General features: G+C 34.6%; 2 protein-coding genes across 3 annotated transcripts; one reads left to right on the top strand and one right to left on the bottom strand.

Annotated features, from left to right (window-relative positions):
- The first annotated feature begins 14,419 nt into the window (after positions 1–14,419).
- On the top strand, positions 14,420–26,077 carry LOC128550033 (ras-like GTP-binding protein RhoL). The gene is made up of 4 exons (XM_053527885.1): positions 14,420–14,458; positions 15,248–15,386; positions 15,935–16,045; positions 25,656–26,077. Exons 1-4 carry the CDS (start codon positions 14,420–14,422, stop codon positions 26,075–26,077), a joined length of 711 nt encoding a protein of 236 aa, XP_053383860.1.
- A 2,808-nt stretch (positions 26,078–28,885) lies between these two features.
- Positions 28,886–60,180, bottom strand: LOC123537392 (alpha-(1,6)-fucosyltransferase-like). Of its 2 annotated transcripts, none has more exons than XM_045321090.2 (9): positions 60,002–60,180; positions 53,760–53,888; positions 51,990–52,101; positions 49,874–49,925; positions 48,674–48,856; positions 42,922–43,168; positions 42,308–42,478; positions 41,962–42,109; positions 28,886–37,169 (listed from the first exon to the last, which is right to left on the bottom strand). In XM_045321090.2, exons 1-9 carry the CDS (start codon positions 60,055–60,057, stop codon positions 36,858–36,860), a joined length of 1,410 nt encoding a protein of 469 aa, XP_045177025.2. In that variant the 5' UTR covers positions 60,058–60,180; the 3' UTR covers positions 28,886–36,857. The 2 variants fall into 2 exon arrangements, with proteins under 2 accessions (XP_045177025.2, XP_045177027.2); XM_045321092.2 differs by having other exon boundaries at positions 53,760–53,832; positions 60,002–60,139.
- Between the last annotated feature and the right edge of the window lie 11,909 nt (positions 60,181–72,089).

Here is a 72,089-nt window from a genome sequence, read left to right as displayed (position 1 = left end):
CTGGACTGCTGGCACCCCTGATGGCGAATATCAATTCTGAAAATGGACATGTGTAATGTGTAACGTAATTTAAAAATGTAATTTACAATTACCACTGTCTTGAATGTCAATATTAGTATTTTTACTTTGCTTGTTGTTATTTTTCTAAAGAAAGTAACAGTAAAATATTTAACTTGAACCATCTACTTTATTTAATAAGAAATTGCACAATCTAAGGATAGTCCTTTCTGTCGCAGCATAAAAAAGAAAACTAGATTGTTTTTAAATATTTCCTGCGTGCATTATAACGTAGTTTATATGATTCATTTATTCAACAGCTTGTTTCATGTCTTTGCTGCTGGATGATCAAACATTTACGTATTAAAGAAAAAAATTAGCTTCATTTTTAGTTAAGATTGTCTAAATTAGAATAACGTTGTCCCCCTAAATGTCATAGGCAAACGATTCTGAAACCCACTCATTTCTGTTTGAATGTAACCTTTTTTCAAATGATCGAAAAAAAATCATTAAACCATACTACTTAAAACATCTAAATGTATATAAATTATAACAACTTTTGAATACTAGTAACAGAAAAGATTATTTGAATTTGTGCAAGTTCGTTAAAATAATACTGTTACAATTAAGATAGCCTATATTCTATAATTAGCCTATAAATAACGCCTTGATACATCAAAATCTACTGGACTTGACCAAATTGGGCCAAAACTATTGAAACTATCCGTTCCTTTTATAGCTGAAAGTATCGCATGGGTTATAAATCACAGTATATATTCTACAGGCCTCTTTTCCTGATAGATGGAAAAATGCAAAAAACCTTTGTTTAAAAAGGGCAATCCTGACGATGTTAACAATTATAGACCGATATAAATTCTACCAACATTGTCAAAACTGATTGAAAAACATGTACATGACAGCCTAATGAATCATTTGAACTGTTTCAAACTTCTACATGAAACTCAAAGTGGATTTAGAAAAGCACACTCTACTGAAACAGCTCTTTCATTTATGATCAACAGATGGTTGAATGCAATAAATGAGGGATATCTTGTAGGAGCGGTAATGATAGATAGAAAAGCGTTTGACCTTGTATACCACGATGTTCTTTTATTGAAATTAAAACTCTATAAATGTAGTGAATCAACAATAAACTGGTTTAGTTCTTTTTTGCATAACCGTTATCAACTCGTGCAAGTCAATAGTAAACTCTCAAGTAACAAAAATAAAATTTCATATGGCGTGCCTCAAGGGTCAATATTAGGGCCTCTTCTGTTTCTCTTATTTATTAACGACCTACCACTTACAATTGGAAATACAGTGATATCTACTGACCTCTACGCGGATGATACAACGTTTTATGATATTCAAAAAATGCAAGGATTTTCTACAGACAAACTTAAACAAGTCATTTTACTCTTTAGAACGTTGGTGATTAAATAATGGTATGCAATTAAATACAGATAAAACAAAGGTAATTTTCATTGCCACTGCTCAAAGAAAACGTGTTTTACCTGACTGTTAACTTAAGCTTAACTACAAAGATATTTTACTTTGACTAAGTTCAGGCTAAAAACGTCTAGGCATATACTTTCAAGATAATCTTAAGTGGGATACTCATATTAAACATGTTTGCAAAAAAGTAGCATCATATATTTGGCTATTGTATAGAATCAGAGATTTTTTAACAGTATCATATCGAACTTTGTTTTATAAAGCATATATTCAACTGCATCTGGATGACTGTGCTATTATTTGGGGAAAAACGTCTATAATTAACACAAACAAAATTATAAGACTACAAAAACGAGCCTGTCGCACTATTTTAGGTAACGAATTTCTAGATTTTGATCAAGCTTTGAAATTACTTAATATTCAAAGATTTGATATTAAAGCATCATTTTTTTCCAGAAGGAATGTTTTATGTATAAAGTGTCAACTGGCTTACATCCTTCTTATATAAGGCGTAAGAAATTGTTTGTTTCCGGTATCCCGACCTACCCTTAATTTTTAGCCCGACCCTAAATGTTTTTATGGCCTTGGAGAATATTTTTTTTTCAACTTTAACAAGAAGTTGCAAAACTGCACTTTTTATGCTTTAAACATGGTCAGTGATGTTAGAAATCAACTTACTGATGCTCTAAAGGCATAACCCCCTTATTTGTATTCATTTTTTGACACAAAAATAATTTCCGAAAAGTCTCACTTAATAAAAAAAAAATTAAAAAAATAAAAATTTCCGACCTACCTACCCTAATTGTTTTGAGCATGTTACCGGAAACAAAGAATTTTTTTTCCTAAATGAAATGTTTCTGCAAAAGCCAAGAACAAATAACGCATCCTTAACATTGCGTTCTAATAAAAACTTAATTTTTTATATACCAAATACAAACTGTGAAATATTTAAAGGTAGTCTTTTATATTCAGGGCCAATTGTATGGAATTGTTTGCCAATAGAAATCAAAACCTCATCTTCATTGCTATGTTTTAAATTTAACTGTATAAAATGGATCGATGGATGAATGGATTTTAATGCTAACTACATTTCATGTATTTTGTTTTATGCATATATAATTTCTTTGATTTCTGTTAAATATATGTAACTATGATCATAATACTGTTCATTCTAGTCCTAAGAGGGCCCCATGGAAGCTGTGCTAAATGGGTTACCCTCTATAAATAAAGAATTTACTTACTTACTTACTTACTTACTCTATTGTGACTCTGCGATGCTCTTATTGTGTATCAAACGAGTAGTAGATACCAGAATTACACTTATACATATAAATATAGAATAATAGGTTAGTGCCGAAGATGAGAAAGTTTATCTGGCGAGGTGGAGGAGGTTATCGGGTGAGCCGAAGGCGAACCTGATATCTAACGTCCGGAGCCGAGCCAGATAAACTTTCTCCATCTAAGGCACTAACATATTATTCTATTTATCTTGTCATTACTTCATTTTCCGATATTTGGCAATTTATTTTACAAAAATAAGTGTGCGACAACCGTTTTAATGACGTCATATTCGTAATGACGTAATCACCGACACAGTAATGTGGTTACAATTAAAAATCGCAATAACTTCATCGTTTTTGAATAAAAACTCATTATTTGACCACTCATTTTCTTAGTTCGGACATTTCCAACATAATGGTGATGGTTTCAATGCAAAATTTCTTATGACAACAATATCGATCATAAGGTCACATGATCAATTAACCGTATATCAGTGGTCATGTGTCAACTGACGATATATCAAGAAAGATATACGGCACCCTGATATCGGGTCGAAAATACTGCAAGTGACAGGATAAACACATATATTGGTTTTGCTAACTAGAAATAATATTTTTGCATTTTGTCATGTTAGCTTTGTTAAAACTTTGTTGATAATTTGCTTAGTAAGAGTCTCAAACATGTTGTTAATATATGACCTCATTGATTCATATATACATGAAATGAGTGAAATAAAGGATTTTACTTGACTTGACTTGAGAAAAAAAAGCGTTGACGTACGAGAAAATGTGACAAACGCAATTACTATTAGCACGTCCAGTCGTGACCAACGCAATGACTATTAGCACGTCCAGCCAAAGAAATTGATATGTGATTGAACCTTATATGAAGGAGAGCACTCGTCTGTACCAAAACACAATAACAGAGAGGAGTCCTAGTACTAGTCGCATTTTTCAACGATTTTTGAAATAAATTCACAAAATAGGTCTGTAAGAGATAGCCACATGCATGTACCGAGACAATTCTTTTGAGATAAAACATTTGTTCAAGCAGTTTTTTTTTAAAGATAAAACCCCTGCCCGCAGTTACTTCTTCAGTACTTGATAGTTTTGCTGGCTAGTGTCTCGATATTTTCAATACGATCTTAGTAATTATCAAAAGCGGATACTTAGTACGGTTTAACCTGAAATGATCAACTAACTTGAATGCATCCTAATTTTCTTTTCACGGGAAAAGTACATTTGACAGAATGATATCTTTACAATCAGTATATTTGACGAAATGGGACAACATGACTTCTATTAAGGTTTAGGAGTATATCACCAAAACACAGAAATATTTTATAAACGAACAACATCGTTACCAATATTTTACCTGATCATTACATGTTCTGCCGTACTGTCCCATACTGAAAATATTCTGAAAAAGTTGTCCCCCTTTGAAAATGAATGCCATTTGTAAAGAAATAAAAATAAACAATTGCTGAAAACTGTGTTCCACCTAGTTATGTGAAATTTCAACACTCGCACACTATTACAAATGCATCAAAACAAACATGTGTAACAGTTCCTTGAAAATGGTAAGTTTTTAAAGGCGCTTGGCTGTCTGGAAGTGGGGCCTATTTAGACAGTCCTTTTTCGGAATTCAATGCTTATATCAGTATACTGACACTTGTTTTGTAGAGTAATATACACGCTATCATTACAAAAACAGCAAAACAAGTGTCAGTTTACTAATATAAACATTGAATTCCGAAAAAAGGACTGCCTAAAGGGGCCCCACTTCCGGGCAGTCAAACGCCTTCAAAAACTCACCATTTTCAAAGAACTGTTACACATGTTTGTTTTGATGCATTTGCAATAGCATGCGAGTGTTGAAATTTCACATAACTAAGTGGAACATAGTTTTCAGCAATTGTTTATTTTTATTTCTTTACAAATGGCATTCATTTTCAAAGGGGGACAATTTTTTTCAGAATATTTTCAGTACGGGACAGTACGGCAGAACATGTAATTGTTAGATAAAATATTGGTAACGATGTTTTTCGTATATAAAATATTTTTGTGTTTTGGTGATATACTCCTAAACCTTAATTACGTGATCGGTACAGCCAGTCTACCTACCCCTCTGACCGGTGACATTCCGTGCAAAGCATAGTTGTAAATACATGTACACTACTGATTAGTGCACAAATTGAACCCACTAGAGCTAATGCGGCTTAATATATTATGTTATTATTAAGTAATTAAGCATATATCTATTTCGTGAATTTTAACAAAAACATTAACTTTGATAATTTTAGGTTTTTATTTATTAATTAATAACTCCCTTTTTTTTAAACGATGTTTCAGCAAATAACTTTTTATTTACACTACAGTAAGTTCTTCGATTTTTATGCCCCCGAAGGTGGGCGTATTGAAATTGCACTGTCCGTCCGTCCGTCCGACCGTAACATTGTAAATTATTGTCCGGGCTGTAACTCTGCCATCCATGAAGGGATTTTGAAATAGCTTGGCATAAATATTTACCTTAATGAGACGACGTTTCGTGCGTGAGACCCAGACTCCTAACTCCAAGGTCAAGGTCACACTTAGAAGTCAAACGTTAATAGGGTCTGTTTCGTGTCCGGTTCGCAACTTAGCCATTTATCAAGGGATTTTGAAATTACTTAGCATAAATGTTTATCATAATGAGACGACGTGTCATGCGCAAGACCCAGACCCCCTCCAAGGTCAAGGTCACACTTAGAGGTCAAATGTTAACAGGGTCTGTTTTTGTGTCCTATTCATAACTCTGTCATCCATGAAGGGATTTTGAAATATCTTTTCATTAATGTTAATCATAATTAGACAATGTGTCATGCACAAGATCCAGATCCCTAGCTCCAATGTCAAAGTCATACATAGAAGTCAAAGGTTAATAGGATCTTTTTCGTGTTCGGTATATAACTCTGTCATCCATGAAGGGATTTTGAAACAACTTGTCATAAATGTTTACTGTAATGAGATAATGTGTCACGTGCAAGACCCAGACCCCCTAGCTCCAAGATCAAGGTCACACTTAGAAGTCAAGTCAAAGCTTAATAGGGTCTGTTTCATGTCCGGTTCGTAACTTAGCCATTCATCAAGGGATTTCGAAATTACTTGGCAAAAATATTCCCCATAACGATAAAACATGTCATGCACAACAACCAGATCCCTAACTCTAAGGTCAAGGTCACATTTAGAGGTTAAAGGTTAACATGGTCTGTTTCTTGTCCGTTCCATAACTCTTCCATCGATGAAGAGATTTCAAAATTACTTGGCATAAACGTTCCTTGTATTGAAATGACGCGCCAGACGCAAGACCAAGACCCTAGCTTCAAGGTCAAGGTCACACTTAGAAGTCAAAGGTTAACAATGTATGTTTCTTGTCCGGTCAATAACTCTTCTTGGGCACACTTCGGGGGCGTTTGTCACTAATAGTGACAGCTCTTGTTTGAGGTTCAATTTTAAGGTATGACCCACGTAATGGTGAATATTTAAAATCTTCACAACAATGTTACAGCAATATACTGTATCCAGTGAGAGACTTGTATGCAAAATTTAAACAACTTTTACTGTGCCGTTTTTTATAAATTTTGTACAATTCATGATATTTCCTCAAGCTCAAGTAGAGACAAATTTCAAAGTGATGGCCACTGTCCAAAACGTTTGCAGAGAATCCATTTTACCATTGATTTTGATAAAAGAAACATCAAACTATTGGTAAACAATTATAAAACACAAAATAAAACTGTGAATATCATTTTTTTTCAAGGGTTCCTCAAGTAAAAGATTTATTGAGACAGAATTCTAACTCCAACATTGAAAAATTATGGTTGAGTCATGTGGGACTGTTTTAAATTTTGCTCACTTCATTCAAAAATAGCCTTTTGGCAGAAGTAAAACCTACCTACATTTCTTCCAAAATAAGTAATCTAAAGAGTAAAGTAGGTTTATACTCTTCAAAAGGAGGTACGCTATTACATGGGTTATACCTTAAATACTTAGTATATTTTGAGAGTTATGTATTATTGTATTTTTTCTCTATAAAATGTCAAGGTCAGTAGTGGCTGTTTGTCAAGTTACCTTAAAGACGCACCACAAAATAACTGTATTCATTTGTATTTCCATGATGGTAATTATACATATTTTGCATGAAGAAAATGAGAAATAACAAGTATTTAGTTACAAATTGACAGTGACATATATAAGGCCAAGACAATGTGTTTAATGTCTAAATATTAAATTACGGTACTTCATGTATTAAGGTGAGTTTAGACCACACTTTGTTTCGTCAGTGTAAGATAGTTATTATTCTATGTTTATAAAACTATACTGAGAAGAGAATGACTGAATAAGTTTGCAGATGAAGTTGTTAAAACAGGGCCTAAATTGTCCACCTGTCATCTTGTAGAATAGCTGTATTATACCAGTATGCACCAAGTTCATTTGGGAGGAAAATGTAGGTCACTAGGTCGTGGTGGGTCTTTAACACTTCAAGTAATTGGTTAAAAATAGATACTATAGCCTGTTTATTAACGGTTAATCGGAATGCGATAATGTTACACACTGATAGCCACACGAGAACTACATGCAGATATAGACTTGTCATAGTACGCTACTGCGGGAAATACAAAGTGGTAGTATTGGACTGGGAATTCATGGCATGACACACACACACAATCACCAGGTTAGTGGAATTCTGTACATATATTGAATGGACTTCATGGACTCAAGTGATTACGATTAGAGACCCAGAAAATAAAACTGTTTGTGACAGTACAGTTTTATTATTACAGGACAATGATATCAGTAGTATAGGGGTCGGTTTGGGGCAAACAAACGGGCGCCATCTTGGATGACCTAGTTACTATTTATAGTAACTCATTTGCATATAACAAATGAATTCAGTACGCATGCGCGGCGGCCATTTTGAATTCTTATTTTAGAATGACGTATTTATGAGAAATGTTTAGGAATGACCTCACTCTGCTATTTATATCTCCCTGAAGTATATAGACTTATATACCTATCTAGGGCGTGTTCGCGCACATTGAGGGTCAGGTGCTCAGCCCAAGACGGGGAGATAACATGAAAACAAAATACTTCAAGAAATTCAAATAAATATTAATTATATTTGAACATTTAGATTTATCTATGAACTAATTGAATAATTACATTGTATTGTAAACATTAAATTATTAATAATAATCTAAAGTAAAATATGTATCACTTTTTAAATTAAAAACATAAAGCTTTATTTAAGATAGCAACGTTAGAAGTAACGTTAACTGAAAATAAAAGGCTACTTTTTGCTTACGATGTTTCCTCCTAGGCGTCCACTAAGTAAATGACCATGTATCTGTTTTAACAAGAGGTCATTCAAATGAACTCATAGTCTTATTTTAGAATGAACTTTCGACGTCGGTGCAACTATTTTTAGGTACTGTAAAATTAGCGATGGTCATTAATCGAACAAGTCTTTGATGGTTGAGTTTTGGTATTCATGCGTAAATTTGTACCGGATGAAAAAGTCATTAAATTCTCTATTTGGCACTCTTGCGTGAAAGTGCACTTTCTGCCTCTCCGAATCCATGTGGAAAACTCATTATCTTTTTCGGAATAGCGCTGAAGCGTGATAATGCACTTTCTGCCTCTCTGAATCCATGTGGAAAACTCATTAAGTTTCCTGACTTGGAATTCGCGTGTGATAAAGTACTCGATGCCTTTCGGAGCAAGTATGGGGAAAACACATTAAATTTCCCGACTTGGAACTCGAGTGCTAGTGCCTCTTTTATACCATCCATTATATGATGTTAAAGAAGATTTTGATAGTTTTCTAAAATATTTGCCAACATTTTCAATGACCATCTAGAGTTTTAGAACGGTAAGGTACTTTTTGAGAAGGCTGCTTAAAAATCATCAAAAATAAGACGTTTAAGGGTCCAGTTTTACATTTTGGGTATCAGACATTTTTGAAAAGCCTTTAGGGTGCACTTTACCATAACCTAGGTGCCAACCGGAAATGAAGTCGTTAAATTTCAAAGTCATCGTACAGGCTCGGGACCGGTACCGTTAGAAAGATCTTTTCAAGTAGGTTCGGAAAATATGTACTATTATGGGTCTATCTCTATCCGTTTTCCAGATATTGAGGTTAAAACCGGAATCATTCATTGGAAACACCCAGCTTCACGCCTTTATTATTAAAGGTAACCTAGGCAAAAACCAAAGGTCTCTACGAGTACTATAAGTCAGTATACTCAAACTGGAAGTGAAATCAATCATGCGTAAAATTCCCATTTTCTGCGCTTTCTTAGACTCGAACCTGCTCAAGTGAGGTATCGCTGGAAAGGTCTCGTCATGATAATTCGGAAAATGTATACTTTGATAATCGTATTTTCAAAAGGGACCGAATAATGAACCAAAATCACTCAAGCGTTAAAACCCGGCTAACTCCTTCATAATTGATCTAAAGCTAGGCATGTAGGGTATCAAATGAAAGGTCTCGATAAGTACTATAAGGCAATAAACTTAAATTGGAAGTCAAATCACTCGTGCGTAAAATAAGCTTACCTGATCCTTCCACTTTGATATCCAAAATGACAGTGAATGAATTCACAGGGCGAAGTATAAAAAATAGAGCCAAAGCAACGTTCTGATTAGTCAGTATAGCTTATAGCAATGCTCTGATTGGCTAGCTATATGACGCATTCTGATTGGTTCAAATAATTTATTCCTCAAAGATAGTTTGGTTCAAAGCTGTTCCAAACTGGAATGTCTATGTTTAACTAGCCAATCAGAATTAATTAGAATGACCATTGTTACTAAAAATACACCAAATGAAAAGTATATAACTGCGCGTTCACCAGAAAAAATCATTCTTACCTCAGAACTGAAATCATGGAAAATAGCTCGGGAGTATTCGAAAATATGGTGAATTCTTCCGCTTCTGACCTAAAGGCAGTGTGCCCAGTACATCACAAAGTATGGATTTATGAAGCGCATTTCAATAAAGTGCATCTTGGGATTTCCACAGACACTTTTGTAGAATTATTCAAAGCCTATATAAGAAACAGGACGAATTTAAATGTAGACTTCTCCATCATTCACACTGATGATCCATATAGGGACATGTGGGGAAGTTTGCTTGACTGTCATTATTTGGTGGATATGGAGTGCGCATTACGCGACTTTCTGGAAGAGAAAGGGTGTCTACATGTTAAGTACAAGGACAAAACAAAAACAAGAATTGAATTTGATATGAATTACTCTACATGGATATATATGCTCCGACAATACATGAGCAAATATCATCCGAAAATAGAACTCAAGTGGTGCGTACATAGTTTGCAACCAAATTCCTATTGCCCCTGTAACATCTGTTCGGAACCTTAATGACCCGAAAATTTCTACATAGATGTACTTACTATGCTCTGTGATCATCATGCAAACAGAAAGTGGTAGATAAGAGCATTTTAAAGCGTGTCTGACTTGAACTGTTTGCTGAATTGTGTTGATCAATTACATGAAATTTGTATGAAAGACAGACTAAAGAGACAGTTTTATAAAAAATAAATGATGGATGTGTTACCATTGGATCTCTGTGGAAAAATATTTTCCGACTGTGTAGAAAGACCGTACAAACCTTTATATTACATGTTGGACTATGAGCCATATAAAATGGCTCTTGGCAAAATAACAGCACAAAAATTTTCCAACGGATGCATAAAACAGTGGTTAAAGCAAAAGAGAACTTTTATATTTTTTAAAGACACTTTGATGGACATGATTCGTTTTCATAAGATGAATTTGAATATTGAGGCGATCAGTGAAAGTGACTGGATGACTTATATTCCTGAGAACGAGGAAATAGCGCTTTATGTCAACGATGTGATACGAGGTGGTGGCAAAGAATTTCAATACGATTGGTTTCCAGTCCAAGAGAAGAATAATAAACGTGATTAAATTTTACTTACAAAATCTGTAGATATCATTGCTGCAATTCTTCATTTAGAATTGCGAGAGACGCTTATTGAGAAGCATGATATCACTTTGTGAAAACGATGTTGAATAAATAAAATACAATAAACAAATATTATGTTGTTTTATTTATGTACACCACCACGGCTACCAACGCTTCATCATATATTTCTGTCAAGTCAAATTCGAATGTATAGGTTATAAATAACAAAGACATATTGTTCTTTCAATCTTTTATTGCCAAAGATTGTATCACTAATACAGACTACATGTATCAACTAAAATAAGACAAAATAAAGTCATCATTCAACTTCTTGCAATGCAGATCAAACGGTTTTAAAATGTCCTTCATTTTTCGTCCAGAACATCGGTTCATAATGTAATATACGCAATATAGCCCGCATATATTGGAATCTGTATCCTGTATTTGACTGAAGTTCATCCAATAACGCTTCTTTAACACTTGCTCAAAATGAACTTTGTAATACTCTGGTCTATTACCAAGTAAATCGAAAAATTCGTCAGGTCCTCTCTTAGGAAATTAAAAGGCCACCCAATGTTTTCCTGATCCCTGGCTCGTGTCTGTATTTGAAATGACGTATTGTTCTCTACGGATTTGAAGTTGATCCGCAGCACATATGTCACAGGGTACTCTTTGAACATTTCCTCGAGCTCATAGTTATTCATTTTAAAATGTATAGGTGTTCCAATCCATAGTATCTTGGGTCATGCTTTTGCGATATTTCTTACGTCGTGGGCTGTCTAAATCATGACTCATAGTTGTGTCCATTTTATCTCTATGCCGCTTCAGATCACTATGCTTTTGTGACCGTCTTATTTCCGACCTAGCAATATCAACCGCTTGGGCTACGGATGTCACAAGTTTTACTACGGGGAGATCTTCACCTTTTTGTTCTTGTTTCATTGCTTCCCTTTCTTGTCCCTCTTTTAATTCGGCCATTTTTCTCAGATGAACACCGCTACCTACTATAAAACGACCCTTATGATCTGGTCTTACGTATCCATCCCTCAAGTCTTTGAAGTGTTGATACCATTTTTCAGGGTTCGGTACATACGGTACCCATTTTTCTTGTTTATAATCGTATACTTCAATGGAACCCATTTTGGCGTGTTGAAAGGTAAAGCAAGCCAATCCTTCTTACAGCGTTCATTCATCATCATCCGATTCTTGATCGTCATCACTTTCTTTATTATCCTTCATTGTATATTCTTCTTTGCTTTTATGATTGGGCCACAACTCATCAAATAGGTCTTTTCTAAGCGCAACGGCTTGCCGAATAGATTCTTTGACAGTCATTGTCACAAATTGACATACGGGCCTTATTTTATCTGTATTGTAAATGCAGGTATTGCATCATCTTTTTGTAAATTTTTGAGTTATTGAGGTAAATGTCAGATTTCACGCATGAAATACCTCTCATGTTTTTCTGTATTTCATAACTTAAATTTCCATGTAAATTTCATTGAATTCTGTTCAGTAATAAGAAAGTTGATATTTTATAAACTTCAGTAATTCATGTTTTTATCCCCAAAACCACTATAATGGGCCTCAAATTGTCAATTTAAATTCGCGCCAAAGTAGTTAGATTCCCCGGCTATATCGTGAATCCCGTGAAAATGACAATAGTCATAGCTCACGGCTTAGCCGTGAATCCCATGAAATTTAGTATTTGGCGGGACATTATCCTTTAAATAGACTGGACTAGATATGCCTTGCGCACACCACCTTACGACTTTATAGACGAATCTATGTCTGAATTATTTTCTTGCTAGAAATTTATGCTCGATCGAGGTAAGAAATTTATTTGTTAGATTTTTTGTATGATTTTTGCATTACGATTTTTATTTGGTAAATTTTTGTTCATTCTACAGAATTCTGTAACATTTACTTTTCGGCATATGATTTTAGCTAGTTTCGGTATGTCAGGATGATTTATTAAATTTTTCAGACTTTTGTAAATTATTTCGAAAGAGGAATCTAAAATGTTTCATTTATATAAGATGTAAAATTTGTACTGAAATTTGTAACATGATATTTATAAAGTACTTTGTTTCAAAAACTTATGTCAAACATTTCGTTATTATGGAACGCCATTACTGCATTGTATTGTTATGTATAAATCTATATGGCAAGTCTAGTACCATGTATATTTTATTGTAATATGAAATTGTGTGACAGTCTATTGCATACACATACAATGTCCGTTTTAGTATATGGCATTAGATATTATATGGATGCCAACTATCATATAACGTTTGATTTATATTGAATTTTGTTAATTTGTAGTTGTAAATAATAGCTGCAGTTTATCATTTCCGTATCTATAATGTTTCATCATAAACTTTTCATATCTTTTTCATACTTTAACTTTAGTCTTTTAAGTAAGTAATTAATTTTGGTAATAATGGAAGTAATAAGTGACGTATTTTAATCATGTGACGTTTGAACTTAGTAGCACATATATTTTGTATAAGTAGCACGTATTATTTATGGGAGCCTACGGAGGTATGGTGTACCCAAAGGAGCAGTTTTATGCCCTGATTTTTTGTTTTGCTATGGTGCTTACCATATGTTATATATTTTAGCTTCTTCCGCCAGACGATTTTTCCTGGTGATGTCATAACCCGGAAGTACAATGCCCGAGGTTCACTTGTCTTCACTCGCCTGGATGTGATATTCCCAGCGCAGAGCTTACGTCCCATGGTTGTGCCGTAAACCGCAAAGACGATGATTTTTGTTATCCTCTGAAGTCAGCTCAGGGATGCAATCACCTACCACCATAGGGAGCCAACACGGAATCAACGTATTCACGGTTTAAAGGGACTGAATTTAGAAATCTGTTTTGTTTGTGCTACTTAAAGTTCACAATTACATTAAAGACCTGTGTCACGTCAGATTAGAATGGACTATAAGAACTTTTGTATCTAGAGATACTGAACTTCCTTTTTTTTCTTTCTTATAATCAGTTTTTTTTTTCTTTTCATATCTATTCATTGTTAATAATCATCTTTTGTAAATAAATTTGTAAATATTGTAAAGGGTGTTGATTTGTTCTGATGGTTACTGTCGCCGGTACGGCCTTTCCTGTCACAGTCATGTCGTGCTGACTTCTTAATTTCTTAGCCGACTGTAGAATCTGCTGCTAAGTAGGATCGTTTTGTAGCTCATAAAAGTCAATTAGAAATCGGGCATAATTTTGTCTCAGTCTCTTTCTTAGTTGAGGCAATTTGTCATTAGCAGTGCGACGGTAAGCTTCTTCAAAAGAGAGCCCTTGTTCTGTATAGTTGTTAACTTTAGCTCTGAATTGCTCTTTAATAGATTGTCTGAGAGGATCCTGAAAACGCTTATCCCATATCTCACGACGTGATCGCTCTTCTATCATCTCAACTTTTCTACGTTTACCAGGAGGTCCCTTGAACAAAGGTCGTTTCTGTGTAAAGCAGGTGTCATTATTCCTATTTTCTATTCCATCATCATTATCATTATCATCATCACCATCATCATTATCCTCCTCCTCAACATCATCATTATCTCCTCCTCAACATCATCATTATCCTTTTCATCATTTTTGTCAGATAAGTTTCCTCCACCATCGTAAAAGTCTTCTGGTTTATATTCACCATCTGTTAGTTTTCGCCTTTTTGGATTGTTTGCCTCGAAAATGTTATCGCGTAAACGGTGTTGTTCTGGTGTGCTCGATGTAAGGTCTATTACCAAATAACCGTGCGGTCTTGATGTCGCTTGTTCAAACCGTTTCATAAAGATGTTACTGGACGAAGGGTAAATTCTTCTTGCAAATGTAGCTACTTGCTGTCTATCAATAGGGTTATTACATAGCACCAGATACTGCGTATTCAAAGCGATATCTCTGCAGGCTTTACCTTGAGGGAACAAATTTTGGGTGAGATATACGACAGATATGTTCCTATGGTGACTGCCCTTGGTAAAGAGATCAGCAATTCTTTGATCGCATTTAGTTTCAGTCATCAAGTCGTAAAAGACCAGCAGGTTCCTTTGATGAACATTTATGTATTGGGAATCGTTCAAGTAGTCTGGAAAACCGTGTACAAATTCGACCCCGGGATTTTCACGCTGAAGTTCATTATACAAAGGTTGCCATTGTCCAAAACACCATATGATACGCTGAGGCTGAGGTCTAACGTGATTTGATCATAGCAGTTTTCTTGTCCATTCCGTTTTTTTCCACTACCACTTGATCCTGAAACGACCATAGAAAATGGATGTTGAAACGTCATCTCTCTTGCAGTGTCCAATATTTGTAGTGATGGTGAATATTTCCCAGAATCGTTGTCGCTCCTATGCTTACTACGTTGATGTCTCAGCATGAGGTCACGTCTAGAGAACCACTCTTGACAAACAGGGCACTGCTTCATTTTTAAAACAGAAACAAAATGTCTTTCCTTCACCATAAGACACTGTTTATCTTCGTACAAGTTTTGTTAGACATTCTTACGCTTTTGACAAAAAGACATCGGAGACGGTAGTGACTGCGGCGGTGTTTGAAGCGCCGGTGGCGGGATGTGGCGGCGGTTGCGGTGGCGGTGGTGGCGGCGGCGGCGGTTGCGGCGGCGGTTGTGGCGGCGGCGGCGGCGGTGGTGGCGGTGGAGGTGGCGGCGTGTAACGTAGCACGTTGTACCAGAAGCTTGTCTTGAAACACAACACAAAACGACAGTTCTAACATTTATTTTCCACGACAGCAATGCACAGTTACTTATGAATGTTCAGTCTAATTTCACAGATATTATCAAGGTTCAATGAGACTTTTAAAACAATTCTGTTTATAATTCTATAAACACAAGTTCTTAATTGTAAATGTATTTCAGCCTAGCTTTTAACAAAACTTATTAAATTTCAGCTCATGGGAGCGGGACGACATGTCCCTTGCCCGTACCTGGGCACCTCTCCCCGATCACAGAGTATATTGAGTTTATAAAGGATTATACAGGAAAACACAGCAGACACATTATCTAATTTCCCGATCACTTAAGGATACCTACAAGTTCAACAAGCCTTAAGCTACTGAAGATTGTCAAATCTTGTCTGACTTGTCAATTTATGAAATGTACAGTTTTCATCTTCTATAATTTTTATAATCTTAGACTTCTGAAAGAAATACCCGAAATAAAATACAAAACACCTGAGTATTACACTACAGGCGGTGGTAGTGGAGGTGGCGGTGGTGTTGTTGTGGTAGTGAAGGTGGTGGTGGTGGTGGTGGTGGCGGCGGCGGAGGTGGATGTAGTGGATGTTTTTCATGCATTAGCTCGTAACGTCTTCTGTCACAGTCAAATTGACTTTTGACTTATGTGCGTGTGATCCCTGAGTGACCAATGAGAATGCGTGGTATCCCTAGCCAATCAGAGCATGGCTAATTAGAACGTTGTTTTGACTCTATCTATTATACTTCGCCCTGTGAATTCATTCCCAGGCCAAACATAAAGCAGAAATGCATATAATGAAGCATTATAGGTCACATTACCATATATATACAGACGGTAGCAAAAATCCCAGCGAAAATAAAGCGGGCGCGGCCTTTGTTGTCTTTGATCCCTATAGCAAAGAAATTTGCTCGTCGGCCCTCAAATTAGACCCTAGGGTCTCCATATTCACGTGTGAGGCAACAGCCATCCAACATGCACTGAAATGGATACCCGAAAACATGCCTAGAAACATAGCTATATTTACAGATAGTTTATTCGTATTACAATCTATAAATACAGGCTGGTCACAATCAAGATCTGATATAATAGTTGACATTATTCATAAAATCAGCCATCTCAGTAAAATAGGTATACATGTTTCCCTAATATGTGTCCCGAGTCATGTAGGCATTATGGGAAACGAAAGGGTCGATCAACTAGCAAAGCAAGGGTCCGAAAATGGAACCCCAAAACAGGTCAAATTAGCACTATATGAGGTTAATAGCATAATAAAGGCCAAATCAAGGGAGTTTTTTAGACAGAGATGGCTACAACAAGACACAATGCGCTGCGCCCTCTTGGAACATATCCCCAGTAAAATGCAAATTTATAGCACAAACACCGGCCATGATAAGATCATTACCAGATTAAGGCTGGGGCGGAACGGTCTGGGCTGGGAGAACAACTCAGATAAACATCTATGCCCATTCAACCACGTATTCTTTGACATACACAAAGAGTGTACACGAAATGCAGAACACAGATTGGAACTTGAATGTGGACTCCTGAAACTCGGGTTGGTCTGTATAGACAGAAAAACACTCCTCTTCCCTCCAAAGGAAGTCGAGCAGCAGGTCTACAGCCTCCTAATACATTTCATCACCAAAATAGGTTACTTGAACAGAATATAAACAAAACATAAACATTACATAGGAGGGGCCTGACCAAGCAACTAATTTTATAAGCTTAATTCAATATCACTAAGTACCAGGGGGTTTGAATCTCTATATGCACCCCGTCTGGGGGTACCATGTAAGGCTTAACGGCACTGGTGCGGTCAATAGAGATAATATAATCTCAGGGGAAACGTGTAAAAACATGTTAAAATCTTAAACTTCTTACAAAAGAGATGGCGTCAATAATCAGGGGGGTTGAGCTAGTATATGCACCCCGTCTGGGGGTACCATGTAAGGCTTAACAGCACTGGTGCGGTCAATACAAGCGATATATCCTCAGGGTGAAAGGCGCTATCTATCAAAGTTGCTAGGGTCGGGCCACAACTATGAACAGCAATAAATAAATTTAAAAATAACATAGTAACAGGAGCCGACTGTTTATGGAGCATATCAGTTGAAATAAGCCTGAAAGAGGTTTTATTATTATAACTTTTATTATATTAATTTAAATTTTAATTAGTTAAATGTGTACATACATATGTTATTTTAATTTTTCTATATTTTAAATCATAAGGCCAAATACTTTTTATCTACATGTATCTTTAAAATTATTTTGATTTTAAACATATACATAATTTTAAGCCATAATCAGGCTGTTTTTAGACAATGATTTTAAAACTAGGAGACATATCCTTGCAATTACTTTACATTTCGGCAAGGATGGTCAACAGGTTTACTAAATTATTTTTAAATATATTTTTATAACTCAATTTTATTAAAAACTTTACACAAAATAAAAATCAGAAATAAGAGTCTTTGTGTTTTCGTCTTTCGGCAAAGGCCGACTCTGATTTTATCAAATTTTATCAAATTTTATCGGATTTTAGCTAGCTTTTTAACCAACTTTTATTCAATTTTAACTCTTTTATCCAGATAAAAGATACAACAAAATTAAATAAATCTAGTATACCAAATTAAAGTAATGGCCAGCAATGTATATATGTGGTAGGGACCTATGGTGGCATAAACAACGCCCGGACCGAGAAAGCATGTATCAGAAAGACGCCACCATAGGAAAATCCAGTAGTGAAGATGTTCCGGAAACATACAGACTCAACACACAATGATAAACAAACAACAGGTAAACGGGTAAATTTTAAGTTAAAATTCTTACGCGTAATTTAGGCGCCGGGTACACAGGATTTGCGTGTAAAACATTTATTAATTCATAGATTATCTTCAAATTTTCAGAATCGCTGAAGAATACATATAGCTATATGGCTAGATCATTTCTAGTAAGATAATATAATTAAAATAAGCAAAATCACCTAGAAACGGTCGAATTTTGATAAAACCAACTGCAAAATTTCATACAGCGCGATCGTAAATATAATTTCTATACAACATGTAAAGTAATTAATATCGATATAATCATTAAATTCAGACCCTAGACTAGAAAGTGCAAAAAACAGATCGGAAAAACATTAAAAATTGACATAATGACAGCAATTTAAAAATATAGAATAAAACAGTATCGTTAAAGCACATTGAATGTTTAGCGCATATAGAGTAAGCATATTTATCGATATGACACAATTATGCAGTAGACGTGCCGTGTAATCTATAAATAACCTGTGTACTGACAATTATCGGACGTATATAAATGATCTTTCTAAATGTGTTTTTAAAGTTTTAAAGTTTTTTAAGTTTTAGTATTAATAAAATAAAGCTTAAGAGTATAGATGTAGTTCATGGTCAGTGGCAGTTTTTCTCAGGCGTTTCAGGAGTGTAAGTAAGGTAATCGCGGCTCTTACCCTGGATGACAAAATTTAATAAGTTTAAATATATATTTCATAATCTATTTATTATTTTGGAAATTTAGACACAATTTAGGGGGGTATAATTTTTAGAAACATTACAATAACAATAAATACTCCAGCCAAGACCCAGACATGTTCCAAAACTAACACCCGGGCCTTGAATTAAGGCCCCTTTTTAATTATATCATATGAATCTAATTCTTTGGAATCGATCCAGGCGCTGACCTGTATCTGGCAACGGGTCTCAAAATTCAAATCTCGCTGGACCTACGATTGATTAGTTAGACTGGAAACAGTCATAACTACGCAGCGCAGCGTAAACAAATAATCAAAGGCCTGAATGGCCTGAGTCGGCTAATGATTGATGTACTGACAGTATAGTCTACCAGTTTCAGTTTGTTTTTAGTTTTTTTCTTAAAATTTCATAACACAGCTCGATATTTACCCAAAATATTATATCCGGATACGATTACACTTTTCTCCAGTTTGAACAATATATTTTACAAATTGTGATGATACGAAGACATTTAGCAGCAATTGGCAGTATCTGACATTGAAGTTTACGGTTAAATTACCTCTTATTTAAATCTAAATTTTCATAAAAAAGTTGTTTCGTTTCGCCAAACATAGACGATCTACTTTCGATTTCAAAAACTACAAGAAAATACAATTTAATGTTTCGCCGATTTGTTTATTTCTCGAAAAATAAGAATTAAAATCATTTTTAATATCAGTAGTAACTAAACAAACCAGTAAGAGCTTCTTCTTCCGATAATTTATACGTTTACTGACTGCAAAATTCAACCCACGCAAAGTTTATAGACATCATACGATGCGTGTTTACGTTCAATGTGGGAGAATTAAGGCTGATCGGCTATGTTACCTAACGCATCCAGACGATTCAGATTTTGTTTTTAAAAAAGCATTGTGTGCGTTTCTGTAGTTTTATATACGTTTTTATACGCTTAGAAATTATTAGACATGCGTATTTGCATTATTTCTATACGTAATTTACGCTAATACGCATCTTATCTGGAGCCCTGCTGGAACTATTTTTTGTCTTTCGCTGGATGTTACCCAAGCTTTGTAAGCCTGCGCAATTCTTAAAATGCACATTTATGCTTAATGAGTTACATTCGAGAATTGCACAATTACAAGTCATAAATATGACAGATTACATCGTATATTGGTCATAGCAAAGGGAATTGACACAACTTAACTTCATTCATGCAGTGAACTGTTTGAAGTTTGAGAAATCTAATGGAACTACATCCCTTCACTGTGTTATTTGGTCCGTTTAGAGAATCGTTGGATAGCAAGGACTCGTCAAAAGGCTTTCAGCCTTTAGCCGACTCAAAAATGAATAAAACAAAAAAAAAAAAAAAAAAAAAAAAAAAAACGAATTCATTCACTGTCATTTTGGATATCAAAGTGGAAGGATCAGGTAAGGTAAGCTTATTTTACGCACGAGTGATTTGACTTCCAATTTAAGTTTATTGCCTTATAGTACTTTCATTCATTTGATACCCTACATGCCTAGCTTTAGTTCAATTATGAAGGAGTTAGTCGGGTTTTAACGCTTGAGTGATTTTGGCTCATTATTCGGTCCCTTTTGAAAATACGATTATCAAAGTATACATTTTTTAAATCATCATGACGAGACCTTTCCAACGATACCTCACTTGAGCATGTTCGAGTCTAGGAACACGCAGAAAATGTGAATTTTACGAATGATGGATTTCACTTCCAGTTTGAGTATACCGACTTATAGTACTCGTAGAGACCTTCGGTTAGATACCCAACATGCCTAGGTTATCTTTAATAATAAAGGCGTGAAGCTGGGTGTTTTCCGGATGAATGATTCCGGTTTTAACCTCAATATCTGGAAAACGGATAGAGATAGACCCATAATAAAACATATTTTCCGAATCTACTCGAAAAGATCTTTCTAACGGTACCGGTCCCGAGCCTGTACGATGACTTTGAAATTTAATGACTTCATTTCCGGTTGGCACCTAGGTTATGGTAAAGTGCACCCTATAGGCTTTTCAAAAATGTCTGATACCCAAAATGTAAAACTGGACCCTTAAACGTCTTATTTTTGATGATTTTTAAGCAGCCTTCTCAAAAAGTACCTTACCGGTTTTAAAACTCTAGATGGTCATTGAAAATGTTGGCAAATATTTTAGAAAACTATCAAAATCTTCTTTAACATCATATTATTGATGGTATGAAAGAGGCACTAACACTCGAGTTCCAAGTCGGGAAATTTAATGTGTTTTTTCCATACTTGCTGCGATAGGCATCGAGTACTTTGTCACGCGCGAATTCCAAGTCAGGAAACTTAATGAGTTTTCCGCATGGATTCAGAGAGGCAGAAAGTGAACTATCACGCTTCAGCGCTATTCCGAAAAATATAATAAGTTTTCCACATGGATTCGGAGAGGCAGAAAGTGCACTTACACGCCTGAGTGCCAAATAGAGAATTTAATGACTTTTTCATCCGGTACAAATTTACGCATGAATACCAAAGCTCAACCATCAAAGACTTGTTCGATTAATGACCATTGCTATGAGTATACAGTACCTAAAAATAGTTGCACCGAAGTCGAAGGTTCATTCTAAAATTAGACTATGAGTTCATTTGAATGACCTCTTGTAAAAATAGATACATGGTCATTTACTTAGTGGACGCCTAGGAGGAAACATCGTAAGCAAAAAAGTAGCCTTTTATTTTCAGTTAACGTTACTTCTAACGTTGCTATCTTAAATAAAGCTTTATGTTTTTAATTTATAGACATGCGTATTTGCATTATTTCTATACGTAATTTACGCTAATACGCATCTTATCTGGAGCCCTGCTGGAACTATTTTTTGTCTTTCGCTGGATGTTACCCAAGCTTTGTAAGCCTGCGCAATTCTTAAAATGCACATTTATGCTTAATGAGTTACATTCGAGAATTGCACAATTACAAGTCATAAATATGACAGATTACATCGTATATTGGTCATAGCAAAGGGAATTGACACAACTTAACTTCATTCATGCAGTGAACTGTTTGAAGTTTGAGAAATCTAATGGAACTACATCCCTTCACTGTGTTATTTGGTCCGTTTAGAGAATCGTTGGATAGCAAGGACTCGTCAAAAGGCTTTCAGCCTTTAGCCGACTCAAAAATGAATAAAAAAAAAAAAAAAAAAAAAAAAAAAACGAATTCATTCACTGTCATTTTGGATATCAAAGTGGAAGGATCAGGTAAGGTAAGCTTATTTTACGCACGAGTGATTTGACTTCCAATTTAAGTTTATTGCCTTATAGTACTTTCATTCATTTGATACCCTACATGCCTAGCTTTAGTTCAATTATGAAGGAGTTAGTCGGGTTTTAACGCTTGAGTGATTTTGGCTCATTATTCGGTCCCTTTTGAAAATACGATTATCAAAGTATACATTTTTTAAATCATCATGACGAGACCTTTCCAACGATACCTCACTTGAGCATGTTCGAGTCTAGGAACACGCAGAAAATGTGAATTTTACGAATGATGGATTTCACTTCCAGTTTGAGTATACCGACTTATAGTACTCGTCGAGACCTTCGGTTAGATACCCAACATGCATAGGTTATCTTTAATAATAAAGGCGTGAAGCTGGGTGTTTTCCGGATGAATGATTCCGGTTTTAACCTCAATATCTGGAAAACGGATAGAGATAGACCCATAATAAAACATATTTTCCGAATCTACTCGAAAAGATCTTTCTAACGGTACCGGTCCCGAGCCTGTACGATGACTTTGAAATTTAATGACTTCATTTCCGGTTGGCACCTAGGTTATGGTAAAGTGCACCCTATAGGCTTTTCAAAAATGTCTGATACCCAAAATGTAAAACTGGACCCTTAAACGTCTTATTTTTGATGATTTTTAAGCAGCCTTCTCAAAAAGTACCTTACCGGTTTTAAAACTCTAGATGGTCATTGAAAATGTTGGCAAATATTTTAGAAAACTATCAAAATCTTCTTTAACATCATATTATTGATGGTATGAAAGAGGCACTAACACTCGAGTTCCAAGTCGGGAAATTTAATGTGTTTTTTCCATACTTGCTGCGATAGGCATCGAGTACTTTGTCACGCGCGAATTCCAAGTCAGGAAACTTAATGAGTTTTCCGCATGGATTCAGAGAGGCAGAAAGTGAACTATCACGCTTCAGCGCTATTCCGAAAAAGATAATAAGTTTTCCACATGGATTCGGAGAGGCAGAAAGTGCACTTACACGCCTGAGTGCCAAATAGAGAATTTAATGACTTTTTCATCCGGTACAAATTTACGCATGAATACCAAAGCTCAACCATCAAAGACTTGTTCGATTAATGACCATTGCTATGAGTATACAGTACCTAAAAATAGTTGCACCGAAGTCGAAGGTTCATTCTAAAATTAGACTATGAGTTCATTTGAATGACCTCTTGTAAAAATAGACACATGGTCATTTACTTAGTGGACGCCTAGGAGGAAACATCGTAAGCAAAAAAGTAGCCTTTTATTTTCAGTTAACGTTACTTCTAACGTAGCTATCTTAAATAAAGCTTTATGTTTTTAATTTAAAAGTGATACATATTTTACTTTAGATTATTATTAATAAGTTCTTTGTTTACCACACAATGTAATTATTCAATTAGGTCATAGATAAATCTAAATATTCAAATATAATTAATATTTATTTGAATTTCTTGAAATATTTTGTTTTCGTGTTATCTCCCCGTCTTGGGCTGAGCACCTGACCCTCAATGTGCGCGAACACGCCCTAGATAGGTATATAAGTCAGCTCTATATACTTCAGGGAGATATAAATAGCAGAGTGAGGTCATTCCTAAACATTTCTCATAAAAACGTCATTCTAAAATAAGAATTCAAAATGGCCGCCGCGCATGCTTACTGAATTCATTTCTTATATGCAAATGAGTTACTATAAATAGTAACTAGGTCATCCAAGATGGCGTCCGTTTATTTGCCTCCAAACCGACCCCGATACTACTGATATCAATTAACAATTTCAAGTCACTGCTTTTCATAAAAGTACAAATTCGTTTTGATAAAATTCTGATAATATTGGGGAGTTATATATTTATGCTCGTTTGAATCAAAACTTACACAACAATTAACCTTCGATTTTATTATTTTTTCATATTGTTTTACAATTATTAAAACGCTTCCTTACATATTTTGACATAAGCACCACAAAGCGGGGCAATATACACCTACATCAGAGGAGGAGGATGTGTGCGGGTGAGGGGATATAATGTGACAGCGGATGGGGGATTGTGGGTTTAATACGGCAGCAGTGACGCAATAATAAGAAACAAACTGAATGTGATTCTGTGTGTGTGCGTGTGTGCGCTTGTGCGCGTGTGCGTGCGTGCGTGTGTGTGAGGGTCGGGGGAGGGGGATCATGTACACCTTAATAGTTTTGAAGTTGTGCTGCAGTCACAAGCTGTACATATTGTTTCATCGCCACCTGCCTATATGCCAAGTTTGAAGCCAATACCTTAACTGGTTACCAAGTTACGATCTGGACACAAAATATGAAAGGCAAATATCTTTGTTGTAACATTGACTTTTGATCTACAGACCTGGTTCTTGCATTCTGCACTGTCACATTGCCACCTACCTATATGCCAAGATTGAAGTCAATACTTTGAATAGTTATAAAGTTATGCTCCGGACACGAAATATGAAGGACAGATTGGACCTTTGTGCTCCATTTGTGACCTAGTCCTTAGACCTACCGACCTGGTTTATGTGCTCTGCACATCGTCTTATGATCATGTACCAATATGCTAAGTTTACAGTCAATACCTTGAATGGTAATTAATTGATGCTCCAGGCACGAAATATGACAGACGGACGGACAGATGGACAGACAGACAGACGAACGTGCCATCACATAATACGTCTATTTTTTTTTCAAAACGTGCGTATAATAATTGAAAATGACTTTGTTCTGTTATAATTTATCATATGAATGACACTGGTCTGTTAGTACGCACAGAAACCATAGAAACTGAAAGACGCGAAGTTACATAAAGCTGTGAATATAAAAGTAGCGAGAGGTAAAAAAAACTATAAATGGTATTTTAAACTGCCAACAAAAAGGAAGGTTTTGCTCAACCATGAACATAAGGATACAACGAGAAGACCAGTAACTACTCGGAAATAAGATATTTGAAAATGTTAAGCAGTCATATCCGTTATGAAAATGAAAAGTGTAAAAGATAGCGAGCGGATTGTACGTTGTTCCATAGTAGGAGACAGCTTTTTTGGAAAAACGTCTTTAGTAAACAAGTTTCTTAGAGATGACAACACTGACAATCGTTCTTCTACAGTATTTGATAACTTTGCTGGTTAGTTTTTGATATTTTAGTATGAAATTCGTTGTAATATATGTAATATAGAATACTTTTAGATGCTTATGTTTTGTCAGACAGAATGAACAAAATATATGGTAGTCTAGAGTTCCATCCCTACAATCCTCTAAGTGATATTTAGACAAATTAACAATCAAGTTAATCAATAATTGTGCGATGAGTCCCCCATATGTGATATTTAGACAATTTAATAAGATGTATCTTTATGTGACAAATAATGAATATTTACATGACACCAAGCCTTCCTCTAACCATACAGTAGCTTTGGAAAATAATAAAAATAAGTCACACATTTTAATCTTCTTTTTCATAGGAAATGTTCACACAACAGAAGGTGAGTACACGATCAGTATTTTTGACACAACCGGACAGCATGACTTGGATGGATTACGTCATTATCCTTATGCGCAAAGCGATGTGGTTATTGTCTGCTACTCCGTCATCGACCGGACTTCTTTGAGCAACATCTCACAGTTCTGGATGCCAGAAATTAAGAAGTACACAAAGAAACACACACCAATCATTCTCGTTCCAACACAGAGTGACTTAAATGATGCCAAATTTACGGCTATTAGACTGAATGAAGGAATATCTTTAGCAAATGAAATTGGTGCCTTCAGTCTGGTGGAAACGTCTATGTACGATTTCAGAAACGTGTCTAAACTCTTTGAAATTGTTGCCATGGCAGCAAGTAAAAAGAGGAAGAATATTATATCAAAACTTTTTAGGAGGTGAACACTTACGGAACTGATGAATCAACACCTGGCTGTCCAGATCTTTCAATTTGTAAATGTTGTTAGCATGGCTTAAAGAAAGAAATTGCTGCTACATGGACACTTTCAGTCAGTTCCCTTTTATTATAAAAAGCTGAAAATGCTAGAGTTGAACGTGATTTTCGAGGCTGAACAAGGATGTCAGACAAAAAGGACTAGATACCCATTGCAAACACGTCTAAGGAAAATCGTAGGATTACATAACAGTGTCAAGGAGTACACACCAGATTCTGGATTACATACCAGTATCAGGAAAACACACCAGTATCAGGATAACATACCAGTGCCAAGATTACATACCATTGTCAGGAAAACATACCAGTATTGATAGTACGCACCTATGTAGTTTAAAGACACTATGTGAGTAACATTTGATTAAAAACAACATAATAAATGTATATCAAAATAATGGCACTGCTACACATACACGTGTCAGGAATGCATACCAGTGTCAGCAGTACAAACCAGTGTCATAAAGAATGCATGCCTGTGTCGGGAATGCATACAAGTGTCAGGAGTACAAACCAGTGTTATGAGATATACTAGTTATAGTTTTTCCTTCAAGATATTTTACAGGAACTCGATCAATCCTTGTACGGTAACATGCGACTACCAAATGACACAATACTGTCAAATAAAAAGTGTGTCCTTCCGGCTGAGTGTTGAGCTTTTGATGCTTTTGGAAGAAGACGCTTTTCCTTGTGTCAATAAGCGCCACGCAACTTGTCGAACAGCAAAGTTTTGCACCTTGTTAGCAAAGTGATGAACCTTTGGTTGCTTTTTTATGACATATCAAATAGAAGGAATTGTAGCCTTAAGTCTTAAATTTGCATCTGTTACGGCTAGCTGAAATTGGAAGTGTACCGCATCGACAGAATTAAAATGTTACAATCGAGTAGTGGTCAGTTATTTCCGATCTATAGCGGGTCATTTACATAATGAACATTAGCGGTCCTGCGGTTACATTTATTATAGCTGGACAATCTAACAACTGCCGAGAGATTATGATATCTGATTTAGGACAAATCTTAAAAGCACATCGTTTATAAACATGTATTTTCAATTTTAATTCGGACGAGATCGTTTCCCGATTTGCGCAGTGCCTGAATTCATATTAACCGTATGTCTGTTGGTTTTTATTAAATATTCAACTTAGATGTTTGTATCATTATAAGTCGTGGATGTTGTTTACATTGAATATGCAACAAAATGGTGTTGCCAATAGACTCGTAAAAAGTTCCAAAACTGGTACAACAGATTTGAGGTGTGTCTCCTTATGTTATCCGCCGCCGGAGGCGGAGGGATATTGTTTTGGCGTTGTCCGCCCGGATGCTCGTCCGTCCGAAATGGAAAATGTTTATAATTCAAAAAGTATTTAAGCTAGATTCACCAAACCTCATATAATTATTAACTGGCACGTGACCTTTGCTCATATAATGCATTTCCCCTACACCCAGTAAAAGCAGAGATGGTTCTTTTGTACATAACTTAATATGTATATCTGAAAATTAGATATCTTTCAAAATATAGTCCCTCATTCACAGCACAATTTATTCGGTGGTGGATATAAATTTACTGAATTTGCTTGATATAATATAATCTGCTGTAGTCTGTAACGAACTGAATGATGACCACTAATTATGGTTACTGTGCGTGCTTTTAAGATTCCTTTTCATTCAGGTATGCACTCGCTTTTATTGCTTTGTATTCCACTGTAAGCCACGGCAGTTCATTTCTTTCAAGCAAAGTTTTAAATTGCAAACTATACCTTCTTTGTCAGGTACCAGGAATATTCATTTGAAATTAAAACAGAGTTAGTGAAAAAATGGTATACATAGTCTAACCTCTTTTTAACGTTCATCGAAGGGACTGACTGACAGTGACCACTATAGATAGGTGGCCACTATTTACTGTTTTTTGATATAGGACATCAACGTTAGTTTAAAACTTAATTATGCTTATCATATGCATAAGCTGTGGTGTTATGTTACGCATAATAGCTCCGTTTGAAACTGATACAATATTATCTTATATTACAATATGAAAGAAACACACATACCCGCCTGCTTAGATCAACAGGGAATGCGCAGATCTACGGATCGTGGGGTCCTGAGTTCTATCCCCGGGCGGGGGCGTATGTTCGCTATAACGATTTGATAAAGGGCATTGTGTCTGAAGTCATTCGTCCTCCGCCTCTCATTCATGTGGGGAAATTGGCATTACTTGTGGAGAACAGGTTTGTACTGGTACAGAATCCAGGAATACTGGTAAGGTAAACTGACCCCCATTACATAACTGAAATACTGTTATAAAATGGCATGAAACCCAAAACAAACACGATTCAAACGCAACTGATCGGGACAATTTCTCTTCCTCTTCTCTTTCTTCAGAAATAAATGTTTTCTCGTAAATGGTCTTTAATTTTGACATCTTTTATAACAGATAAAGTATTATATTGGTAAATTTATTTCCTTTTGAAATGTTTTAACAATGGTTGCAATTTGTGAACATTACGAATGACGCTAACTAACGGTAATCTAACAACTTTTCGATGTAAAGGTTATAAAACTAGATTTGGTTTTGTTTACCTTCAGTTTGACAAAATAAAACAACACGTTTATGTTTTACAAGATAAGAGATTTAGTGACCGTTATTTTTTGATGACATGAAATTATCGTAAAGACTGAATACATTTTCGGAAGTATTTACATAAGGGTGAAGGTAATAACGTTCAGTAATAAAATCCTCAGAAGAATAGAACGAAACCATGAAAAAACAGCAGACTCGGTTTTATTTAGTTTATTTATGGGAGGTAATGAAATTTGCAACACCCTTCACACCCGCTAGCACCGGTTTATGTGGAAATCTATTAAACGTGTATTAACTCCATGATCCCAAAGCCCAGAAAAGATAACAAAGCTGAGACCAGCGTCAAGGCATTTGCAACACGTCAGATGAAACAAAAACAAAAACAAAAATAAGAATGGCCCTGATTCAAGATTGCAGCCTCCTAAGATCGAAACCATACATCAATTTGTGTGGAAGGCATTAATTCATCCTTGAACGTTCACACACATTGAATATACGCTATAAACCTACGCTTAATCTAAACCTAATCTTTCGTCATATATTATACACTCATTGCGTTCGTATACATCCAATAGGTGCACATTAATGTTTACGCAGTGTTCGTACAGATTTGTAAATGCTTAGAATTTAGACGAAGTAAAACAAGTCGACGACAAGGACAAACACACAAATTACATAGTGAGGCACCATCTTTGAACAGTCGGTGACAAAAACACCATTTGGGGAGTGTTTAATGGTATGAACCAACCATCTCTTCTTAAACCCTTTTCATGCTTCAAAGTTACAGGGTGCTGTAAATAATTTATCAACGCAAATGCTAATAAAAAGCAACATGTGTAGAAATAAATGCTCATGTAGATACTTAAAGAAAGAAAAACACTGAGGAACCGTATACAGTGTAACTTCCGAAAACCGAACGACCTCCGGACCAGCCTAAAAGTTCGGTTTTTGGAAGTTTCCGGAATTCAGAAGTTTGAAAGTTTGTAGGCAAAGTGGACGTGGTGCACAAGAGTTATGTTTTCTTACACGTAGGATGAAGGAGATTTTTATCCTTTTTAATTTTACAATTTCATATTAATTAATTAATTGATTAATTAATTAAATTATAACAAACATTAAGGATAATAAATACATAAATAACAAATATAAAAAGAAACAACAAAACTTTAATAATGGCATTTACGCAAACATTTTCCACTTACATTTTACCATCTTTGGAGTCCCGAGTTCGTCAACATTATATTTTAAGTAATGTTGATAATGCATAGTTTAATCGGTGTAACGAAATCATTTAAATCATCTATCTTTCTTTCATTCAAATATTAAGAAAGTTTTAAACACATAAGATATTTAATTCATCACGTTTTCATAAATTGAATACAAATGAAAATAATCGCTAAGTACTTCCTTACTTTTGCATCAAATGATCATTGTGATTATTTAGCGTGTCAAAGTGTCAAAATAAACGCGCGCCGCTAATAAATAAACAAACAAACATGTTGACAGCGTTTCTGGATGATCAGGTGACACTTTTAATCCAGCAAATATTTTGCTGTTCGGTTTTCAGAAGTCAATTTTAGTGTTAAAATATAAACGGTGCTTCAAAAATCGTCCGGTTTTCAGAATTCGGAAGTTCCGCTTTTAAAAGGTTAAAAATATATGGAAATAAGAACAGAAAAAACGGGACATTGAGTTTCGTGCGGTTTTCAAAGGTTTCCGGTTTTCAGAAGGTCCGGTTTTCGGAAGTTACACTGTACACGTTTATCGCATTTAGAAACTATTGGTCAAGAGACGCCAAGTGCAGACCAGAAATATTCCTTGTCCTGTTAGTAATTTTCCGATACGAATTCGAATTAAACAAACTGGCTGCCGCATCACCGGAATAGTCGAATCATGGCTCCTGCTATAGATATATTTAAGGTAAATTCTTTTACGTACGTGACAAAAGCCATAAAAGCGGAAATAGAACAATAACTGCATGGGCGGTTAGCGAAGACTATGTAAAGCTAAATCATCTCGTAAAGCAAAGGACTTAACCAATTCTTAAGTTAGCAGTTTATTGTAGGATAATTTACTTTTCATACAAAATAAAATACTTAACAAGAAATAGTTTCAATACAATATATCTGATGAATTTAAAAGGGTGGAAAATAAAGTTTCTAGTGTTTTCGCATGGAACCAGCTCTTTATGACTGGTGTTGATAAAAAATAAACAAAACATGATGTTGTAAACCAGACGAGTTACAATTGTAAGATTCCAGTCTGCACAATAACTTGAGAAAGTAGCTTTGTTAGATTACTCATGTATTTAGCCAGTATTGCTTTTGCCTATTCTGACATAATTCTATCGAATTTCTAATTTATCTATTATTTCACGTCTCTTGTTTTAAATTATGCCATTTATTGCATGTCTTTCATTCAATCTTTCATCACTATTCAGTATCAAACAGAGGAACTATTTTCCGAGTATTAAAGCACTTCCTTATTGTAGTAATCCAAGGGCAAGTCACTGTGCTCTTGTGCCTAGTTAGTACAGATTTGTCAATGAATTTAAATTATAATCTAGCAATATAAAATATAGGAAATTTTTAACAAATCCTGGCGTTTTAAGGTCATTATATTATTTTTCTTAACTGACAGCCGTTTTCTTACGACAGGTGTATATAGAACACTAATCAAACTGCAGCCGCAGATTTGTGAAATTCCGAAACTAAAATGGCTATTTTTTCATTTCTTGGATATCTATCATCAAATTAACTTGATTTGTTCAGCTTATCAATATCTATCTTAAAATGTATTTAAATTTCATAGTAAGTCAGTAGTTTATTTTTTTTTTCACATTTTTAAAAAAAATATATCTTCTACTAAATGATTTCTTTCGAATAAAAATTCTGTACCTGTATATTGACCAATACACAACACTCCAGCAGAGACGAGCTCGACACCTTTGTTACTTCTGTGGAACCCATGTCTGTCTGGGGTTGTTGGCAAGCAATTTCCACATTTTTTGGCTGTTTGCCAAGTTTAGTATGAATAGTTATTAAATTTTTTAAACCCCCAGGAAAACACTTACAATTTTATACAATGCACTTCAAATTCAAAATAACAGCGATATGTCGGAAAAATTAGAGCTGTTAAAGGAGGCGAACAGAAGACGGGATGATCAAGAAAATTTAATCCACATAGCGATAGATGGTCGATACAATTCAACCACAATATTCAGTCGTAAGAAAGCCGGACAGAATGCTTCCCAGTATATTGGAATTGCCTGTGAATCAATGACCGAGAAGCAGTGTATCATTGCTGCAGCGGTTCAGAACAAGCTCTGTCGGACAGGTGCCTGGCTTCGAAACAAAGACTACGATGGAAAATGCCCAGACGGCAATGTAGACTGCACAACGTCTCTTCATCGTACTGCACCTCTGTCTGAGCACCAGCTAGAGAAAATCTTTGGAGAACAGCTAGGGGTACCTGGAGCATATTTCAAGTATGTTACCGGTGACGGAAATGCAAGATGAGCTGCTGGAGTAGGAGAAGCTATGTGATTACCTGATCTTTTTTTAGAAGGTCGAACGTCAGGCAGACGCTACTCATCTCGAACAGGCTCAGTTTCGACAATGTTACCTGGCACATTTCAGCGCCGGAATGTTCCTTGCTGAAACCCGGGGAAAAGACAAGAATAGCAGTTTACCGCCCAATCAGTGTGTTTCTGCCACACTGCTGGTCGGCATCCACAATTCTTCTGGAAAGAAACTTGAATACTTGGGAGTACACCTGTCAAACGGTAATCGGCACTCTCGTCGGCAAGTGCAGGTGGAGGAGAAATACCAGGAAAAGTATGCAAAGCAGCAAAAAAAAGTAAAAGCAGTTTACTATCCATGGGACGGCAGCTACAAGAACACCTAAATACATGAAGGTCAGACTACCATTAGGAACAACTACACTGTGTGCCTTTAACATGGAGGGGAGGAAACTCTGATGTTCATAGCTGTTCAAAGTGATACCTCTATTTACCTCCATTCTGTTGGAAAAAACTGAATAGATATACTAAATCAGATTACACAAACAGAAACATACAAAAGAGAATGAGCAAACATTATATTCTGATACACTATGGGTGTTTTTAAGAAAAAGTATCTTCAGAAGCCACAGAGTGGTACAGACATCCTTAACGGAAATTTTAAAAATATTTCGTATTGAAACAAACGTGACTACTGATATTATTGTATCTTCTGTAATAATAAAGTCCTAACATTTAAAGTAAGATTTTTAACACTGCATTTGTTTTCGTATTACAACAATGGCAGCGCCTTTTCAGGGAAATTAAACAAGTTTTCACGGCAGATGTCAATACCAAATGAAATATGTTGTAATGACTATCAAGTTTTTCAAGTTTATGCATGTGATGACAACATTGATACACATACTGAACCAGTCTAAAGACAATGCTCAGTGTACAAAACAACAATGCAGCATACTGCAATCTAAAAATAGAACTATATATCATTTGATGTTGCTACTTCGAGAAGTTACATATGTGCATCCAACTATGAGATCAGTATATTTTATGGAGAATGAAATTATTAAAACTGAGACAAAATGACCTTACAGAATAATGCTAGTTTAGTAAGTTTTGGCTTGATTTTGCAATTCATAAGATCATCTAGTTTGAATGAACTAGGATGGTTAAAATAATATTGTAGCATGAACTTTTTTCTACTGACACTAACGTGCATTATTTCATCACGAGCAGGCACCTGGGTAGAACAACCGACCTTCCATAAGCCAGCTGGATGGCTTCCTCACATGAAGAAATCAACGCCCCGAATGAGGCTCGAACCCACATCGATGAGGGGCCAGCGACCTTAACCACTCGGCCACGGAGGCCCCTTACTGACACTAAAAAAGTAACATTCAAATAGATAGTGAAATTCATCCCCTATTAATTTATTGTCACAAAATGTACATTTTCTTTCACATCGTTCAATGTTATAATGTCTCCCTTTCTCAATAAGTAAGGAATGATTCAGTGCTTTAAAACAGTGCAAACTGACGACTGGAAAGACATTGTAATTGCTTTAATGTTTAAAAAATACCCCAAAGTAGCTACCATAAAACCCCCAATAAATCCCAATCTTGAAACAAATGCCAACTCTGTTTCCCTTTAAAACATATGTACTCAGACAACATTGATAAAAATTATGAAACAGTGATACCATTTAATGTTAGAATAATTAGAATAACAAGAATACAATACTCGTTGATATGACAACAACACACATCTGCCTCTCAGTATTAATACTATGGGGTGCAAGGCTCATGCGTTCCACGTTCACGCAGAGTGGCTCTTGACACAGGTGCGACACATCTAAACCGGAGATGAAATTCGTTTATGAATATTGTATCGCAACATTTGGGCATGAAGCGTGTGCCATTCTCCATCTGGAAACTTGGACTTTATGGCCCCCGTTTCTTTTTCACACAGCCCTGCAAAATATGACAGCTATACACATTTTCCAGTATTTTTCCATTCATATTTTCTTGGTAGTTTTCAAGCGTCCAAGAAAATCGAGGTTTATAATCGGAAATCATAGTGCTCTCCAAGAAATCCAAGATGGCCACCAATATGGCCGCCAAAATATTCAGTTGCACAAAGCTCAATGTACTTGCAAATGCCTTACACATGGTGTGACTTAAGTGTGCTATCTATGGCTCAATTTATCGCTTTTGATCAAAGTTTCATATTTCATATCGATGTTATCCGACAAATGTCATAGTGTTTTCTTGAAATATATATAATTCATCACCATGGAAACGGTCAAAGTATTGAAACGGTGAGTAGTATTTTATTTTATTTTATTTGAATCGTTCTGATTAAAATGATAGTTTTAAATATGCTGATAAAGTTATGTTCATTTAGAACAGTAATCAACAAAAGAAGACCAATAGTGTTTGCATGCAAAATCAAGTGGTGGGGTTAATTCAGCGTGAAAAATAGAAATCCGTAATTGTTTAGTAAATAATCACTTGTTGATGTCCAGTAGTAAATATTGTGACTTCTATGGTCATAATATGCCCATACACTTGCATCTCAGTAAAGTACAAGCGTTTGGGTACATCATGACCATTCGAAGGCACTATATTTACAAATGAACAGCACAGGTAATTATTTACAACACAAGTAAAGCTTTTAATTTTTCATGTTGAATTACGCCACCCATTTGATTTTGCATGTAAAACTCAATTTGGGTTTTAATTTATTTCACTTTTGTTGATTATTACTTAAAATGCTTTACGTTTCATCATTATTATTTAACACTAACATTCTAATCAGAACAATTAATAAAAATAAAATATTACTAATTGTTTCAATATGTTTGACAGTTTCCATGATAATAAACAACTTGTATTTTGCAATTACTATGACATTTTTAGGACAAAATCGCTAGGAAATATGAAAACTTGATCAAATGGGACGAACTGTGCCATAAAAGGCTCACTTCAATCCCACAATATATAAAGCATGGATAATATCTGGAGTTTCGTGCAGCTGAAAAATGTAGCGACCATCTGGCGGCCATCTTGGATCTCTCGGATGGCAACATGACTTAAGACTACCACCCTAGACTTTTTTGCACCTCAGATAACCACCTAGATAATTATTCAAGATTATCAGGGAACCTTTTAAGTTGAGCAGGGGTAAAAATTGAAACTTGTTTAAATGTGGCTGTAAATGGGCTAGTTTGGCCAAATTAATGATAGAAAATGACAATTTCAGAGCAATTTAGCAGAGAAAGTGTAGAAAAACTAAAAATATTTCAATATCACTGATTAGGGGGTATTTTTTTCCAAAAATGCATCTTCACTGACTAAATATTGCTAAATTTTAGGTGTCAGTGAGTTTTGGTCTATTTTACAGTAAAAGTGTATGATTTGAGTGCAGTTTATGGTAAAAATTGATAAAATATAGCAAGCATAAGCCCCAGCAAGGAAAAGTGGCCATGAATTATGTCGCGACAGCTTTTTAAAAGGAAATTTGGTGCGCTAGCATACGTTACTGAAAAAGCCGTAAAACCTTGAAAATTGCTGGTATCAAATTCAAACTGGTATTTTTTCATGCACTTAGGTTACTGGTACAATTTAAGTGAAAATAACACTTTCTGAGTATGGAAAATTTCCTTTAAGGACGGATTACACCGTTTTCATGGGGGCATGTTTAGAGAGTGATGTTTCTCAGAACAGATTATTTTTCTTATATGTAATATAACATGTCAATATTTTTCTATTTTTGATAAGAAGACATGTCATACTAAATGACCATATATGGTTTTCATATCATTGAAATGCTCTAAAGTGCTGAAAATGAGGTCTGAATATTTTCTTGTTTATATGAAATAAAGAAGGAACTGAATTGTTAGAATGTAACTCTAAAGTGCCCCCATGAAAATAGCCGTTTAGCAATTACGCGTATGTAGACATTTTCTCAAAGAATAAAACTGATTCCAGGAAATTCTCAATGAAAATGGTCTAGATCTTTTCTCAATATAATAAGCAATAAAACTAAGCCAAAAATATAACTGTCACCTCCTCATATGACTCATTAAATTAGATTTCATCCATAGCATAGAACTACATTTTGGACTACTTCACATGTAACAACTGAGTAGTCACTTCATGTTTGGTGTAATCCGTCCTTCATGCAAAAAGAATCCCCCTCAGGTACTAGACCACTATATACAGAACGCTACAGTAGTAGCAATTAAAGTACGTTCGATCGCTTCCTGTTTCTTACTTACTATACAATAGTAGGTCAAAACTAGGCCAAGACGTAGACTGTTGTATCCTCATCAATGATATTACCCCTTTTTAAAAATGGATAGAGGTAAAATAAATGAATATTTTTTTTTATAAATATGTAAGAAATTTTGTAAATTCGCTGTCAGAATTATGAAGCAAACTGCCAAAAATATCAAGGGCTCGTTAGAAGTTTCGATTTGTTTACTTGACATGAATAATTCCGAGATAGGTTCCATATGGTTGTCTTATGTTATGCTTTTAAAAGAATATTTTTGATAAAGTTTGGTGGAGTGACGAAAACTCGCACATTTAATTATTTTGCTCATTTTTGTCCGCTGTTGCCAGTTGATCTGTCTTTACTTGAACTGGCTAGTCGGTCTCTCGGTTTGATTCGGTTCCAGTTGTTTTCTTTCGGAATACACCGGCATTGCAACTCGCATGATCTTATTGTCAGCTGTAAATATTGGCCTTGACGGATTAGATCTTTTGTCATTCACGAGAGCGAATCCTTTCATGTTGACTCCAGATGTACCATTTTGTTTAAAGCTTTGCACAAACTGTTTCACATAAGCTTTTTGATTAAAATAGTAGTCGGTATCTAAGGATAAAAGACGGTTAGACGCTTCCCCATCTCGTGACTGCATAAGTTCGTACACAAGTCTGCCAACCTGAAAATATATATTCATACACATACATTTATAAAGATATAGATTTCTAATGCAGTGATCATGAAATACTAGCTATTCAACTTTAATGTTTTTTTTATTTAGATATTCAACGGAAAAATGGATTGTATTTAAAAATTCCACTGTTTATGGTATTCTGCACGTTTGTTTGTCCAGAAGTGATGGCGTAACGTCATTTATCCTGAAAACCGAGAATATTGTCTAGTCAAGATCGTATAGCAAAGAAAATAGAACATTTCCAGATATTAGGAAATTGCTATATTTCTTAAGAAGGCTGAGCTACTGACAGATTACATGTTTTCGAAACACACGAGAATTAGTTAGTGTTACTAATTTTTCATACAAAATTGAAAATCATTCAATGTTCAAATTAACCTTTCGTTGCAATACAATGAATTCAAAATTGCCAATGACGTTCACTACGTCATCCACCACACCTTTTTACATATACGCGCGTTCCGTTGCAAAGCGTAAACGTATTACGGACCCAAAACAGATCATTCAAAACAAAATGGTGTCAATGTTATAAAGGAACGCTAATATTCCCAAACATTTCATGATTATTTAATAACGTTGATAGACCATGTATTCTTGGTGTTTACGTAGACAATACATTATCGTGGAAGCTACAATTAAACAAAGTATGTATCAGAATTAATAATAAAATAGCGCTCTTCAAGAAGATAAGTTATTACTTAAGTTATGATATGAAGATAATGTTCTATAATTCATATATATATATTCGACACTAGATTATTGTTGTACCGTGTGGGGGACAGGAACTAAGTGCATTAACTTTATATATAAGCTTCAGACAAGAATGGCAAAATTAATAAAAAACAATGAATCAGACAAACCGAACTCTGTATTATTTAATGAACTGAAATGGTTATCGTTTAGGAACAGGTGTCATTATCACGCAGCGGTCTTGGTATATAAAGTTCAGAGAAACCTTTCGCCCAGTTATATAAAAGAATTGCTCAACTTTTCCAGTAATAACGCATATAGCCTTAGATCGATTTCAAATAACAATTTAGTAACACCTAAACAACGAACTAATTACATAAAAGCTTATTTTTCATATATCTCTGCATATTACTGCAATACCACTCGTACAGATAGTCGTTCCCTAACATCTCTTAACTCATTTAAAAAGTCACTGAAATCTTTTTTGTTACATGAATGTACCAACTAAGATTCGAGATTATATAAAGTCTTTGACTGTAAAACTTACTCTATAATGTTTAAGTATGAATGCGATTTTAGATTATGCTTTCTGGATGATTGTCGAGTAATTTAACGTTTGTACATTATGTTATAGAAGGCCATGTTTGAACTTAGATGTTAAATGTTTTATTTGCATGTCTGTACATGTTACCTTCTGAAAATAAAGAATTTATTATTATTATTATCATTATTATTATGTATACAGTTTTGAGCCTTTTACTTTTTAGCATGTTGATTTCGTTTCATAACAATTGCAGAATCCCGAGGGATTGGTTGGTGCCCAAGTCCGGTTATTGTACCTGTACTGATAAACGAATATATCATCCCTCAACGTCATTAAGTTTCAATGAAATGCTTGTGAATGTCTGCCTTTTGAATTACTAGTATCCGTTTTGGGGCGTAATACGTTTACGCTTGCCACGGAACGGGCATAATAAAAAGGTGTTGTAGGTAGGGCACTGACTAAATTTCGAAATTATTAGTTGTACTACAGACTTAAGCAGAAAAAATAGTTCATTCATGTAAATTATTTATTTCATCTGACTTAAAGTCTTGATTTTGTTTAAGCAAATTCTGCACAAGTACTACTGGTATCTGAAACTAACTCGAAAAAATGAAATAATCTTGGTGTCAAATTTATGATTTTACTGATGTATTTTTCGGAACACCAATTACTTACTTGTAAATTTAATAAGTGTGGAGAACATATCCTTATATAACAATTACATTTCTAGGTTTTTAATCAACATTCCTACAAAGATACGGGGGTTGTTTGGCTTGGATGTGCGCGATATAGACCGTGCGGTCTGCTCAAATAGGATAATGGCAATACGAAGGTTGCCACAGAGACTGCTAGAAAACTATGTGCTATCATGTCAAAGACATTAGGAGTGATCAGATCTCGTTTGATATTAGACTTACTAGGAGACTCCATAATGTTAGAGTGACACAGGCCATATAGAAATAGAGTGACACTGGGTATACAGAAAAAGAGGAATTAGATTGACAAGTTACAGTGACACTGGAGAGATAGAAATTGAGAAATAATACTGAAGATATAGAGCAACACTATAAGATAGAAATTGAGGAAATATACTAACAGGTTAGAATTATAATGGACAAAAAGAAATAAAGAAATTAGACTGCCAATGTAGAGTAACATTGGACCGGTAGAAATACAGAAATTATACTGACAAATAAGAGTTACACTGGACAGATAGAATAGAAGAATTAGAGTGATAAGTTACGAGTGATATTGGACATATAGAAATAAAAAAATTAGACTGCCAAGGTAGAGTAACATCGGACAGGTAGAAATAGCGGAATTATACTGACAAATAAGAGTTACACTGGACAGATAGAATAGAGGAATTATACCGACAAGTCAGTGTGACATTGGACATATAGAAATAAAGAAATTAGACTGACAAGGTAAAATACCACTGGACAAGTAGAAATAGAGGATTTTTTCTCACAAATAGATTGACATTTGAGAGATAGAATAGAGGATTTAGACTGACAAGTTACAGTGACACAAGACAGATAGAAATTGAGAAATAATACTGACGATATAGAGCGGCACTATATTGATAGAAATTATACCTACATAATAGAGTTACACGGGACATAAAGAAATAGGGTATTTACACAGACAAAATAGAGCGACTCTGGAATTAAAGAAACAGAGAAAATTATACTGACAAATAAGATTGACAATGGATATAAAGAAATAGAGGAAAGAGACTGACAAGTTAGAGTGACACTGGACATAAAGAAATAGAAAATTTACACGACATACACGTTTGAAATAGAGGAATTATACTGACGGGTTTGAATGACACTGGACAAATAGAAATTCAGGGATTAAACTGATAATATAGAGTGACACTGGAAATAAAGAAATAAAGGAATTAGACTTACACATTATAATGTCACCTGAAAGAATTGTACAAGGTAGAGTGACACTCAACAGAGAGAGAAAGGGGAATACGACAGACAAGTTCGAGTAACACTGGACATATTGAAATTGAAGAATGATACTGACAAGTTATAGTGACATTGGACAGACAGAGGTAGAGAAATTAGACTGACAAATAAGAATAACACTTGAAATATAGAAATAGAGGAATTAGACAGACAGATAAGAATAACACGGGGCATATAGATTAAACTTACAAGTAATAGTGACAGTAGACATGTAGAAATAGAGGAATTAAACTGACAAAAAAATTTAGAGTGACACATGAAATGGAAATGATGCATTAGACTGACAAGTATGAGATACCCTGGACATATTGAAATAGAAATAAAATCTGAAAAGTAGATCCCTCGGAAGCACCGAGAACAAGGCAAACAGTGAAAATTGCAGTCTCGGTTTGATTGAGTCTGTTCATGAGCAGTAATGGAAAATGCAACACTGCCCACTCCCGCTAGCACCGGCTTAAGCAGTATTCAATCTTCAAATCTAAATGAGTTGAAATCAATTTTCCCGAAGGACCAGAAAATATAACAACACTGAGATGAAGACGGGCGACTTTTTACGGCCGCCACACAGCGCTTAACACCCGCTGTTGTGAAGTAACTAAAATCTGAAAAGTAGATCCCTCGGAAGCACCGAGAACAAGGCAAACAGTGAAAATTGCAGTCTCGGTTTGATTGAGTCTCTTCATGAGCAGTAATGGAAAATGCAACACTGCCCACGCCCCCTAGCACCGGCTTAAGCAGTATTCAATCTTCAAATCTAAATAATCTAAATTAGTTGAAATAAATGATCCCGAAGGACCAGAACATAAAAAAAACACTGAATGATACTGACAAGTTATAGTGACACTGGACAGATAGAGGTAGCGGAATTAGACAGACAAATAATAATACTGAGCATATAGAATAGAGGAATTATACTGACAAGTAAGAGTGATACTGGACATGTAGAAATAGACGAATTAGACTAACAAAGCATTAGAGTGACTCTTGACATGGAAATGAGGCATTAGACTGACAAGTTAGAGTGACACCACACTGGACAAACAGAAATAGAGGAAAAGACTTACAAATTAGAGTGACAAATGACAGATAGAAATATAAGAATTATATTAACTAGTTAGAGTGACACTGGATAGGCAGTGTAACACTGGTCATATAGAGGAATTAGACTGAGAAGATAGAATGACAGTGGGCAGAGAGAGAGAGAGAGAGAGAGAGAGAGATTAGACTGACAAATTAGAGTGACACTGAACATATAGAAAAAGAGGAATTACAATAACAAGTAAGAGTGACTCTGTACAAATAGAAATAGAGGAATTACACAGACAGCTTAGAGTGACACTGGAAATACAGAAATAGAGAAATTAGATTGACAAGTTAGAGTAACACGTGACATATAGAAATAGAAAAATAAGACTGTCACTGGGTATATAGAATAGAGGAATTATACTGACAAGTTTGAGTGGCACTGAGGATACAGAAATAGAAGATTTATTCTGAAATTTTACACTGGCAGATAGAAACAGAGGAATTAGATTGACAATTTAAATTTAGAGTGACTTACATTTGACGACATCGTACAAATCACAAAGTCACACATAGACAACATATGAACATCAAACAAAATCCCTTGGAGAGATGATTCTGTGTATCTTGTACGTTTTGCGGTTATGGACGCTTCTGCATCGTGAATAAATGTGTAATTTGGGTACCTGAAATTCAAGCAACAAAATCTTTACTAAATTTTGTGGAGTTAACATCATTTGGTTCTACCGTTGAGAAATGTACACAATAAATACACATTCACCAGGTTTGAATGCACTCAGTATGTTAGGCTAGAATACTAACTAAACAGCACGAGGAATGCGAGACATATATTACCATATAACAACAGCAAAGCTGTCACATACTTATTTTGGGCTTCTTTCAGAACATCTGGATTATCAGTAGCGAGATAAATATATCGTGACTTGGTATCATTTTTTACGTGAATGTTGAACCATTTGTCGACATGCTTCATATACTCTTCCAAACGATGATAATCAGCTTCAAGTTTTTTGTCTGTTCTTCGAACATGTATTCTGAAAATACGGATCTAAGCAGTTTCTAAATCTTTTCAACAAATTGTGAATGTTCATCAGTATAAAATTTGAGCCAGTTAAAGAAAAAATCTATTTGTCGCTACAATTATTTTCGCATACAGAAAAAAACCCTCAAAAAACTGTTTGCAATAGAGAATAAGCGCTATGCTACAGTTAATTTCTTATGAAACAGTGTGAATTAAGTACACAATATTAGCCTCTGTAATGATAAAGAGAGGTATTAAGCAGTTGCATAGAAAATACATCCAGTAGCTCTCATTGAGGAACTATATAGAGTTGCAATTTGGATTATTTACAAATCACTTAATTTAATATAAATAGAGTTTAATTAGAAAACAAGTTACAATACGTTCAACAGGTTTTTGAATTTGTGATAAAGAAACTGATATTCTAAGTTCTGAATATTTTGTTATAGTTCATACCCAACAACTGGTCGCTTGAAGACTAATTTCTTCTGACGTTGTTGAAAATGATTTTGCAATGTTCTTTTTGGTCTTGTTAGATATTTAACGAACTGTCCAACCCACCAGACTGACGGGTTTCTGTGTACACGGGTTAGATTGTCTGCAAGGTCCTCTGGTATTGCCAATGGGAGATACTTTGGCCGATATGACAAGTGCTGCATCAATGGTAATCCAATCACTTTGATGTGTGCTATATTGCTTAAATCTGTAAGAAAAAATGTCACTATCTTCCGAGGGGTATAAAAGGGCCAAGCAGTTGGATTGCTTCCGCTTTCTCCACTCGATAAACAATCACATGTTATAGAACTTTAAACAATTTTACTGAAGTAACCCTATTTTAGTAATCGTTAATTTAAGAATACATTGTTGATTCACCGCTTTCATATTCTAACCATCGTATTTTTTACTTTTATCAATTCCGAAGAATATTCCTCCAGGCAATAATTTTGCTATATAGAAATAAGAAGGGCAGGTATACATTTTACTTAATTACAAAAATACAAAATAAGAATCCTTAGGTGCAAAAAGTATATCCTCTTGAAACATTTCATTCATCACATGCTATTTTTTATGTGTTTTATCTTGAAAATTGATTGACTGACGCAACGATTTTTAAAGCCATCATTTCATTATGTTTTCTCATCTATTTCCATACAAGATATGTAAAAGTGTCATATATGCATTTATTTCATGTAAAAGCAGCTTTTTTGTATAAAACCATTATTATAAAGCCTTAGATGCTTTCACCGAATATATATATATATATATATATATATATATATATATATAAAATTTCAATTTGTAAGGAATAAACAGCAGCAGACTTCTGTGTTTTACAATTATTTTAATTCTTCACTGCAAGCGCTTTCAAAACATATATCTTCAGGCAGTTTACATTATAATATAATATATATAATATATATTATATATATTATATTATAATGTAAACTATTATATATATTATATTATAATGTAAACTGCCTGAAGATATATGTATTGAAAGCGCTTGCAGTGAAGAATTAAAATAATTGTAAAACACAGAAGTCTGCTGCTGTTTATTCCTTACAAATTGAACTTTTATATATTTTATACCTGCACAAGGATTTTACTGACATTTTTAATTAATATATATATATATATATATATATATATATATATATATATATATATATATATATAAACTTGACAATGAAAAGACTCGGCACAAGATGGAAGTCTATAAATCAAATAAATAAAATGACTTCACATGCCTTTCCAACTGTATTTAATTATAAAAATACAAACTAGTTTCGCCTATCGGCTCATCAGTGTACATACAATGTAACGTGACGTTACTATGGTGATGACGCGACGTCAATATAAAGGGACGTAATTCTGACGTTATTTTCTCAAAGGGGCGTAATAAACGTTGTTATTTAATTATTCAGAATATAACTGTTACTGTAGGCTGTTAAGTTTTGGTTTAAAGCATTTTATAAAATAATTTTCTTTCGCTAACCTAGCTGAAGTACTATCTACTTTCATTTTAAAAAATGGAAACATTTGAAACTTTGGATCTTTATTACTGCAAATATCTATATGATTACTTAGTGGAATTTGTCTAGTTGAAGGGTCTCGTATTTGTTGTGCGTGGATAGTTCTTCTTGTTCTGAATTTATCGCCAGTTTGGCCAACATCACAATAGTAACGTAACGTTACATTGTATGTACACTGATGAGCCGATAGGCGAAACTAGTTTGTATTTTTATAATTAAATACTGTTGGAAAGGCATGTGAAGTCATTTTATATATATATATATATATATATATATATATATATATATATATATATATATATATATATATATATATATATATTTGAAATGATGTGTTTATCATTATTTTAAGAATTTGATGAACAATGTCTATTTACTAATTTTGAAGAATAATTCAACGCAAAGTTGTTATTGTAGCATCACATGCAGCATGATGAAAATATTAAAGTAAATGATTCAATCATTTAAGTAAATCTATATTCAAATGTTTTATGCAAAATAATGAGTCTAAGCTTTAACGTAATTTTAACAATTCTACTTGTACAGATAACACGACCTTTACGACATAAAACCTTGATCAGTAAAATCTTCATTTAACGATACATTCATTGCTAAAAAAAAGAGAGATGCACTTTTTCTTCTTCAGTTGTTGTTCTTTTATATCTATAATCAATTATATCATTTAGGTCTTGATAAGGTCATTAGCTCGCAAAAACCTACTTTGTAATGTGGAAGTTCTAAAGGACACATACAATGTTCACAGACCTATCCGGTGGAGAAATAATAAGGAACAAAAGATGAATATTTGCAGGTAGACTTTTTTACATATTTTTATATTTAACAAAATCAAGGTTCGCCATGGTCAAAATAAACGGGAAATTATGTCCGGAAGATTGCACAATCAAAACAAGTGAAAGGTGATCAATTTTACAAATTTGCATTTCTTATGAATTTCGGCTAAGTGTATATTTATAAATGTTAATCTTTGACAAATTCAATACAAAACTTCTAATGGTCATACCATTCATTTGGCAAATTTTGTTTAATAAGCTAAAATAACGTTGACTTGTTTTTTTTTCAACCAGGATAACAAAGTCAAATGTTGAAAATACCTCCAGTGAAAATCTAACACGTATTAAGCACTCTAAGTGAACACAGACACTAGTAAGTGCAAATAACCATTTGTAAAAACGTTCAAACAAAGCCATTACTTGATCAAAAGCCTATTAGCCACCTTATAAACATAACAAACGTTTAGAAGATGTACATTTAAACCATGTAAGACAACCTCCATAACGGCTACGCTAATAGTCTAATCCTGATAATACATGTTCAGTAACAAACTTTTTACATATGCATCCTGAAGTAATATGACTTTACGCGAGAAAATCTATTTTCTTCGTGACCGAACTTTTTTCAAATATGAATCAACTGATACCGAATAGATATTCCAGTGTTAAAATTAGACATACAAACCATATGGAATCAAATTTTTGTATTTTTAAAAGTAATTCAGTTAACTGCTTACATGCATATTGCTGTAATTTTAAAACAATTTTTGATGTTATTATTTTTCTTATTTTCTTTCCATTAGAGTATTCAATGCAAAAAATTATTTGCTTCTGCCTGTATAATGCTTTTTATTTCTTTCTTTTTGCAGTGTTAGGTCATATGTCGCTTTTTCCATGCTTTAGTGGCGGAGGAAGACCCCAGGTCCCCCTCCGGGCATTTCGTAAGGAAGGACCACTGGTTAGAACCACCGACCTTCCTTGAACAAGCTGAATGGCACCTCAGATGAAGAATTCTACGCCCCACGCTAGTTTGAACCCACAGCGGTGACAGGATGGTAATGCAAAGTCAGCGACCTAACCCTTCGAAAATGGATGTCCCCTTCCTAGAATTCCGGGGTTAACGATGATGAATGCGTATGACAAGGGTAGGCTACAATACGAATATCATAAACGTATTGCAGCACGCTTAAAATCGCACGCAGAAATGTTTTCGCACGAGCCTTAGTAACGGATTTGTGAGCAATGTGTCACGGGTTTCAGGGTGGTTTCTGTGTTATTTACTGTCAATGAAAACGAAAGAGGGTTAGAAATTCACTGTGGCGAAGCTGTTCGCGTCGTATGCAGAAAATGATCGAAAGTTCAGGAAAACATGGCGTCGAATATTTCGAATCAAACTGAAAAGTCTTCACTTTGTATTAAATGTAAATGTTCCAACAAAGAATTGTTCTCTCCATGCATGTGCATATGTATTTTATCATGCCTTCGTTTGTCAATGATGCCCTAACAAAGCAGGAGAATGTGACTAAAATACATTTTTACGGCGGATATGAATTACGGGAATCTTTTTTGATAATCAGATTATCGTTCTGCAACATGTCTTATTTACACATTATATATTCTATCTTTTGGTTGTCCATGATATTGTATCAAGTACTCAATTGCTTTTACTAAAAAAAGAAATGGTTTTACAGAAGCGGTCTAGATTTCTTCAACATTCAACGAAAATATTAATTAAGTGTATTTTAGTATCTTGTGATTGTAATACCTTACTTGATCTGCCATTTTAAACACATATTTTGTGTATCATATTGTATTATATTTCAGCAATGCATGGCGCTAACAATTTAAGGGGCGTGGGCAGTATTGCATTTTCCATTACTGCTCATGAACAGACTCAATCAAACCGAGTCTGCAATTTCCACTGTTTGCCTTGTTTTCGGTGCTTCCGAGGGATCTACTTTTCAGATTTTATTTACTTCACAACAGCGGGTGTTAAGTGCTGTGTGGCGGCCGTAAAAAGTCGCCCCGACTTCATCTCAGTGTTGTTATATTTTCTGGTCCTTCGGGATCATTGATTTCAACTCATTTAGATTTGAAGATTGAATACTGCTTAAGCCGGTGCTAGGGGGCGTGGGCAGTGTTGCATTTTCCATTACTGCTCATGAACAGACTCAATCAAACCGAGTCTGCAATTTTCACTGTTTGCCTTGTTTTCGGTGCTTCCGAGGGATCTACTTTTCAGATTTTATTGTTTATGAGAAACCGCAGACGATGCATCTGACTTTAACACAACATTAAAGTTCTGATCCACGAAATAAATGCGTCGAATTATTTTTCCATTTTTTCCGTACTTCCTCATTTTTATCAGTCCGGGAAAACCTCGTACTGCCTATCATTTTCTAATATCTCCCAAAAATAACAAAATCTTCGCTTTTTTACTTGGTAGGCCTTCACAAAGAGATAATACATTTTAAAAATGATATTTCTGGCAGATAGATTGCCGTAACTCCTATCCACAATTCAAATGCATTTTTTATCGTTTGTCTTTATTTGTCAGGGCATCATTAACAAACGAAGGCATTGATAATATTCATATACACATACAAGGAAAGAGCAAGTTGGACTGTCTTTGGTGGAACATTTACTTTTAATGCAAAGACAATACCGATTTACCTTGTTGACAAATCGAAGAAGTCGACGCCATGTTTTCCTGTACTTTTGGTCAATTTCTGCATACGACACGAACAGCTTCGCCACAGTGAATTTCACATATTGATAAGTTTGTTCTATATTTGGTTTAATTTTGAAAATTTACAGTCATTTGGCCTCTACTAAATTGCTACTATTGAACAAATAACATAAATTGAAAAGTACATTTTCTTAAATTTCACGGCTTTCATGAAGGAATTGCGTGTTAACATCTCCTGAAGCCCGCGGGAATGTTTGTGATCGAGACCGAGCTCGGGCACTAACCAATCCCTGGGGATTCTGTATATATTATAACAAGAAATGAACACGCGCTTACGCTATTCTAACATAACACGTTTCACGTTGACGTCATTTCCTTTTGAATTATCCGTTTTTGGATCGTATAGTTTTTACCACGGTACCAAGGTACTGGCGTTAATAAGGTGTTTTAATAGCACGTGAGCGCGAGAATCTTTTTGTTTACACACGTTTTCTCTCCTGTTAAAACACCTCTCGAAAAGTGACAAGAACAGCAGTTGTCCGAAACCGTTTCTCATGTGACTGACAGCCCTAAGCGTTTATTGAAGTGATTTAAATAAGTAACAATAAAGTGGTATTTCTGTTTCGGGGACCTGGAGTTTTCAAATTGTTGAAGTGGATTTACGTTTAACCTACTTTTGTAGTATAAACACTTACTTTTAGTTATGGTAACTTTATGGTTCATAGTCGATGTACAATTACCACTGAGAGGAAGAAACATCGTTTCCCATCCCTCCTTAGCGTACTTCCAGCCCTTTGATTCTAATATCAGTGTCCTTTGTGTAGCGTAAGCTACGATTAAGCAGAACGTCAGCTGGTGTAGATTACTTCCAAAACCATCTATATAAGTTACAGGAAAAGAAAAAAAGATCTTGGTTGTAAATGATTGACAAATAAAGATTGTAAAAGATATAGTATGAAAACGAAGTATCGAGGTTTACTAACATCAACAGTAAAGTCATTAGTCTTTCTTATGTTATCATTTCAGAGTATACATACAATAATATAATAGTGTTTTCTGAACAAACTCCTCATTTTAAGAGATTTAGAATTGTTTTAAACTTCAATCAGTTGTGCATTTGCATTCAAACAACAGTAAACATAAAAAATATAATAAAGAAAATGACTTGCGATGCTAACCTTTTGGAACTTGATAATACTACATCACAAGAAAAAATAAAAAGGAATGCTATTTACACTTGACTTTGTGTTCTTCAAACTTGGATACTGAACCGAACAACCCGGAATTCCAGCATTCCAGTATCTATCATCATCCGCCCGAGGGTTGTCGCTAAACGATGCCTAACGAGATTTGCCCACCCCGCCTTTACTTGGGAATAAAATATACGAAATTCGCCTTGATGGCGACACTCGGTCATATAAATACTATCACCCAAGTGCATTTATGCTGTCACTTGATTTTTATACCGTTTTACATAAACTAAATAATACAATCCTAATTCAGCTTATTTTTAGATAGATTATGTGCATATAATTGTACTGATGTGTTCTCGCGCTAATATACGCTGTGGTAATCTTTGTTCTATATACAGAACTGGGGATCTACTGCATAAATTCCAGTTAGGTGGGGGTCCTTCCTATGTTAAAAATCTTTAAAATTACAATAACAGGATTTTCCCTTCATGATACTAAAATCAGAGATGGCATTCAAATTCGCCTGAAATCTTTTGGCCAAAAAGCAATGCATTTCCGATGTCAGGCCGATTGCTTAATTGTGCATGTTTAGGCCAGAGATGGCATTGGCTCTTCTTGTATACCGGATAGAATAAAAAGAACCATAAATATGTCACAACAGGTCAAACCATATATCTGATGATTGCCTAGAGAACAACTTACGGCTGGTTTGTCTACATAATACTTTTCTTGCAGCTGTACAATTCTTCGGATTCTACAATGGAAACAACCCATATTGAATAAACACATTTTCATCAAAATTGTTCGAACTTCAATGAGACATTTGACCAAGCGCTTGATTGTATATGTTCGTTTGTAACTTTTAGTATTTCTTTTAAAACAGGGTCATGATAAACAAATGAATGAAGTATTGCTATGCAATACAAAGTCCCATACCGGAAGGAACCTAATTTTCTCTACTGCAGTCAATGATGTCTATTTAAGTTTAATTACGGTCCATCCGCACTTTCAGACACAAAGAAGCATATAAATGCCACGTATAGTATGCGCAACTTGACCGCGATGGTTGACCTTAGGCTGATTATTCATATCGATTATTTCATTGTAGAAATAAGGGGTGCTTAGGGTAGCCGTATATATTATATGGAATTAGTTTGTATACAGTATAGTTTTTTTTTTTAAACTTTCCAATACACTAATTCATATTTACACAAATTTATATTTCCATTTTCTCGTGCAGCTCGCGTTTTTAAATGCAAAGAGATTAAGTGTTTTACGTACACTCCTTTTTTACTAATAGGTTGTACCTCTTTATGTATTATAATACAAAGGTCAACCATCGGGGTCAAGTTGCGTCCACTATAGAGTATAGACCGACAGTCAATGTGTATAAACAATATTGCACTATATATACAATATGTTATAACACTACGCTTGGATTAAAATTGGCATATACAAAAATCTACACTTGTTGACTGTTTTGTATCATCTATAAATATAAAAAAGTATTTAATTTTAATTTTGGTAACATTTCATATTGAAATTGGTCGGAAAATATGAGACAAAAATGTAAGAAAACATATTAAAGGGAAGTAATGCTGAAGAAAATACCCCAACAACTTTTTACAATCGGGTCAATATGACACATGAGCTTATATAAAACTGTTTTGCAGACTAAACAGGAAAAGATCAAAGTTGACTTTTGACCTTCAAGTGTGACCTTGACCTTTGCGCTAGGGGTCTGGGTGTTGTACATGACATTTGTCTCATTATGGGAAACGTTTGTGTCAAGTAATATTAAAGTTCCTTTAAGGACCGGACAGGAAAAAAAGCCTTGTTGGCCTTTGACCTCCAAGTGTGACCTTAACCTTTCAGCTACGGGTCCGGGCTTTGCGCTAACAAATTGTTTCATCCAGGGAAATATTTGTGCCAACTGATATTTAAATCCTGTTTTGCAGAACAAATTTATCGACAGGACAGGGAAATACCCCTATTGACCTTTGATCTCCAAGTGTGTCCCTGACCTTTAGGTTTTAGGTGTTGTGCATGTCACGTTGTCTGATTATGGAACATTTATGCCAAGTAAAATTGTAAATCCTTGATGGATGACAGAATTATGGACCGGACACAAAACACCCTGTTCATGCTATGTTAACATTTGACTGCCAAGTGAGACGTTGACCTTTGACCTAGGAGTCTGAAAGTTGTGCTGACACATTATCCTTTTATGGGGTACATTTGTGCCAAGTAATATTCAAATCCCTTCCTAAATGACAGAGTTATGGACCGGACAGGAAAAAAGCTCTGTTGACATTTAACCTCCAAGTGTGACCTTTACCTTTGAGTTATGGGTCTGAGTTTTGCGCATGACACGTCGTCTCATCATGGGGAACATTTGTGCCAATTAATATCAAAATCCCTTGATGAATGACAGAGCTATGGACCGGACACGACATTGCGGACGGACGGACGTTCCTACATATGGGTATTTATGTGGCTACTCTTCGTGCTCTCTATTGTTCTTTTAGCCACGTAAAATAAAAATAGACACATAAAAGCTTACGGAATGAATGACATCAAAGAAAAAGTTCAGTTACCTATTGTTCCTATAGCCACCTAAGTATGCAAATGTAAGCTCGGACAGACGGACAAACAGAATGACAGACGGAAAAGTGCAATCATATAGTCCCCGAAACTGGTTTTCAAGCAGCAGAAGACTAATAAAGATAAAGAATGAAGAATTGCATGTTAAAGCAAATATTAATTACTTGTGCAGAAATCAAAGTGAAATTTTGCAATTAATTTTAATTCAACAAACCTGCAAATACGAAAGCCTACGCTGTACTAGTTTTCCTAATTTTCGCAATTCACTTATTTTCCAGTGCGACGATTCATCTGGGTGACTTCGGTTTAGACGAGAAGTGATATACCTGAAAATTTTACGTAAATATTGAATCCACAAATGTCTGGTAGATTTTAAAATAAAATATTAAAATTCAATAAATCGGTGATTGAAACTAAAAATAAGAACTTTTTGTTCAATGTACGTGAAAAACAAATTGTTCATATGATCATAGTTACGCCCAACCGTAACCAGTAACAAGACTTCCGTGACTTAGTAAGCAGTTAAAATATTACCGCTCATGCTGCTTTATCCTGTATTATAGCATTGGCAATCTAAGAAACGAGACTGTTAACAAATTATTTTATGATGACAAAACATCAAAACTGACATATAATGTCTTATGAAACATCCTCACCTGCCGGAAATCATGCATAGTGTAAATATACTTGTCTATGCTTTGAAACAGTGACATGGATTTTCACTATATGTGCAACTCTTTCAATCTTGGCATAGATTTTATGAGGACAAACTTTCTTACCAGGTTTCATGTAATTCGGGGGAGACATGTGACCTCTAGAATGTTTACAATTTTGTTTGATTTTGTATGATAATATAATGTAGCAATAGAAAAGGTGGAAAACTTTAGATCCATAATGACACAGTTTCGAAACTGACAGATTTCATGAAAGCCAAGGAGAAAACAAGAATTCTCTTACCGAAGTGGATTCGAGACTTACTTGGGGCGTTGAATTCTTCATGTAAGGAAGCCATCCAGGTGGCTTACGGAAGGTCGGTGGTTCTACCCAGATACCCGCCCATTATGAAATAATGCAGGGAGGGGAACCTAGGGTCTTCCTCCACCGTCAAAGCTAGAAAGTCGCCATATGACCTAAATTGTGTCGGTGCGACATTAAACCCAACTAATCAAACAAACAAACAAAACAAAAAATTCTCTTGGACTAAGATTTAACCTGGAAATTAAACTAAAAAAATTATATATTAATATTTCAATCTTGACGTAGATTTCCTAAAAAGACGTTCTGACAAGATGACATGTTGATCATATAGAAAATATGACCTTTTATAGTGTGAACAGTGCTACTTCTATTATTTGACCCCAGTTTGGAGCTTGGCCTAGATTTCTTGAAGAAGGGGATTCATGTACACTAGATTGATAAGAAGTTTCTTTTACCACTTGTAATGTAGCTTTGCTTTATTTACCACAGTTTACCTGGTTTTGAAATATACCTAGATTTGATAAGAAACATTTTGACCAATAAGGGTCTATGAATAATTATTAATTGGGACCTTATGAGTGTCAATGTTTTTCTATGATTTAACATGGCACCTGGTTTTTTACCCAAATGATTCAGTTTCTGTAAATAATTATGTAGATCTGGTTTAAAATGTGGCCCTCAGACTACAACCAAAGGTTTTCTATGACTTTACCAAGTGACCTAGTTGACCCAGATGACCTTGAATATTCTGCTGAGGATGGCAAACAATCTGACTGGTCATTGGATTGGATAAAACGTTTGGTCCCTAGTATGTTGATACATAACAGTAAAAGTTTTGAAAACGGATGACCTATGAAATGTACGACGGACACAATGAGCACCTTATTATCAGTAGACCTTAAAAAGTGAGATTAAAATGTGTAACATGCGACTGATAAATCCAGTGGAAGTTCTTTTTATGTCTAATTAAATAGGTTAGAGACAATCTTTAATTAAGACTACTAGCCTTTTGTCTGCAGAAGGATTCAACATCTCTGACGGCCCTGCGTTCCGAGTAAGTGTATCTTCAATGTCCCAACCTATAAACACCAAAATTACCACACTTAAGCAGGACAAACCAATTATGCATATCAGCCTGAAAAATATGACATAAACGCAAAATTCAGCTTTGACAATAGCAAGAGATAAACTCACATTACAATACTAGTACTAGTAACTGGAAATTCTATTCTGAATGAATTTGTAACTTTCACATATTGTCATTGTGCTGACAGAGATGTATAAATATGAACAAATAGAGAGCAGGCAATACGAATTGGTACTCGGAGCTGGAAAGTAAGGTGTGCAGATGACGAAAAGACAGAGACAGCGCCACATGAGGACGCGATTCATGGATTTGCCGATCCTATTATGTCGTTCATTTCGCATCAACACCGAAAAAAAATCATTTCATAAATACCAACAAAAGATAATTTTTTTGTTTGAAGAAAAATATGTTTTGTACAATACCAGTGTAACAAAAATGTTAAATTGTCGTGTGTTTCTTAAAAGTACCAAATTTGCTTAGACACGCTATATATAATTAAACGCCCCTTCATCTCAACATGGGGTGGCTGCCATTTTTCGCATTGTTAAAGAAGTAAACAAAAGATTTCAGAGAAAATAATGGAAGTTAATATTTTTATTCAAATTAGTCTTTGGGGTTAGTGGTGGTTTTGCCACTGACCGTTCCAAGGCGGTGCCCCACTGTGTTCCTTTATTAAAAATTGCGTGTGCGTTTACTTTGTGTTTGTGTGTTGGTCATGGACACGTCCGTGTGCTTGGTTTACGTTTGGGGAGACTGCGTTTTTCAGAACGCGGCTTTCCCCGTTGGATATTCATCCTAGTTTGATTGATATTGATAATTTTTTTGCAGAAGGTTTAGTGTATATTATTTGTTAAAACAATCATTCGTTATTGACTTTGGATTTTTACAAAAATTTATATGTAAGTCAAAAATACTTTCTTATTTGAACATTTTGTCTTTGTTTAGGTGAGCATTCCTTTCTCTTCTAATAAGAACTGAAACAATATCCAATTCATGTACTGAAACATTGTAACATTGCTCTTTTTAAATGTAGTCATAATATAAATATGAAATATTTATCGCATGCTAATATCGATGAATATTCAAGTCTATGTACCCGGTGATAGTCATCAAGGCCCAGTGTGGTGAAAACCACGCTGAATAGAAGAGACTGTTAGGAGAATTCCTGAATGAAAAAAACAACTCGTGTTGAAACGTCATTATTTATTTCTGATTTTTAAATTTTCGTTTGCAAAAATATCAGTTATAATCTTATTAGAAAATACACATTTGATTTAACATCGGGAGAGAAAACTATTAATACGATCTTTGAACCTTTGAATGCGAACTCTGAACCTATAAAACGTTTATAACAAGAAAATGAAGTATTTAGTGAAAATCATGATCAAGCGGAGAATAACTATAGTGATGACATAACCAAAGTTTTCAAAATCATTCTAAACAGAGTAATTTAAAAGTGCATCACCGGAAATTATATAAAAAAAATCAAAGTTCATCGCGTACTTCGCGATAGGCTCATCGGCTCGGCGAATATTACCTTGGTTAGGGCCATAGGCCTATCGGTTCGGCAAAAATTACCTTGGTCAGGTCCATGGGCCTATCGGTTCGGCAAATATCATCTTGGTCAGGTTTATCTTTTATTGAAATCATAGTTCGGATATCGTTTTCACTCTGAAAAAGGCCACGTCAGATTCCGAAACAAACAGACAAAAACAAACAAGTAAAAAAAACGTTCGTCCTCGTATCCTTAGGTTTACTCTTTTTAGCCAGCTTAACCCTCAAGCCGCACCTGCATCACGCAGAATACAATACTGTAACTGATATGTACACAACACTTTATGGTACAAATAACATTTTGAAATTACCTTTGTGTAGTGAATGAGTGTACATTTCATGAAGCTTTATACTTTCAGGACGTCACTATAAAATCTACAACATTGTCTAATTTTTTAACGTGAATGTTAATTGAACAAGCAAATTCGATTAATTGGTATCCCCCGCCGAATGGGTCTGTGGTGAGGAATGGCAAGGAAATATATTAGGCAAAAAGTTAAGGATGTTACTAGGAAGCAAATAATTTCATTACATTTGAACTTAAAAGAACAGATGTCCTTAAGAGAGCACATTCAAGGAAGAAATCTGGAACGTGGATTGTAACATGGATGTGTGTGTGTGTGTGTGTGTGTGTGTGTAGAGTGGGGGGGGGGGGGGGTACAACTTCAAAAAAAAATTGAGGGGGGGGGGGGCGGTGACCGGTGAGGGTACGAAACTTCACATGTTGATAATAAATATCGATAGAAAAAAATGTTGTGTGTGGGAGGGGGGGGGGGGAGCGGGGTGCATGATCGGGGTGGTGGGCGTGACTGGGTGGAGAAGCGAGGTGGGGGAGGGTACAAATGTGCATGTTGATAAATTTTCATGAAAGGTTTAAGGTTTAAAAAAATGAAAAAATGAGAAAAAAATTGGGGGCGGGGGGTACACAACTTCACATTTGATAATAAATGTCCGTGGGGAAAAAATGAAAGAAGTTTAATAAAATTCTACCAATTGGTTAGTTTGTTATGCACAAATATATGAATTTGTAAACAATTAAAGGGCAATAACTGAAGTTACTAAAGATATCCTGACGAAATTGTGTGCGCACTACCACATTATAGTGATCTAAATTCAGTATAAGTTTCATAGTTCTAGGTCAAATATGTCACAAGTTATGAAGCAGAAATTGCCTTATTTATAGTACCCTATATAGTTAGCACTAGAAACTACTAAGGGCGGGGGACAATAAATATATCTATCACTAGAAGCCGTGATCAATATTATTGTTAGTTTTGGTAACGCTGATAGCCGACGGTTCAAAATCATTTAAATTATCACTTGGTTTATTTTATTTTTACTGAATTGTCTCAGTATTTTATTTTTAGCTCGACTATTCGAAGAATAGTCTAGCTATTCTACTCACCCTGGCGTCGGCGTCGGCGTCACACCTTGGTTAAAGTTTTGCATGCAAGTACATATGGCTATCATTTAAAGGCATATAGCTTTGAAACTTATTTTTTTTTTTCTAGGTCAATTACCAACCTCACTGGGTCAAGTCCCATAACTCTGACATGTATTTTGGCCAAATTATGCCCCCTTTTGGACTTAGAAAATTCTGGTTAAAGTTTTACATGCATGTTCCTATCTCTAAAACTAATGCAGATATTGAATTGAAACTTCACATGTGTCTTCGGGGTTATGAAACTAGGTGATAACATCAAGTCCCATAACTCTGACATGCAATTTGGGCAAATTATGCCCCCTTTTGGACTTAAAATTTCTGGTTAAAGTTTTGCATGCAAGTTACTATATACATAAATAATGCAGGTATTGGATTGAAACTCTATAGATATTTTAAGATTTAGGGTAATATTCCTGCTTCTGGGACATTGATTCGAATAGTCGAGCACTGGCTGTTATAGGGACATCTCTTGTTTTCCATCAATATCACTTATCGTTTCGGTAAGGTCTAATGTCTATTTCATTTTATCTTGAATGAATAGAAATTTATTACAGCTTCATGGAATGTGACTCGAAAAAAAACTCTGCGTTAGAATAGCAATGAAATACATGCATAGGTCAAAGTATCAAAATTTAGTTGTAAATATAGACTAATCAATGCGTATCTCACATTTATTATTTGGTAACTGAAGATTTAAAATTAATCTATACCTTTTAATTAAGAAATGAAATATATTTTTTAGGTGTTCATAGAATAGGATCGGCAAATCCATGAATCGCGCTAGCGATTCATGTTTATTTTGCCGATCCTATTCTGTCGTTCATTTCACATGAACACCGAAAAAAAAAGTTTCGTTTCTTATATTTACATTATATTTCCTTTTCATATGAAAACAATATTAAATTATAAATTGCACACATTTTGTTGCATTTAACATTAAGATCAGCTTCACGTCCATTCTGTTCACCAGACGGAATGTTCTCCCTGACTATACGCGGACAAAACAAAACAGCGGTCGGTTATCACTAAGCAGCGTTGACGTAACTTTCGCGCTTTTCCTTTGCTGTTCATACGAAATGAACGTCATAATTTTCAATGGAAAAGAATAGGGCGAATGTAAATATTTGTTATGTAATGATCAGCAAACCCAGTAATCTAATATTTTAAGTATTTCAGCATTTAATTTTGTCAATATGCTGTTATACTTTTTCATATACACGCTTTGCATGAAAAAAAGAAGAAGAGAAGTACGTGTATTTAGTTGGGTGGGTCTTTATAATGAGAGCATGTGTTCAAAGACGCGCCACAGAATGATGTATTCTATTGCACTTCCATAATACATGTATATAATTATACATTTTTGCATGAAAAAAAGAGATACAAGTATCAAAAATAAATTGACAGTGACATATATTCGTCCAAGACAATGTGTTTAATTATCAATTATTCGTTCTTTCGAGACGGCGTGCGCACCATTTACAAAGATGATATGTCATTGTCTCGCGTTAGCGCGCACGCCAGGACACTTCGAAATGTGATACATTGCCGGGCATCAACGCGACATATTTCGTCTTGACGCGGGTGCAAACACGCCAAAACGAAATCTTTGTGTATTGCGCGAAATAAAATGTTTCGTTCTGTCGTGTTCTATGTTTCGTTATGTCGTGTTGGCGCGAGCGCCAAAATGACACACAAAACTTGCAAAATTTCATTATAGCGCGGTGGCTCGGACGCCAGGACGACACAACGAAATGTTCTACAAAAGCAGAGTACACGCCAACGCGATATAACAAAATGTGCTCAATCAGCCACCAGAGAATTAAAATATTTAGAGTGATACTTGTATATATAAAAGATGATTGAAATATTTTTGATAAAACTCTTGAGCGAAATTTAAACCGACGGACATTAACCATTTTCTCGGCTGTGGTATAAAGAAGGCAGCAATACGGTGTAACAGTAACTTGAACCCGGACTGCAGAATAATAGTACGATCTCAAAAAAGCTATCGGTAACGAATGGCGTAAATATTAAATGCAAAATATGGTTTTCATTGCAGCTCTATTTGTCAATTTCTTAAATGATTAACAAGAGAATCACCTACATTAAACGGATTTAAGTAGCATCAAGTGTTACAGTAAAGTGTACATTAATACATGTTTAAAAATGTTTTATATTTGCCGAGATATTATGTACCAAAATGAAATTTCCTCATGAATTTAGTACATGAAATTGTAATTGTTCCTTCTCAAGAGAAGGAACATTTATGGTGAACATGTCACACTTGACTGAGCAAGTAATGGATACAAGGGTATCGCCAAAGGAATCCGATTTCCCGTAGGGCGCCACCATCTTGGACTCATGCATATTCATTACAGATAGCCTCTAGCCCAATATGTGTTTACGCATAATCAATCTTTATTCCAGTCTTTAAATAGTGCAATACAACTACGTAAAATAACAGAACAAGAAGACACAATAATAAAGTTTAAATCATGTAACTTCTCGATTGAATATATCATAGTAAAGAATAGAGATTAATGAAATGAATATGCATCATCTAAAAATAGACTCCCGCCAAAAAAAAGATACGTAATAAAATTCCTGGTCACGTGATTCCTTTAGCTTCTAACGTTTCAAATTTGCAAGTTATTTCTTCTGCGTACTTTTTTACTTCCTGATTTGTTTTTCGAATCGTAAACGCATGTACGAAATTTCTTTGTGTTAAGTGTGCGGGTACTCGCTGGTGTAGTCGCGTGATGAAAATATCCGGAAGTGAAATACAGACTGCAAGACAAATGCTTCCAATAGCATAATATGTACTGCACTTGCTTATATTAAAAAAAACAGCTTTGGGTTATGATAAAACTGTTAATACTTAGATTAGTTCTTAAATAGATCTAATTAAGTTTGCACAAAAAATGACAAAACATATTTTTCTCATTGCATTATTAAACATTTGTAACATTATGCTAAAACAATATCCCTTAAAAAGAATATTTTATATGTGCTACAAGGAACCTTTTGGTAAGCTAAATCTTGTAGTAAGTAAACAGTGGACGGACAAGTGAATATTTGTTTTAGACATTTTAACACAACATATCTTATCCCGATTTTCAGATACAAGCTTATCTTCGAAATCATAAAAAAAGATGCCACTCACCTTCCTTGGAGATTTTGCAGCATTGAAGCTTGTACAGAAGTTCTGATGGTACCCATAAAAGCAGGTATCCTCTAACAAATAACCTCAGTTATAAATATCCGTACAAACTTCTTTTATTTAAAATCATTTTAAATCGTAACTACTTGAAACTCAAACCCTGTAAATTTTAAACATTTCATTTTGAAGTACGGAAGAGAAATACTTCCAGGTGCGTATCATTTATTAAATTGAAATTCAGAGATATGTAATTCGAAATTTCGGCTTGCAAACTACCATATATGGACGTATATGACGTAGATTCTGGACAAGTTAAGGTACTTTTGATTGCCCTTGAGTGTCATAGAAACTGCTCGTGTAGTGCTCTCATTTCGAATGTTAGTTTATATTTGTCAAATTTCATGTCTAAAATTGTGTTATATATACCGCCATATAATGTATCAAAATGTCCTTTTGGTTCTAAGACCATCTGGAATTTATATGAATAAACTTGTAAACTTGTAAAATAAGGCCTAATTATAGTAAAGGAACCAGCGTGGGAGCCATCTGGTCTAGTCGCGTGATGTTGGACAGGTTTTTGAACACTAATTTTTCACTTGGTATGGCCACAGAGGTCTAAATTTAAGCTGTTTTCTGTTAAAAATTCATTGTGGATGTATTTTTGACATTTTGGTAGCAAAAATGGGAGAGGAGGTTGTATTTGGTGAAGTGAAACTCAATTTTAGTATGAGTAGTACTTCCAGGCCACAGCAATGTGCTTTTGATGTGATTTTACAGTAAATAAATGTGACAAGAGAAATCTCTCTTAGAAGATACATGACCACTACTTCTCTCTTCATTTTATATCAGTGTTATCAAAACTCTTTAAAATGAGGTAAGGATTTGTTCTCTGAAATGGGTCTAGCTATGTTTGGTAGCTCTTTAAAAATGTCAGTTTTTTATAGAATATATTGGGAATATTATTTATTGTAGTATTACCTATAAGAAAATGTGGACAAAAATTGAGATTTGTCCAGATATTGAAATAAACGGACTAGTTTGGACAGGTTTTGGTAAAAAATGAGCATTTCATTGAAATTTTGCTACAACAATTGATAAAAACCAAAAAAAATCACATTTTCACTGTTTTGGGTGTTTTTTCTTTTTCGTTTTTTTTAAACAATGCACATTTGCACACTAAATTTTGCCCATTTATAGCTTTCAGAGGGGACGTTTGGTATATTTCAAAGCGTTAATGTGTAATTTGCTTGCAAATTATAGTAAAAATATATAAAATAGGGCAAAAACATGCTCAGGCTAGAAGAACTGGTTAAAAATTATGTCGCGACATCAATTTTGGAGGAAAATTGTCGCAGAGGCACGCGTTACTGAAAATGCCATAAAACCTTGAAAACTGATTTAATCAAGCTGAAACTTGGCATATTTCATGCAGATATGTTACTGGTACTATACAAATGAAATTGAGACTATTACAGAAAACAAGTTTTTCTTAAAAGAAAATGTGGGCAAAAATTGCGATTTGTCCAGATATTGATATAAATGGACTAGTTTGGTCAGATTTTAGTAAAAAAATGAGCATTTCATTGAAATTTTGCTACAAAAATTGATAAAAATAAAGACAAATCGTATGTTTTAGGTGTATTTAAAAAAAAAATACACATTTGCACACTAAATTTTGCCCATTTATAGCTTTCAGAGGGGACATCTGATATATTTCAAAGTGTTAATGTGTCATTTGCTTACAAATTATAGTAATAAATATATAAAATAGTGCAAAAACATGCTCAGGCTAGAAGAACTGGTTTTAAAAATTATGTCGCGACATCAACTTTGGAGAAATTGTCCTGGACACGCGTTTATCTGAAATGCAAAAAACTTGAAAACTGATTTAATCAAGCTGTAACTTAGCATATTTAGCAGATATGTTACTGGTACTATAAATGAAATATGAGGACTATTATAGAAAACAAGTTTTTCTTAAAAGAAAATGTGGGCAAAAATTGCGATTTGTCCAGATATTGATATAAATGGACTAGTTTGGTCAGATTTTGGTAAAAAAAATGAGATTTCATTGAAATTTTGCTACAAAAATTGATAAAAATAAAAACAAATCACATGTTTTAGGTGTATTAAAAAAAAATACACATTTGCACACTAAATTTTGCCCATTTATAGCTTTCAGAGGGGACATCTGATATATTTCAAAGTGTTAATGTGTAATTTGCTTGCAAATTATAGTAAAAATATATAAAATAGTGCAAAAACATGCTCAGGCTAGAAGAACTGGTTAAAAATTATGTCGCGACATCAACTTTGGAGGAAAATTGTCGCTGGGACACGCGTTACTGAAAATGCAAAAAAAAACCTTGAAAACTGATTTAATCAAGCTGAAACTTAGCATATTTCATGCAGATATGTTACTGGTACTATACAAATGAAATTGAGACTATTATAGAAAACAAGTTTTTCTTAAAAGAAAATGTGGGCAAAAATTGCGATTTGTCCAGATATTGATATAAATGGACTAGTTTGGTCAGATTTTGGTAAAAAAATGAGATTTCATTGAAATTTTGCTACAAAAATTGATAAAAATAAAAACAAATCACATGTTTTAGGTGTATTTAAAAAAAAAATACACATTTGCACACTAAATTTTGCCCATTTATAGCTTTCAGAGGGGACATCTGATATATTTCAAAGTGTTAATGTGTAATTTGCTTGCAAATTATAGTAAAAATATATAGAAAAGGGCAAAAACATGCTCAGGCTAGAAGAACTGGTTAAAAATTATGTCGCGACATCAACTTTGGAGGAAAATTGTCGCTGGGACACGCCTTACTGAAAATGCAAAAATACCTTGAAAACTGATTTAATCAAGCTGAAACTTTGTATTTTTCATGCAGATATGTTACTGGTACTACACACATGATATAGAGACTATTACAGAAAACCAGTTTTTCTTATAAGAAAATGTGGACAAAAATTGAGATTTGTCCAGATATTGATATAAATGGACTAGTTTGGTCAGATTTTGGTAAAAAATGAGCATTTCATTGAAATTTTACTACAAAAGTTGATAAAAAAAAAAAAAAAAATATCACATTTTCACTGTTTTGGGTGTATTTTTTTTTAAATGCACATTTGCGCACTAAATTTGCCCATTTATAGCTTTCAGATGGGACATTTGGTATATTTCAAAGTGTTAATGTGTAATTTGCTTGCAAATTGTAGTAAAAATATATAAAATAGGGCAAAAACATGCTCAGGCTAGAAGAACTGGTTAAAAATTATGTCGCAACATCAATTTTGGAGGAAAATTGTCGCAGAGACACGCGTTACTGAAAGTGCCATAAAACCTTGAAAACTGATTTAATCACTGAGCTGAAACTTGGTATTTTTCATGCAGATATGTTACTGGTACTATACAAATGAAACTGAGACTATTACAGAAAACCAGTTTTCTTTATAAGAAAATGTGGGTAAAAATTGAGATTTGTCCAGATATTGATATAAATGGACCAGTTTGGTCAGATTTTGGTAAAAAATGAGCATTTCATTGAAATTTTGCTACAAAACTTGATAAAAACAAAAAAAAAATCACATTTTCACTGTTTTGGGTGTACTTAAAAAAATGCACATTTGCACACTAAATTTTGCCCATTTATAGCTTTCAGAGGGGACATCTGATATATTTCAAAGTGTTAATGTGTAATTTGCTTACAAATTATAGTAAAAATATATGCCGGATTACAAATGTGGAGTACTTTCGTACACTGCTAGAAGAACTGGTTAAAAATTATGTCGCGACATCAATTTTGGAGGAAAATTGTCGAAGAGACACGCGTTACTGAAAATGCCAAAATGCCTTGAAAACTGATTTAATCAAGCTGAAACTTGGCATTTTTCATGCAGATGTGTTACTGGTACTATACAAATGAAATTGAGACTATTACAGAAAACAAGTTTTTCTTATAGGCCTCATTATTGTGAAGGAACCAGCGTGGGAGCCATCTGGTCTAGTCGCATAATGGCGGACAGGTTTTTGAACACTAATTTTTCACTTGGCATGGCCACAGAAGTCTAAATTAAAGCTGTTTTCTGTTTAAATTTGATTGTGGATGTATTCTTGACATTTTGGTAGAAAAAATGAGAGAGGAGGTTGTATTTGGTGAAGTGAAACTCAGTTTTAGAATGAGTAGTACTTCCAGGTCACAGTAGTGTGATTTTGATGTGATTTTACAGTAAGCAAAAGTGACAAGGGAAATCTCTCTTAAGATATATGACCCCTACTTTTCTCTTCATTTTATATCAGTTTTAACAAAACTCTTTAAAATGAGGTAAGGCTTTGTTCTCTGAAATGGGTCTAGCTATGTTTGGTAGCTCTTTCAAAAATGTCAGTTTTATATAGAATATATAAGGGATATTATTTATGGTAGTGTGACCATAAATTGATATATAATAAAAAAAAAAGTATTGAAATAATGAATAGATGATACTTTTGCGTAATATTACATCGTTTATGAGGATGAACACTGGCACATATTGCTTACACAGAAGTCTTTCAAATTGTTCTGCCGCGAAGTTATTTAAGTACGGTGGTTTTTTTCATGATTTCGCACTGCACAACTTAAAACTTAAAATTGTTAATTATGAAATCATGTAATTGTCCCTTTCCCTATTCACTTCTTCATTTTTTTTATAAAGACTTAGCATGAAAACTTCACACTTTACAGCTTTGCTTTCATAGTGTAACATCGTAAACTAAGAATTCATGAACTTTATATTTTACGATTTTTAAAACTTTCAGAATATATGACATCGTGAAGTAAGAATTCATGAATTAAAAGCGACAGAATAATACGTCAAATACCAGACACGCTTGGCGTGTTTACTCACAAATTTATAGTTTAGAGACCTCTTTAAGGTAAAAATGGAATGAGGTTCGTGATCGTTTAAATGTTTGTCCATAATCTACCCTGTCTTAACAACGATTTCAGCCTACTACACTTTATTCCACGAACATGTACATTTTATTTCCAAACACTATTGGTACAGCTTACTATATAGAGGGTCCACTTATCACCGTCTTAAGTGGTCTTGTTGTGTCAAAACAGGCATGAAATCCAATATCAGCGTATCGCATCAAAGTAAATAGAAATTTCCGCATAGATTTTTTATGATTTAGCATTCTTTCCGAAGGATGTCTGGATGTCTAGAAATTATTGTTTATAATAAGAAGACATAACTATTTTAGTACAGTATTATAATCATGATCATGATCATTATTTCCAAATTTCCTTCTCTAACCCTGTCTACAACTTTGTGCAACATGCAGTATACAGTTCAACTTGAATTTAGAGGTCACCTAAGTCGTTTCACAACATCATTTTTAAATTTGTTCTTAAACAACATGAAATAGTATCTTAGACAAGTTGTTTCTTTAAAGACATAGTCTCACAGTATTGTTATTTACTTCACGATAGCTCAAAGTAAATATATTTCACATACTGTTCCCTTGATAACGATTTTATGTCTCACACTTCGGCAACCATGGAAGCAAAGATTCGTTTAACCATGGAAGAAGTTTTCAATTTTACGTTCGAAAAATTCAGTCATGAAAGTAGAGTACCATGTTCATTCTTCTCGGCTGAACAGTAAAAGACGTACTACCACCTTAATTCTATAGCGACTCCATATTTTAAGGAGTGATAATGATCATTTAGTTCTAAATACTTACAATTTTATGAAATGGTCCTGAACTTTTGCAAAATAGTACTCACCTTACTCGACATGTCCTTGACTTATTCCCGATCATTGTATATCTACATTTATATCCAGACAATTCCAATCAATATACAGTGATATATCGCGTTTATTCAGTGTTCATAGCATGACATTTTTAAATGGTACTTTTGTTATCATCAGTTCTATATATGTTCGTTATACGGGATTTATTCCTCTTCAACGGTATAACATTTTCCGGATAGTTTTGTTGCTAGAAAGTAACACGTCAAAAACCGTTTTCACAGAATGTTTTGAAACAATCCGTTTGAGTTACGTGACTGTAATAATTATAATCTATAAAATTCATTTAGTCATGAAGCATATTTTATTTCGAAGTCATGCACTCATCACAAGCATTCCCTTTTCTCCCATTGTCCAATAGCACTGATATGTAAATCAACACTTATTTGCATATTCCAATATGCTTAAAAAGAAGGGAAGATAGAAAAACTTACTTATAAAGGCAAGTCCTTTATATTGGTTACAGGCCAGTTATAGTCAATGATTAAACTCTCCGTATCTTGGTAAATTTCTCTCCTTCTTTATATACGTATCAGTGAATACACAGTGTTGGTATAATGACAGATGAACAATTATTGTATTCTCTGATACACTTCAATCCACGTGTTCTTTCTTCAGGAAGTCTTTTGAAAAACGCAAACCCAGGATGTAGTTTTAGCCCTAATAATGTGTCGTATGCCTTGTGGTTCTCCTTTTCTTTGAACTTAGCTATTTTGTTGATTCTAATACTGATGCTCTTTGTTCTAATGGTTCAGCACTGAAATGAAAAAATAATTAATGAAATATAATAAACAAGTTATTTATGCAGATATATAATCGTTCTTCGTTGTATTTGAATATGCTCTAGGGAGCGATACTTCACCCCCTCCCCCAAACCCACCACCACCCGCGAAAAAAACAACAACAAAACATCTTTTAGTTAATCCAACAACTTTGTAGCAAACTATACAACCCGACAAGGTTTTTAACGATTTGTAAAACCAGAAAGTATAACAGAATACATGTCATCGTTCACGTAAGTTCTGAGAATAAACGGGCGAAATTCCCATGGGTGAAATGTGATAATTGTCCAAGTGACTTATCTGTACTTAAGTGATAAAAAAACAACAACAGAAAAACACACAGCATTTCCCTCGAGGCTTACTTCTTAAAAGAGATGAAATGATCTCAATGTAAAACAAAAAACATAAAATTAAAACGCTTGCTGGATCTGAGAGATCATAGGATGAAATATAATGCCACATAACCTGGCTATTTGATCCGAAAATTCCGCTTAGTTAAACATAATGAAACAAAGTTGTTATTTTTGTAAACTTGGCTTCTGTGTATTCAAGATGTGGTACTGACTTACCGATAAAAAGGAAACGTTCTAACACATGAAAAGTCGCTAATCTCCTTTATGAAATACTCTCACTTGAAAAAAAAAACACTTAATAACTTTTACAAATCTTAAACATGTTAAAACATACATGAAGGAAAAAAGTTCTCGATTTCAATTATTCAAGATTTCAATATTTCAGAATTTCACTAATTCAAGATTTCAATTATTCAATATTTCACAACTTCATGAATTCACGATTTCCGTGTTACATGTCGAAAATTCAAGAATTCAATTATTCACGATTTCATAATTTCACAAATACCACTTCAAGAATTCTCGAATTTATTTAGGTACTTCATGACTTCTACTTCACGAATTCATACTCAGAAAGCGTGAATCCTTGAAATTGAAATGTCACCACCGGTCTTTCGTATAATCGTCCTAAAGTATAGCAATATATCTTCTCTACGATTGTGTTAAACTATAGAAACAACTATTTGTTTTACGTGTTTATTGAACACAACTATCATGTGTCAAAAGTTTACATTCATTTGTCAAGAATTCTTATGCATGATAAACACAGAATGCTTAGAATCACGTATTTCCACAACTTAGGTGACGTTTTTTAATATTTCTTTAGCATTTCCGAAAACAAGCTAAACATGCTCATATACCTTGAATAAATGTCTTTATTTCTGTTATTTTAGTTTTTGGACAGTTGTCGAAGACATACCGACCAGTGCAAACACTCCCCCTCCAAAAAATTTATATACGGTAAACACACGGATAGTTCTGTGGTTTGCACACTGGCTTTCCAATCCTGAGGTCGGGGGTTCGATCCCCGGCAGCAACTCGGGAGTTTTCAGAAACGCTTTTCAGTGTTTCCCACCCAACTAGAGGTGTACTGGTCAGAAACCCAGGCAATCCTTGCGTGTATCAGTGCTATACACTGGGCAAGTTAAAGAACCAGGCTGTCTATTCGCAACGAGCTAGGCTAAGTTAGCCGGACAAGCCTGTATCTGATTTTTTATCTGTCTGTCATGGGGGCTTTGTCTCACTCTGTCCCTCTGGTCAGATCGCTCTGTGTCTGTACTAGTAGAGGATGAATTATGCGCCCTGTGTGGCTGCATTTGAACTATGTAAAGCGCCGTTGAACGTGAAATTGATCATGAAAAGGGCGCTATATAAATCTGGTATAATAATAATAATAATAATAAACATCCTTATTCGATTTTTTGAGCATCTCTGTGACTCCGTTGGAATAAAATAGTTCCATTACATAAACAGACGCTTGCAGTTTACGACCCGCTTATTTCTTTGAACTGTTCATAACAATGTAAAATAGTGTTTGATAATAAAAATTAGTGCCCGATATATTTCCTATGTTGAAAAAAAATTACATAAATTTCAACGTACGCCGCCGAAACTGAAATTTGTTATCTATAAATATGTTTATAAAAGAACTGACGCCACTACTCCTCTGTAGCCCAGTGGTTAGCATTCTCGCTTCATATTCAAGAGGTCGGGAGTTCGATCACTACTGGATTCTTTTCTGTTTTAATTTCACTAGTTTTATTATTTTTCATGAATTTAACATGAATTTTGAAATACTGACACGAAAATCATTCGTGCGAAAACTTAAAAAGGTTTTGTTTTTGTGTCAGATTCCCATGTACTTCCTGCACATCAAACTGTAAAAAAGGTGCGTGGAATTTTTGAAAAACACATATTGCTCCTCTCACCTTTCACATATATTGCATCCATAAATCTTAGAAATCATTGACCAGTGTTTTACATTTGGGATAAAATGTTAAGCTACACAAATGAGAATTAACATTCAAAATGTTTCTAGTACCACCCTCTACTCTATAGAGATGAAAAATATTAAAATTTTAAAAAGCCCTAGACTGTTAGCAGTTTGGTGAATTAAAAATGGGCTTTTTAGAATTTCTGTGTTCAGTGTTTTTCTCTGTGTAAAACTCTGATCAATTACTTTTTTGAAAACGTATTTGTTTTGAATTTAAAACAAAAATGTTTATGTAAATGGTTGTTTGACATTCTCCCATACCAGAGGTCTAGCACAGCAGGGCACCTTGACCGAAATTTGGTCCCATTCTTCCTTCCAAAATGAACGTAATTTGCATTGAGAAGTTATGGATAATCATTGATACAAATATCATAATTGTAATAACAAAACATAAACTTCCTAATACGGATCCGTAATTACAGATATTTGCAGCCATTGCAGTAATACCACTTCTTTGAATTTTAAGGGGCACTGGTGATTTTTCAAGGAGCTCTGCCTTTTAAGTTGCACTGAACTTTATCTTAAGACAAGTAAAAAACTTAAGTATTTTGAAATATAAAACGAGTACTAATACAGACGCTGAGTCACGGGACAAAAAAGACGCGGCCATTTTGGAAGGAAGTTTGAACTCGTTGCATTATCCTACGACCGGGCATAATTTGCAGTGCGGCGCTGTCTTGATTTTCTTCACAAAAGTACATTTTTTATTTATTTAGCAAAGTTGGTTAGGCGTTATTTCTGCGTCAGTTTACTTTAGAGAGATCTGTAACCGCACATAAGCATCTCTGAAGCTGAAATTGTATTGTACTTGCACTGAATGTCCAAAATAAGTAACAGTATTTCTGTGTTAGTGTGCTATTATATAACCTGTATATGCTTATGTTTTGTATTGTACTCGCACTGAAAGTCTAAAGAGTAGCAGATATTTTTTAAATAAAATTTCTAAAATGAGTCGCTTCACGAGAAAACCTACATTCTGCGTTTTTAAGGTCACTGATTTAACTATAAATAACATCTCTGATATTTCCCAGGAATGATGTTTCGGTAAACTGTCTGTGAAAATAGCTGAAATATTGTTGAAATCTAAAAGTAAACCAACAGAATACATAAAACTAGAAAATTTGATGCAGGATATCGTTGATAAATCTGGCGAACATGATAGGCCCATCATCGATCTCGTGTAAAGTCGTGAACTAGTATTTATACCTTGTTAAGTTTAATACATTTAAAATGTAACTGTTACTCGGACCAAAACATAGTCCCACATCTGGTGCGCAATAATCAAGACGACGTCGCAATAATCAAGACGACGTCTTGTGATTTATCACAGTATTTTTGTGTTATGTTGCTGTTATATAACCTGTATATTGTTGATATTTTTGTTTTGTACCTGCACTGAATGTGGGTGGTCATATTGGCTAACTCCGATTAAATCTTGTTTCATATTGCCCTAAAATGATCCATAGACCATATTTACTTGATTGTTAACCGACGAACACGTTGAAACTTGATATTTATTATATGATTATTGAATCACTGTGCTTTTCATATAGGTCATCAAAGTTAGTTCGATTTCAAAGTCACACGGTGTTAATTTGATATTGAAAACGCTGAATAGTGCGTTTTTCTTTTACAATTTGTCAGCAGATGTGTCTTGCATATATGTGTTTTACATAGAGGATATTTATTAAACTAGCTGAATAAAATAATTAAAAACAAAAAGGAAATAAGATAAACTATTTGTGTAAATGCCTGCATGTTGAAATCCTCATTTTGTTTGTTCTTAGACCACTTTAAAATAGTCTAACATAGTTTTATTGCTACATTAAAGTTTATAGAATACATAATGTTCTTTCTTTTCACTTAAAAACATGCTTGAAATGGGTTTGTTACAGACGTGGTTAATTCAACCTATATAAAGAATATACAAGGCTCCTAGTGAAACCTTTATTCCAGAATACAATAGTATTTTCCTTGTGTCTATGGTGTCTAGAGATGAAGCCAAAAAAAATATATTGTGCAGCATTTCTGAAACGACACCATATGATAAATGCAAGAACGTAACACTTGTACTGCAGACAATGGAAACAAGGTTGAAATTAACCTATATCTGCCACTTGTGCACCACCAGAAACAATGCAAACGAAGGCTTACTGTACTTTAACTAATTCTTAAAATGAACCCTAGAGTGACGTTTGGTAAGCACTTACTTGTTTAACGCCAATGTTCATTTTTGCTCTGTTTGGTTTGACACTTTTCAGGACAACCGTCCTGCAGTGCTTTCAGCGCTTTGATTCTATGTCATTTGATAAATGTGGTAAAATGTATTTTCACTAAATACATGTACATAACGTAGTTACACATTTGTAGATTCTGTAGCTAGCAATAAGAAAATATCAAACAGGGAAAGCCATGTTCCAAAAACGCAGCCTCCCCAAAACGAAACCCATAGCACGCAGACGTGCACACTACAAACACACATACACACACACTCGCATACAAAGCAAACATACGAAGACAAAACGAACAAATAAAGGAACACAGTGGGGCACCGCCTTGGAACAGTCAGTGGCAAAAACACCACTGGGGAGCTTAAACTACGAAAGACCCGTGGTGACATTTCAACTTCATTATTTCACGATTTCTGTTTCCTGATTTCACGATTTCCACTTCATGAATTCACGAATTCACGATTTCTGCTTCCTGATTTCACGATTTCCACTTCATGATTTCACGATTTCCATTTCATGAATTCAAGATTTCACGAATTCACGATTTCACGATTTCACGATTTCACGAAAAAACTTCACGATTTCTTGATTTCTGCTTCCGGATTTCACGATTTCCACTTCATGATTTCACGATTTCCACTTCATGAATTCACGATTTCACGAATTCACGATTTCACGAAAAAAACTTCACGATTTCACGATTTCTGCTTCCTGAATTCACGATTTCCACTTCATGAATTCACGATTTCACGATTTCCACTTCATGAATTCACGATTTCCACTTCACGAATTCTCGATTTCACAATTTCCACTTCACGAATTCACGATTTCAGGATTTCAACTTCACGAATTCACGATTTCAGAATGATAAAATCGTGAATTCATGAAGTTGAAATTGTGAAATCGTGAATTCGTGAAGTGGAAATC

Source organism: Mercenaria mercenaria, chromosome 17, assembly GCF_021730395.1.
Source record: "Mercenaria mercenaria strain notata chromosome 17, MADL_Memer_1, whole genome shotgun sequence".
NCBI lineage: Eukaryota > Metazoa > Mollusca > Bivalvia > Venerida > Veneridae > Mercenaria > Mercenaria mercenaria.
The sequence above is the reverse complement of the archived record's forward strand: the minus strand, read 5'-3'. Positions and strand labels throughout refer to the sequence as shown.

Bases quoted from the DNA above. Each gene is read 5' to 3' on its own strand.
- LOC123537392 (XM_045321090.2), bottom strand. From the start codon at position 60,057: ATGGGTACCATCAGAACTTCTGTACAAGCTTCAATGCTGCAAAATCTC. The intron at 53,889-60,001 runs GTGAGTGGCATC...CATATTTTTCAG, and splicing joins CTGCAAAATCTCCAAGGAAG to GCTGATATGCATAATTGGTT. The intron at 49,926-51,989 runs GTTTGTTGAATT...TTTCCATTGTAG, and splicing joins GTAGGCTTTCGTATTTGCAG to AATCCGAAGAATTGTACAGC.
- LOC128550033 (XM_053527885.1), top strand. From the start codon at position 14,420: ATGTTATCGCGTAAACGGTGTTGTTCTGGTGTGCTCGAT. The intron at 14,459-15,247 runs GTAAGGTCTATT...TTTGACAAAAAG, and splicing joins GTTGTTCTGGTGTGCTCGAT to ACATCGGAGACGGTAGTGAC. The intron at 16,046-25,655 runs GTAACGTCTTCT...TCTTTTTCATAG, and splicing joins TGTTTTTCATGCATTAGCTC to GAAATGTTCACACAACAGAA.